General features: G+C 34.5%; 7 protein-coding genes across 7 annotated transcripts; 4 read left to right on the forward strand and 3 right to left on the reverse strand.

Moving 5' to 3' along the window:
• Positions 1-966: 966 nt before the first annotated feature.
• On the forward strand, positions 967-4,234 carry LOC145569006 (uncharacterized). Its single transcript, XM_081628381.1, has 3 exons — positions 967-1,410; positions 2,585-2,655; positions 3,793-4,234. Exons 1-3 carry the CDS (start codon positions 1,018-1,020, stop codon positions 4,232-4,234), a joined length of 906 nt encoding a protein of 301 aa, XP_081484507.1. The 5' UTR covers positions 967-1,017.
• A 2,937-nt stretch (positions 4,235-7,171) lies between these two features.
• On the reverse strand, positions 7,172-20,278 carry LOC145569007 (uncharacterized). Its single transcript, XM_081628382.1, has 8 exons — positions 19,747-20,278; positions 11,486-11,625; positions 11,258-11,357; positions 11,015-11,113; positions 9,945-10,292; positions 9,132-9,224; positions 8,845-9,051; positions 7,172-8,471 (listed from the first exon to the last, which is right to left on the reverse strand). Exons 1-8 carry the CDS (start codon positions 20,086-20,088, stop codon positions 8,211-8,213), a joined length of 1,590 nt encoding a protein of 529 aa, XP_081484508.1. The 5' UTR covers positions 20,089-20,278; the 3' UTR covers positions 7,172-8,210.
• Positions 20,279-29,480: 9,202 nt separating this feature from the next.
• LOC145567651 (polyadenylate-binding protein 2-like) lies at positions 29,481-35,811 on the forward strand. Its single transcript, XM_081626994.1, has 6 exons — positions 29,481-29,723; positions 29,804-29,906; positions 31,545-31,615; positions 34,244-34,435; positions 34,520-34,650; positions 35,580-35,811. The coding sequence occupies exons 1-6, from the start codon at positions 29,583-29,585 to the stop codon at positions 35,623-35,625; spliced, it is 684 nt and encodes a 227-aa protein (XP_081483120.1). The 5' UTR covers positions 29,481-29,582; the 3' UTR covers positions 35,626-35,811.
• Positions 35,812-36,060: 249 nt separating this feature from the next.
• Positions 36,061-41,635, reverse strand: LOC145567650 (metacaspase-1-like). Its single transcript, XM_081626992.1, has 5 exons — positions 41,003-41,635; positions 39,756-40,086; positions 39,234-39,354; positions 38,888-39,091; positions 36,061-36,317 (listed from the first exon to the last, which is right to left on the reverse strand). The coding sequence occupies exons 1-5, from the start codon at positions 41,382-41,384 to the stop codon at positions 36,258-36,260; spliced, it is 1,098 nt and encodes a 365-aa protein (XP_081483118.1). The 5' UTR covers positions 41,385-41,635; the 3' UTR covers positions 36,061-36,257.
• Positions 41,636-44,918: 3,283 nt separating this feature from the next.
• LOC145566731 (uncharacterized) lies at positions 44,919-46,866 on the forward strand. Its single transcript, XM_081626056.1, has 3 exons — positions 44,919-46,336; positions 46,440-46,689; positions 46,810-46,866. The coding sequence occupies exons 1-3, from the start codon at positions 44,919-44,921 to the stop codon at positions 46,864-46,866; spliced, it is 1,725 nt and encodes a 574-aa protein (XP_081482182.1).
• On the forward strand, positions 46,841-47,694 carry LOC145569008 (uncharacterized). Its single transcript, XM_081628383.1, has 2 exons — positions 46,841-47,319; positions 47,421-47,694. The coding sequence occupies exons 1-2, from the start codon at positions 47,073-47,075 to the stop codon at positions 47,618-47,620; spliced, it is 447 nt and encodes a 148-aa protein (XP_081484509.1). The 5' UTR covers positions 46,841-47,072; the 3' UTR covers positions 47,621-47,694.
• A 4,006-nt stretch (positions 47,695-51,700) lies between these two features.
• On the reverse strand, positions 51,701-56,863 carry LOC145569010 (ABC transporter G family member 14-like). The gene is made up of 5 exons (XM_081628385.1): positions 56,620-56,863; positions 55,677-56,448; positions 54,861-55,043; positions 53,981-54,168; positions 51,701-52,668 (listed from the first exon to the last, which is right to left on the reverse strand). Exons 1-5 carry the CDS (start codon positions 56,731-56,733, stop codon positions 52,009-52,011), a joined length of 1,917 nt encoding a protein of 638 aa, XP_081484511.1. The 5' UTR covers positions 56,734-56,863; the 3' UTR covers positions 51,701-52,008.
• Positions 56,864-71,711: the final 14,848 nt, after the last annotated feature.

Genomic DNA, 71,711 nt, shown 5'->3' on the forward strand with positions numbered 1-71,711 from the left:
GGCGGATCCAGAGGGGGCTGGTGGGGGGTCTTGGCCTCCCCCTTGGCTCAAGATTAAAATTAAATTTGTTCATAAGTGTCATAAAGTTTGGTGTAGAGGAGTTGGTTTTTTTCCATGTAATAGTGGACAAGATGTCAAGAGTTCAAATTTTGCAACTAACAATATTTGTTTTTTTTAGTAAATGTAATCAACTCAATAGTTATGAAATTATACATACATAGATATGATTTTGGCCCCCCTCACTTAAAAATTCTGACCTGTCACTGGCTGTTAGCTGTAAAATTCTACAAATATAGAAGAAAAATTCTAACAGCTACCTAGCTTTTCACAAAAGCTTATAAAATTAATTTTTCACAAAATGTACTCCAACAACTAAACACTACTCCCACTACTACATTGCCAAACACTCATAATTTTTACTAAGTAATGATTTGAATAAGTCAAACCACTAAAAACTACCTAAAAGCTACTTAAAAGCTAGTGCCTAACACGCCTTAAATTTCATGAGTGTCTTTGATACCTTGTAGTACATGTTTGTTTTCCTTTCTCTATTATAATTTCAACATTAATGTGCTTTAATTTACAAGTAATAAATTCACTGTTTACAATAGATCAATCACAAGTAGGGTTGTCAATTCGAGTATCTATATTGTCAGAGTCAATAAGGACGGATCGGGTTTATTTTAAATTTGAGTCATACTAACTGTTGTAACCATACAAGTTAAAATCTGAATCAGAAATTTTTTTTTTTTTTTTTTTTTTTTTAACTACAAGGTTAGGTCAATCGAATCAGTTTTTCTGCTTCAAACCGCAAGACTCACAACTCACTATGGCACATGCCTCAAAAGGTCAACGTAACAGATCACTTAATGAAATCATGCATGTAGCAATTTTAAGGCATAAGCTTATATTTTATGTATATATATACTCATGACATTAGTTGATTTAGAATAAAGCCCTAAGAGAAAAAAACCAACCAATTCTAAAACCCAAAGAAAGAGAAAAACAATTGGAGACATGAGAATCTTAATAAAAATATGGTCAATTATCATGTCAATAATCCCAAGTTGGATTTTAAGCATGCCATTATTCTTATTTCTCAAAAAGAAACAAGAACAAGTGTATAAAAGGGAATTTGTGAACATGTTATCATCAGCATTCAAGCTGGATGGTAATATTGAAGGTGATGGTGAGCTACCAAAGGGGCTACGACGCGAACTGATGCCGCGACATGTGGCTATGATATTGGATGGAAATCGGAGGTGGGCTAAGAAGAGAGGGCTTATACCTGTTGAAGGCTATGAAGCTGGTCTTGCGACTTTAGGGGAGATTATTACTCTGTGTCGAAGATGGAATATTCCTATTATCTCGCTTTTTATGTTCTCATCTGAGAACTGGCTTCGCCCAAAGGTGAGTTTGATTTCTAAGGTCACCTTCATTTCTTAAAGGCAAAATTAGCCACAACACCCTAAAATATGGTTTAGGTGCACTTAGCACCCTGAACTTTGCGTAGTAGCCAAAACACCACCAACTATGGTGTTAGATGCAACACATGCCATAAATGAAAATTTTTGGCAACTTATTTCACCAGGAGGAGGTGAATCTTCACTCTTTAGAACATTTATGCAGTTTTCCATCAACTTAGCACGCATGGATTCACCTCCTCCGATGAAATAAGCGGCCGAAAATTTTCATTTAAGGCACACATCGCACCTAACACCATAGTCGGTGGTGTTTTTGCTACTATGCATAGTTCAGGGTGCCCAGTGCATTTAAGCCATATTTCAAGGTTTTGCGGCCAATTTTATCTTTCCTAAAAGACGTACAATTAAATTTGAAGAAGAAAATTATCCATGTATAACAAAAACAAAAATTTGGTAGTGTGCAAATAATGATAGTGGTGTATTGTTAGGAAATTATTAGTTTAAGGTGTTGTCACTTAACCTTTGTTAGTAGGTCAATTTGTTACGTTGCTAAGATCATGGGATAGTGGAATCATGTTCCTAAGTCTTAGACTTTTGCTATTTATAATATTTTTATAAGAGTATTGAAATAGTCAGAAACTTTGTTCTTTGATTTATTCTCTCATCATTTTAGTAGGTTTTTTTTTTAATTTAATTTAATTTAATTTTTTTTTTTTATAACAACAGCAAAATTCTAAATTAATCATAAACTAAGTTACACATTAGAACATTAGGGGTAGAACCATATAAAGACTTTCTATTCGAAAACCATACAATTTCAACTGGGTAGGACGCTTTTCTTTTTAAGCCACCCATCCTGCAAAACAAGGTGTTAGTAAAAAACAGAGAAAGTTCCTTGTTAGAGAACGACTTTTCCGTCTAATTTTAGTAGTTTTATGTTTATCATAGCAAGCAACCTTCCCAATTCTATATTATTAGTTCAACAGTTTGTCCAGTTACCCACACAACAAATAATACATGTAATGTTAGTACATTATTATGTAAAAGATATAAACTATTCACATTAAAATAAAACAAGAGTAAGTATGATATATAAGTTCGTATTCAAACACCTCGATTAATAATTAATTCGTATATTGTGTTTTTGTTGTTTATACAAGGATGAAGTTGACTTCTTGCTCGAACTTTTCGAAGGATCATTGAAGTACTATCTACTACGCACTTGTCGTAGGTAAAGAGCACCTTATGATTACTTAGAATTCTTATGTATTCAATAAAGTTCTCGTATTTCTATTTTACAAGGCCTGTTCTGTTCGACTTAATTTTAGTTCAGTTTAATTCAGTTTCAATTAATTCAGTTTAGTTTAATTCAATTCAGTTCAGTTTCTAATTTCCTTCTCTCATAAACAATTCATTTCAGCTCATTTCAGTTCAACCCCAATCAGTTCAGTTTAGTTCAGATGTTTTTAGTAAATCAGAATAGGCCCCAAGTTTAGCAACTATTTTGAATTGGACATGCATGCATGCTAAGCTTGCACAAGTTGCACCTGGAACTATAAAATTGAGATGGCATGATAACTTGAAAATACTCAAATAGACCTAATTAAAAAGATCTGATCCAACAATTGACCTAATTAAAGTTCTTAAATAACCAAACTTTGATATGACCCGACTTTAAGAGATTTGATCCGAATCCAACCAGCACACTTGATTTAATAACTCTTTAGTCTTATGAGAGTGAGGAATAGCTCAAGTGGTTAGAGTTTTCCTCTCGATTCCAGACTTTCAGGGTGATCCTAGAATCGATTCTCATCAATCGCCCTTGTGGCTCTCTTAACTAAAAAAAAAAGTCCTTAGTGTTATAAGTAATTAGTAATTGAAAGGCTTTACTAATACCCAGACATTCTATTTATAAATAGTACGAGTAATCATGACATCTTGTTTAATTATTTAATGTGTGGTGATTGCACACTATTCTCTCTATGTTTTAATAAGTGTTAGACTTTGACTTTTTTCACTTTTCACATAATAGTTTTGAAAATATGAAGAAAAAAACAAATATAATTGTACAATACATTATTGGATTCGTTATAATGTACACTTTCACAATATGAATTTTCCTATATTTTACTAATATATAGTAAGATATATTAATGGTTTAATTTATGTCTTAACATACGTGTTTAATCAAAATGTAACACTTAATAAAACACGGAAAGAGTAGCATCTTTCATACTCGCTCTCCTTCAGGAATCTCTGCTTCTATCTTATATATGCAACTTTCATTTTTCAAAGTATAACTTTGCCCATGAATATTTTTTTTTAAATCCTTAAGAGTTTTCTTGTGCTGACATATTAAAATAAACAGATATGGAGGACGAGTTTCTGTGATTGGAGATAGATCTCCACTATCTGATTCCTTAAGAAAAGCAGTTGAAGAAATCGAAGGAGAAACAAAGGACTACAAAGGGATTCATCTTGTCTTAGCAATGAGTTATAGTGGCCAAAATGATATAGTACATGCCTGTCAAAACATTGCTACCAAAGTAAAGGATGGCCTTCTTCAACCCGAAGATATAACCAAGTCTTTATTTGAGGAACATCTTCAAACTAATGTTACGAACATGCCATTACCCGATTTGCTCATTCGAACAAGCGGCGAATTGCGTATAAGTAATTACTATCTTTGGCAATCAGCTTATAGTGAGATGTACTTCACTGATACACTTTGGCCTGATTTTGGAGAAGATGAATTTGTTAAGGCGTTACGTTCATATCAACAAAGAGGACGACGATTTGGAAGAGCATGATAGAATCATCTTAAAATTGAAACCCTATGTAATACGATCTGGATTTAATTAATTAGTTGTTACTTACTAGTTGAGAACGTAAGTATAACTTTTATATGAAAAAAGGTAATTATATGTATAAGTATGCGTGTGTATCAAGAAAGTAGTACTTTCTTTTCAAGAATAAAGACATAGGATGTGTCACAATTTTTCATTAGACAATTAATTTATGTTATAAAGTGATATACGTGTAATATGAATGTATGAGCTTGTTTAAAGGGAGTCCCACTATGCAAGAACAAATGCATAACGAGGGGTAAGAGTGTGATTGCACGTAATGTATCTTTTGATTTTAGAGTAGTACCATTAAGTGATCAATAGTATCATTGGGTGATCAAATAGTACCATTGAATATTTCAGTGGTACTATGTATGCATTCAGTGGTACTATGTATACATTTAGTGGTATTAACTAAGTGCATATATAATATCACTAAATAATTAATGGTATTATATTAACTTTCAGTGGTATATTAAAAGTGGTCCCACATACTTATCTCTCTCCTTCTTTCTCTCTCTTTCATGTACTTTATAATATTTTTTTATGTGTTATGTATTTACAAAAGCATAACAACACTGCATTAATACTTCCTCATGAATGCGTAGTTGTGTATTAATGTATTTGATTAAAGTTATAAACCTGTAATCAAATTCCGTGTATAATTTTGCTTTCATGATTCTCCCTGAAATTAAATGAGGTATGCCGAGTCTAAAAGTTCAGTACATAAACTTAGGAGGAATTTGGCTGACCAAAATGTGAGATAGATAGTAATTATTAAAGCATTATCATAACGAGACAACAAAAGCCTCAAAGGCTTCAGATAACTCTGCCCTAATCCAAGGGTCAAGCTAGGGGATCCTCTCCAAGGGCAAACTAAAGATTATCACGAATTTTCTACACCAAGTGTCCAAGTTATAGGCCTTGTTTGGCAATTGGATGCTGACTGTTGGCTATCGGCTGGTTTGACTACCTGTTTGTATTGGCTTTTTTTTTTTTGCTGTTTGACTTTTTATTAGTCTAAAAACATGTTTAGTAAAATTGGTTGTTGGATGTTATTAGTAACTTAGGTAGCTAAAAGCCAAAAGCTACTCCAAGTAGCTTTTTCATTTTGGCTTAAAAGCCAGCTTTTCAGCTAGCTGAAAAAGCCATTTACCAAACATAAATTTTGAATGTTTGACCCAATGAAAAAGCCAAAAGCCAATCAAAAAACCAATGAAAAGTCATTTACCAAACAAGCCCATAAAAAAAATTTAAGCAGAGAACCGAAGAATATTATGAGGGAGTGATGTGAAAAGATAGAGATGTTGTATCATACACACAATACAACCAATTCGTTGTACTTGAAAATGGCTCTTATTAGTAATGCATGATTTGTGCATCTGGGATGGTGCACCCGGTTAAACAAAAAAAGGCGGAAAAAATATTCAGATGTTTGAAAAAGAACATGTTTGTATTTAATAAAGAACATGCATTGAACTAAAAAAAAACGAGTGTGGGATAGCTCAAATGGTTAGAGCTTCCTTTCCGGTCCTAGGAGATCCTAGGATCGATTCTCACCCTCACCCTTGTGGCTCTCCAAACACCAAAAAAAAAAAAAAAAAAAAAAATGCATTACTAAAAAATATAAAGACATTACAAAAAGAACATAATAAAAACTTTATTAAAATTTCATGAAAAATTACACACTAGCGGAAAAAATCTTTACCTAAGATATCATTTGACCTAAAATAGTTTTATCTTTCTCCAAAAATTTAACTTTCCATAATAATTTCAGTTTTCTTACTCCAAAATTATTTTTAACTAAAAATAATTCAAGATCCTGTTTTCAAATTAAATTTTAAATTTCAAAAAAACATATGATAAAAGAGCATAAGTTATAATGTACAGAATATATGTTCTTTGTCAAACGTATTATGAAACATATATCAGAGGTTTTTCACTGCGGCAAGTCACATGGTGCGGCAGGGGTTACTTGTAGGGTATTACTTGTATTCTAGGGTTACTTGTATGGATTACTTGTAAGTGTTACCTATATTCTGGGGTTACTTGTAGGTGTTACTTGTATTCTGAGTAATCCCTACAAATAACCCCAGACCAAACCCCCAAACCAAACCAGTAATACTCTATAAGTAACCCCCGACCAAAACTAATAACACCCTACAAGTAAACCCAAAATACAAGTAACACCTACAAAAATACAAGTAACACCTACAAGTAACCCCTGACAAAACTTACAAGTAACCCTTGTCGCACCATGTGGCCAGCCGCATACAAAAATTTGTATACATATATAGGTATGTTCTTTGTCAAACATAAGTTATTTGTCAAACACGGTATGTTCTTTATCAAACAACAGTCTTTCTGTTTTCCGAGTGCACCATGCGGGTGTACTATATTATTTTCACCTTGTTAGCTTTAATATTCCCCAGCTTATCTATAACTGGGGTTGTAGTCACCAGAAAGTTTGTCTATATCATTTGATAGCTCTTATGATCAAATTTTGTTTATATCATTTGTCCTTAATGACTCTTTATAAAAAAAATAATAAAAAAAAAAATATCAGGTTTGTGAAGACCAAAGGTCTATCAAACATCATAAGCACAATACATAACATATTAAACTTGAAAGGAAATTTGGCGGACCAAAATGTGAGAGATGTCAGATATGTAAACCACTATCATATTTGCCTCTAAAAAAAGCCAACAAAACCTCAGAGTCTTCAAATGGACATTGATCCTACTGTTATACCACGCACAGGATACAACTAGCTGTACTTGAAGGAAAAAAAAAAAAAAAAAAAAAAAAAACATTACCAATGATAAAGATCATAAGAGCGAAAAGAATACCACAATTTAATTGCAAATCTAAGATATGGTATAAGAAGCATCAAAAATTGAACTTGTGAAATATTCCCTCCATTTTTTTTATTTGCATCACTTTAGATTGCACAAAGTTTTAGGAGAGTATTATAATATTGTGAGTGGGTGAATAAATTATTATAGTAAAAAGAAAGATGTGGATATGAAAGAGAAAGTATGTGAAAGATGATAGATATTTTTATTATTTTAGTGGGGACCATAGAAGAGAGAGAAATGATAAAATAAGTTGAGTGAGGTTTAAAATAAGAGAGAGAAATGATAAAATATAGTATAAAGTTACCAAATATAAAAATGATACATTTAAAAAAAAAAAAAAAAAAAAAAAAGAGGGAGTATTACATTAGAATGTTGATACGACTTTGATGATAACCAGTAGTTACACTTACAGATCAAATTCCCCAACTCTTGGAAATCTGGGAAATTATCTAATACTCCGCAGTAATCCTTTGCTATGAGCCATTTTACAAACTGACCCACTTTTCCAACATTTTACAAACACGACTCAACTTGTCTAGGAATATAAAACCAATCATTTATAGAGCTGATGATAACTCTTCTAAACAAGACCAATTTATTTAACATAATACTATACGATACAGACTAACCAAGAAAAGAATGTAACTGAGGTTTTTGACAAATTTAACTAAACGGGTCAATATGAAACGACACGATACTTTTAAGCTAGTGTTTAGGAACCTCAACCCAATTATTATTAAACACGAACATGAGCAAGACACAGCACAACATGAAACATGTGCCAAGACTGCCAACTCTAATTGCAATAGAGCGGGTTGCACCGGAAAAAATAACCTATCATAAGAATCAACATAGATAATTCCCAATTTAATCGTTCATGCACATGAAACCCCTTCCGCTTTTGGACCGCTAACTGTACTGTGGTTAGAAGAAGTGGAAGAGATAACTCTAAATAGCTAGCTCTAATTAACGAGATGCTGGAATACTAATTCAAGCACCAGACCTAACATAGTAGCACAGATGGCTTATATAATGTGTTGAAAAATCAAAGGATTAACAGCTAGGTTATTATCTTTAAATTCTCAGAGCCCTGAAATAGCCTCAAGATTATACTTGGCAGAAGCCGCCTCTGCAGCTCCTTCCTTCTGTATTTTTGGCTTTTCCATGGCCTCGAAAGCCTGTAAATATGCATATGAAGCATTACGATTCGGTGGAGGACTAGGATTACTAATTCGGCTTGCCAAGAAGCGGCGTAATATGCCCCGCAAAAATGGAGCCATCGTGTCCGGCTCATGCTCTAAATAATACATGATCCCACCCATACAAGCACAAAATAAAGCCACCTGTTTAAAGCAAAAGGAATTGTAGCTAGTTATAAAAAAATAAAAATTCACCCAAAATAAACCTCAAACCAACAACATAATTGGAAAAACAAGGGCTGACAGTAAAAATATCCCAGAATCGGTCAAGCACAATCTATATATCTGAATTTGTTCCAGCTAACACAATAAGCATAAGCTGAGGAACAAGGTTTGATAGTTTGGGCAAGTAAGATTTCTTTGGGAAAAACAAACAAAAATAGTTATAGAAGGTCATTCATCTTAAAAATGGATGGATTATAAATTATAATGGCATAAAATTCTTGATCAAAATAAAGATATACGGAGTAGAAATAGATGAAGCCAGAAATGAAGAAAATTAGAGGTTGAAGCTTACCTCAGCATTCTTAATATTTGGAAGCAAATGGCGATTAACCAATATGTACCATAAAGAATCTCCAGCACGCGGAAGAACATACAAGGCTAGTTCACTCCGCCTACTTTTTCTTTCAAACAGCACCGAAAGGGCAGCAAGTCCACCTGAGAGCCAATATACAAGTTTGTGGTCTTGTGATGCCACTTTCCTATGCAAACAAATTACAGCCTGCAGTTCAAGAGCGAAATCAAATTTGTGTGCCAAGAGGATCCATAAAATACCTCCAGAGAAGTGAGAGATGAGGCTACCTGAAAGATCCCAACAAATGCTGACAAGAATGTAGTTGAGCGAACAGCCTCTTTTGAAGCACGCCAACTAGTTTGAGCTGGTGTTTCCAAGAACTACAATGGATAGCAACTTTGTTTCAGGTAATGAATATACAGCTAGTTTAATGAAATTGACCAAAATTGTACAGTAACGAAAATACAGCCAGTTTTAACATGCCGCTTGAGTGTTGGTCAAACTTTTACAAAAAGTCCCTCATTATTATTATAATTCAAACTAATGTATCCAGCCTAGAAGATAACTATAGTCCCTATATAATAGCAGTTTAGCATCCTGTGATCACTATATTATTGAACCATTTTTATTTACAGCATGAAATAATTCGCTGATGTCTCCATGAACCACAAGTCCACAACTCAAAACATACGAATTGTTATGTGGTACATGATACACTCTTAGTTTAACAAAACTAGGTCACGAATTGTGTTCTTGTACCAGTTGTACCCACTCCTCTTACTAAAGTGTCCCATGACTAAGGTAACACTAAATCACTGATCCATCAACGACATAGCACTCTTCAGCAGAGGTTACACAAAATGAACCCCAAAAGATAACGTGTCAGCACCATCATTACACAAGCAAGATACCCAACTCAAAGAACTTTTTCCCATAACTTCCAATCTCTATGCTGAACAAAATTAGCAACATAACAGAGTTTAACTGGATAGTTATTGAAACATCTGTCTAAAGTGTGAAGGTTCCATATCACAGTAATTTTCCTTTCCTATGAACTAATCACAAGTATGAATGAAAATGTGTGCTCAAGATAAAAGTACCTTTTGTAGATGCAGAACCACGTAAGGTACAAAGGTCAGCGAGAAATAGAGAGGAAAGGTTTTTTTAAAAGTATTTGTTGCTGCTTTCATATCATGAGCTAAACATGACTGGGTATTTGGATGAATGATGGAACAGGGAATTATGGAAGGGAACTCTTCCAGAGACACTGAATTTTGAACCCCTCTACTTGACAAGTATTCTGACAATGAAGCCACATCCACCGCACTACCTCTACAACAGTCCCGGACAGCCTTGTATACAGGTTTTGCCACTGGCCCTGTTTTCTGAATAAAATCTTGATAGGATTTTGGTAAGCTCTCAGGACGCATTATGAATGAATACATGACCTGAAAAAAGTATCTCCAAGTTAGATGGATATAATAATATTTAATGTCAGTATTAGTTAGAACGTCTAGTAAAAATAATATGATATAAGATGGCTTTATAATACAGATAAAACAGATACCAAATGAATCGCTAATGCAATTACAGCATCAAACACAACTGAACCACTCCATGTTAACATCCATTAGCAATATTAGGTGTTCGCTACAAGAAATAAAAATAGTCATAGAGGACATAGCTTAATCTAGAAATCACAAGACTCACAGTACCATATGGTTGATGTACTTTACATGGTAGTGCATATGATAATATATAAGATAAATTAGCTAATGCAATTATGGCATTATATACAACTGACCTACTTCATGTTAACACCCATTTGCAATAATAGATGTTTGCTCCAGAAAGAATCATGTCATAGGAGGACAAAGCTTGCTTTAAAAATTAGAAGTCACAACACCACAATGGTTGATCTTATAGGGTAGTGCATATGTTAAATTACTTTCTTTTTTTTCTTTTTTTTTTTTGTTTACAATTCTGCTGAGTTATTAAACAAATGCATCAAATGCGGCAAAGCAAGTAACAAGGGAGAAGAGGGGAGAATCATCTCTGACGACAATTTTTTTTAAAAAAAAATGTGTCAATGACCGCAACATATATTATGAAACAAAATTTGCAGGTGGAAAAGAAAGATGTAATTAGCATGCAGGTAAACCACAATTACCTGCGCAGAAGATAAAGCAAAGAGTAAAGAATCACCATGTCTCCAGTGGCTTCCCCATAGATGAAATTTGTTCTTGGATTTAGCAGAGTTGTAAGTACACTAGTAGCAGAAGAAAGAAAACATCATCAGATGTAATTAAAGCCTCACAATGTTGCGAAAATGATCACCTGACATCAGTAACATAGATGAGCAGGAACAGCCTGAATTCAATATACAAGAAAACAATTTAATTGATTAAGGTACCTGAGCCAGCCTGGCCAAAAGATACAGAGCTAGAGTACGCCTTTGGTTGGGATCATCTAATGCTAAGATTGACAAGCCTGCAATAGAGCCTGCTAAGATTCTGCTCCATCATCAGCTTTAACAAAGTTACCAATATGTAATACTTGGGGGTGTTTTACATAACACCACACTGTACAGTTAATATGAGCAACTAAAACACATACAAAGTAGTCCAAATTACAAACTTACGCATTGAAAGGAGTTTCTTTTCTCCTCAACTTCCTCAGTATACATCTCAGGGCATGATAGGATCCAGTTAAACCACCAAAAACCAACCCAACACGACAAGCTTCCTCTCTAACAATCAGATCCCTCTCCGAGACAAGTTGCTAGACAAAAGTAACCAACAAGATACAAAATCAGGCAAGACATATTTCCATAAAAAGCATATAAGCAACTACCACAAAACCATCAATTAATGAGGCTCTCATTTTCCAGTGTAAATGTAGAGGAGTACTACATATCATTGATACATTTCCTTGTCCATAGCAATTCAGTATACAAAATGATAATAGCATATTTCCTTTACTATGAAGGTCAAACTAATTTAAAAATAAATGGTAATACTTGAAACTAAAGCTTTAGCCTAACCAATTTTCCACCGATGATTGAAATGCTAGACATAGGTTTATTTATCCAGACAAAAATTTGTGAACAATTGTCAATATCTTCACACAGATAATTTGTGGAGCTAAAAATCAATATCATCACATGGATATTTTGTGGAATCTATCTAAAAGAGTTCTCCCATCTTTTTAATATTCTATCTATGTCAGGCTATGGTGAAACACTGTAAGGGATCACTGGATCACTACAAGGAGATTACCAAGTCACATCCACAAGAGAATTTGGTATTGAAGATTAGGAAGCAACATGGAAAACATAGTATGTGGTACGACCAAACGATAGAGTATAGAAGAATCAGGCAACTTGAGCAGGGTTTGCTAGCTATACTAGAGATGTAAGTCATGTAACAAAGCTCTATCACATGAAAATCCCAAGCCACTAGAAGCAAACAATCATGCCAACCTCAATGCACCTCCTATCTCAAATGATGATCAATCCGAAGTTATAAACCCAATTTGTTGATGAATCCCTAATGTCTGATATATCTGTAATGCAATGATTTTTTTTTTTTTTTATTATATATATATATATATATATATATATATTTTTAAAGCCAGGACCAGTCCATGACTGTAGTAAAGTTATACTTTGATCCCCACTACATTAGCTGCTAAGCTTGGCTGCAATTCATGCCAAGTTCTAACAAAAAATGTCTTGCAGTTGTAAGTTTGAGGCTAGAAGAGCCTCTTTCCTGTTGTATCAGTAAATTACATATATTTGACCTCTAGTAACCCTTCTCTAAATTTGACACATATTAAGGTCTCTTTAGAAGCATAGAAAATGGCATATGGATGATGACCTCTAACAATTTACGCAAAACATAAAGCTTTCCCAAGTACTTATAAGGAACTCTTCACTTACTAATTGAATGTGATCTAACTTATAAAGAACTCTTCACTTATTCTTTCCATGTGGGAGTAGGGATAAACAACCCCAACATCCAATCCAATAAATAAACTCTCAATACCTATTCTTTTCCTTGCATCCCTCTCCTTACCTCTTATTTTTTTCTTAATATCATCCACTACAAACTGGCAATTGTGCACACGAATTTTCTAACTAAAAGTATACACATATTTACAAAAAAAAGTGATGTTCGGAGTGACTTGAGTAAACCTTAGTAAGACAAAGATTAAACAGATAAACCCAAGGACGTAGTTAGACCTACATACGAAAAAATAATAATTAATTAATAAATAAATAAAAAATAATTATCTTGACGTTCTACAAAACAGGTAATATAACATAACTAAAAGTGTAGGTCAACACAACAAAAAAATTTCTAGCAAAATGAGAATGAATCATTTTGTTTACCTAACAAAAGCAGCAAGGTAGATCTATACCCATTTTGCTAGCAAAATTTTCATTGTTTAATGTAGTTTAGACTTTTGTTTATTAGATGTCCTTATCTATGTGCTTAATAGCCATTAAGGATGTGTTTTCTTCACCAAAAAAATAATTATGTTTTAGGGCTAATTAGGTCAATTGGTTCAACAAAGTGTAAAAATAAGGTGGAATCAAGGTTCATCAGATCCAATCAAGTCTCATAAGTTTAGTTCGGGTGAAAAGAACACGCCCTGAATTATGCACATAAATCTTCTTCCACCCTCTCAAATCCCACGAAGGTGCTTAGTAGGGTTTATTGATATAGAAGTTTCATTAATAATCAAAACTAATGCATGTAAATTCTATTTTTAAAAACAAAATATAAAAAGGAAATTTTAACATTTAATACAAAAGGGAAAAAAAAAACACACAGACACACACAAAATTGGCTTTTATCACTAAAACTTCTAAAAGTTTTATTTTACCACCAAATAAAAAATAAAAAATAAAAAAAAGTTGGTTTTCACCACCACTTAACGATGTTGAGATGGAATCCATTAGTAAGGTCTACCATGTCTGCGTGTCACCATATTATTTGGCAATAACAAGTTAAAAAAATCTAAACCCCAAAACCAACCCAATCAGCCCCACTTCCAACACCGGCTTCGGATCTGCATCCTAACCACCGGCACTGGCTCCCCATCCCCACCGCGATGTTGACACCCCTGTTCCACCCCAGCTAACCCCCGACACCTTATTCCCCACCCTAGCACCACCCCAGCACCCCTTCCCCACCCTACCCAAACCCTGGTAGGCAATCCCTGCACCTCCCACGAACTGTCCCCTCCCTAGTCCCCATCGACAACTGCCCCACTCCTACTCCACCACCCAAAACTGGCAACCTCTATTTTCCCCCACCTCGAAACGCCCCGCCTTCCCATCCCCCATCGTGAAATTCGGCCCCCTCCCTTTCCCCCTAACCCCGAAAACCACCCCTTCGTGTCCCCCCACCCTGAAATTAGGGCTGGCAAAAGCTGACACGACTCGAATCTGACTCGAAAATAGTGGGTTTGGGTTGAGATTTTTGACCCGAAAACTTAAATGAGTCGATACGAACCCGACCTGATAATTAAATTGGTTAGGTTAAGGTTGAAATTTCAACCCAAAAATGATCCATGTAACCCGAAACTAGTTTTGGGTCAAAATTAGGTCGTTCTGATAACCCAAAGCCAATATACGTTTTTTTTAAATAATGAAAAATAATAATAATAATAATAATAATAATTTTTAAAAAAAATAAAAAAACTAAACAAACCTCAAGACACGAAAACCTTTTCACTCTTCATTCTTCCGCCCAAACCCAAAACCAAGCCATCTAATAAAAACTAAAACCCTAAAATCCTCATTTCCTCACATTCATTCTCTGAGTCGTTTATCTGTCTTTCTCCCTCATCTTTCTAGATTCCTTCATCTTTCATTCCTTGATTTCTTTCTGATAAATTCAAACAATCAAAGTATCAAAAACTCAAAGTTCCTTCAGTCCTCCAGGAGTCCACGCGTTCCTCTCCTTCATCAATCTAGATATTTTGCTTCTTCAGGTTTTTTTACATATTTTTGTTTTTTTTTTTTTAAGTACAGTTTAATGACCTAATTCAATTGTTCATGCTAATTTTCAAATGTTAATGCTAATTCGTGTTGTTAAATTTTGTTGCTTATGTTATTCTACGATTGTGTTTTGCTAATTTTTGTTGTCTATTTCTTCGTATGATAATTAGTTCTTGATCATGATAATTTCAACCGTAACGTAGTTTATTTTTTAACTGTTATTCAACACTTTTAAGAGCAACTCTAATGGCAAGCTAATTTGACAATTAGTTTACCATGCCACATAAGCTTTTAAGCAAATTATCATTTTAGCTACTTTTTGCTCCAATAGCTAGCTATTAGCTTAGTAGTATTCGTTGGATAGAAAATACATGGAAAAAGCTTAATTGGTGCAATGAGCATTTTATTTTGGCAAGTTTAACTTAGCAAATTTGCTAGCTCCAATGGTTAAGCTAACAACTAGGGAATTATTGATTTTGCAAGCAAGTCCCTAACTACAACCATTGGAGTTACTCTAACTTTTATTTGCACATGTTATATATTATTGATGTTAACTTGCTTTCAATTTTATTATTGATCTATAGTGTGAAAGGATTGACATACATGATACATCGTCCCAAGAACTATGTTATATGAAGTCTTTTTAAAAATTTTGGTGCTTTTGAATTCTAATTTGTACTCCCTCCGTCCCAGACTACTACTTAACACAGTTCCCATTTGCGTCCGTCCCAAAATGCTTGACACGTTTCTAAATATGGAATAGGATCACTAATAAAAAATTATTTTCCTATTCTCTCTTTGGGACCCCAAAACCCAATTAAATCCTACATTTTCTCTTTCCTCACTACCCCCACCCACCCCCACTTTTACTTACAATATATTGTTGAAATATAAGATATTATACGATAGAACAATAAATGATAACAATGAAAGGCAAGAGATAAAGACTCAGAAAATGAAACTCATATTATTCGATTAATATTCTGCATACTAAAGACCAAACTTATACGGATTTAAATAGGAACAAAAAGTCAAGCACAACTACCTCCTAATTTCAAGCCCACTAAACACATTATCCCGCTAACTAAACAAACATGACTAAATAACTAATGCTCCACTAACAGATAATACTTAACCAAAACACTAAAATCATAATCCTAAAAATACTCCAACTAAGTTTGAATTAATCAACCAACACACCCCCTTGATTCAAACTCACACACAAATGCTTAAACCTCAACGACCATGTTACGACGACGGACTCCTTCGACTTGAACTCGACACACTTTAATGATCTCGACATTCAAGGTACCCCAACCCCGACTTTCACAACCACGACACTAGATTTTAGAAGAGCTTTAGTCTCTTCCTCTTCGACCTTTTGAGCATAGTTGCTTTGATCACCAACTTGCTCGTCTCTTCGTTTATCCCAACAACGATCTTCTTTGTGACCGTACCTCTTGCAATAATAGCATTGAATGCTACTCATAGATGAACAACCACGACCACCACTTCCATCACGACCTCGACTACCCACACCGCGACCACGTCCTTTATCATCATAATGCCAAGCCATCCGACAATTTTCCTCTAACTTGAAAGGCTTTTCTCTTCGACACTTTCATCGGCATACTTATCCATTCTCTTCTCATGAGCCATCAAAGAACTCATCAACTCATCAAATGTATAAGTTGATATGTCCTTAGACTCTAAAATTGCAGTCACAATATGCTTATAATCACCGTTCAAACTCCTTAATACCTTGCCCACGATTGTCTCATTTGAGATATTATCACCATATATTTTCATTTGCCTAATAATTGAGGATACTTTAGACAAATAATCTTGAATAGATTCTTTCTTTGTCATTGTTAAACTCTCAAATTGAGTACAAATAGTTTGTAATTTTACAGTAATTACCTTTTTATCACCAAAAAACTCTTGTTTGATGATCTCCCATGCTTGCTTGGACGTTGACGCAGCGGAAATTCGTGGAAAAATCTCATCATCCAATGCCAATTGAATGAACAAAAGAGCCTTTGCATCTCTTTTTCAATTTTCTCGCAACTTTTGATCTGGTGTAGTCGGAACCTCCTCCGACTCTTCATACCCTTGCTCCACAATGTCCCGTAACTCTTGAGACTTGAATAGAGTCCTCATCTTAAGACTCCATAGATGGTAATTCTCACCCTTAAATACTGGTATTAAGGGTTGTGGCGACAAGTTTATACCACCATTTGACATGCTTACTCACTCACAAACACTAATAAATAATGAAATACGACTAATATTTTTTGATGAAACTCACGACACTTTTACTCACAACAAACACGACTAATACTTTTGTTTCACTCACGACTATTCATGACTGAAGTTTATTTGATAGGCTTAGGATCAAACCATTGGCTCGGATACCATGTTGAAATATAAGATATTATACGATAGAACAATAAAAGATAACAATGATAGGAAAGAGATAAGACTCCGAAAATGAAACTCATATTATTCGATTAATATTCTGCATACTAAAGACCAAACTTATACGGATTTAAATAGGAACAAAAAGTCAAGCACAACTACCTCCTAATTTCAAGCCCACTAAACACATTATCCCGCTAACTAAACAAACATGACTAAATAACTAATGCTCCACTAACAGATAATACTTAACCGAAACACTAAAACCATAATCCTAAATATACTCCAACTAAGTTTGAATTAATCAACCAACATGTATAAATACAAAAAATAATCCTTTATACAATGAACAAATGTTTAAATTGGACTCACTTGTTGTTTTCTTAAACTCCGTGTCCACCCCAACATCCCAAGTATTATTGTGGGACGGAAGGAGTAATTCAGTAGACTTTATTTTGGTATGTAATTGTTGATTAGACTAGTTTCTAGATATCGATTTCTTTATTTCGGTGTTTTGCTTGAGAATATCAGTTTAAAAAGAAAATCAAGTTTCAAATAAATTAAGGTTGCTAAGGCTAATATTAGGTAAAAAAAACAATTTAAACCCAAAAAAAAAATCAAGTCAAACCAAATTACTTTCGGGTTGCCCGAACCCACAAAAAAAAAAGAAAAAAAAAAAAAAAAAAAAAGGTCAAATCGGGTTATTTCCGGGTTGACCAGAACCCAAAAATATTAGGTTCAGGTTGAGCTCTCAACCCGAAAACTTAAATGGATTAGGTTCGGGTTGGAGGGTAGGCGGGTAGCTGACCCGAAATCAACTGACCCAAACCCGACCTGATCCATTTGCCAGCCTACTTGAAATGCCCTCCTTCCCACCGATGGTTGTGCGAAAGGGTTAGCCGGTGTCGAGCTGTTGTTGGTGACTGGGTAAGACCGGCACGGGTGCCGAAAGAGGTTGTTGTGAGGTGGTAAATGGATTATTATCAAGTGGCAAATACAAAACCGTCAAATAGTGGGCCCCACTAACAGATTTTGTTTTTCTCATGCTGGCAATCCTTTTTTTTTTTTTTGTGGTAAAATACTAGTTTAGAAGTTTTGGTGGTAAAAACCTTTTTTCTTTTTTTTTTTATGTTTAAAGTCAAATTTTCCATAATAAAATCATCAAAGAAATAATAAAAGCGTCCATGGATAAACCATGACCCATCCATGTATTCGCCATGGACAAAACCTACCAGTGGCATACTAGTTATAAGCTTATCCAATAAGGATCTTATCAGACCAAGCACCGCCTCACGGAAAATCTACCGTCCTATCTAGGCCTAGCCCATGGTCATCTCTATATCTCTTATGTAATGCTAATTCAAAATAAGTTAAGGGTCTCTACCCTTTATTCAGCTTCCCCCTAGAGAAAACCCAAAGGTGCATTCATATTTCCCATAGAATCTTTCAAATCACATGGCATGCCATAATCGTCCATACAAATAATTAGCTAAGCCATCATTGATATGATTTATAACTGGCTGGTATTCCACAGCTTGCTTGGCTTTAAAAGTTACTAACAAATACCCATTGTGTTTGTTCTTACATTTCAAGGGCTATCATAAAGCTTGAATCTTACCCAAGGAACTCACAAAACTTCAATCCACACATTGAGTTTGTTACATTAATCTACATATAGCATCCAAAATACAAGCAGGATAGTCGCAACTAAGTTCTATATCCACATGAAGTGTAGTTTACATTTTTGCTTGTTTTTTGGCCCGCCAATCCACTATCAAATTATCAATCTACTATGGACTCATGACCCACTTCAATTAGATCCATTTTGACATGTCATAAGACGAGCCACTAATGACCTTGCCCACTATTAACCCAAACCAGCCCCTACCTAATCCCCAAAAGCAGGTCTACTAGAAACCACGCCCACAATCAATTCTCTAAGTTGATGTATGAATTTTGAAAAAATTCATAATCATCATCATGTACTCCTCTATATATAAATATCCACAAGACCAAGGCAAAACCAAAACCAAAACCAAATTAACAAACCCCAAAATTTTCCAATTAAACATCATAAATGATGAAACTTGAGGCTGATATGATCAAGAAAAGGCCGAAAATAGCTAGTAAAATGATACCATCAATTGACAATTTAAACATACTTTTCGGTCACCACATTTCCTTACTTCTAAGACTCGGTACTCACTAGTAGAGCTTACAATAAAAATGCCATACATTATCCTTGTTCGACATCGATACAGAATTGTCATCAAGGATTTCTATCTTCCTATCTATAATTCGTAACCCTAATTTGAGTAATTTCAATCTCCATGATCACAAATTCCAACAAGAAATAATCAAACAATTGCAATTAGAAGAAAAAAAAAAAATTGAAATCAACAAGCTGAACCAATGCATAAACAAATTAATCAACACAAAAAACAAAAATACAATAATTAAGCATAATGTAGAACCTTAAGATCAAGGAGGGAAGAGTAAGAATGACCACGAGCAAGCTTGAACGCGCGCAAAAGGATGCCAATACCGACACGAACGCCATAAGAGAGAAGGAAGCTCTGACAGAGATTACCAATGGCGTGAGCAACACAGGAGTCATCAGGGTGATCGCAGGGAGGGCAGTGAGGTCCACGCGCTGCAGCTGTAGCGGCGCGACTAAGCTGGCGACGCTGGAGCTCTTGGATGGCTTCTTTGAGGCGCTCCTCCGCCTCGCGAAGGCGATGCTCGGAAGAAGCGGTGTCGGAAGGATCGGAGATGATGGGACGATGAGGGGATGACGGAGGTGTTGATGGAGGCATAATTGTGGGAGAATAGAAGAAGTTGTTTTGGTTGGTTGGTTTGTTGGTTTAATTTGTTTGAAATGTTTTGATTGATTTGTAATAAGAAGTTGTATTTTTTTCTGGGTTTGGGTAAAATTGAAGGTTAGTTTTTCAGTTCTGAGCAAAAGTTTTGTTGTATGCTTGCTTAGTTGCTTGCACGTCTCTCAATTTTTGGCTGTTGGGCTTTCCAAAAATAGAGTTGTTTTTTTACCAGAAACTATGAGGATTGTAGATTCATGAGATTTTTATGCACTTGATAATACATGAATAATATTATCTTATTTATTTGGCAAAATTATCTTATATTTTTAATTGTATATGTTTTTTTTTTTTTTTTTTTGAAGGGATTTGATTTTTTATTTTTGTTAATGTATATCTTTCACTTATCCACTTGAATGTTTATCCCTATAATGTCGGAACATTATTTTAAAAAAAAAAAATATTCTTAAAAACATCCATTGAAACAAATAAGGAAAGATCAATACTGTGTGTTATTTACATGTTAAGAATAATTTAGAAAAAAAAAATCATATACCACTTTTTAAAGATCAAATAATTAGGTCTTGTTAAAAAAAGGAGATCGAATTATTAGGAAAAAACACCTTAAAAAATTATTATTGTAATAAGCGATTTTTTAATGTCAATGAACAAATGTAGCTTAACGACTAATGCCACAAAGTTGTAATTAAATATAGCAACAAACTACTTGAACCAATTTAATTTAAATGCAAATCCAAAAAACTAACCTGAATACAGTGGAGTGCATATAGGCGCATAGCACGTATATGTTTAGCATGCATATAGGAGGGTAGCATGGGGTTTTTATTATTTTTTTTTCATTTGATGTTTTTCTATAATGGTACATTTTTGTGTACTATAATTTACCATTAAAGTATGAGTTGTATTAATAGTACTTTTTGTGTACTATTATACATGTGGTGGTACTTTTTGTCATCCTATGTCGTTGATTATTTTTTCCTAAAATACCTACCAGGCCACCTGTTACTTATTAAGCCGTAATGGTACATTTTGTCATCCTATATGTTTCTAAAACATATAGGCGCTATACGCCAATACTTAACCAAGCGCATAGCTCCTATATATTTACAAAACATATAGGAGGGTAAAAATGTAAATTTGGCAAGTTTTTGAAAAAAAAAACTGACTCTACCGTGGTACATTATAATGTACCATTATGCACTATTATGCATGTATAATATACTATTAAAGTATAAGTTGTCTGAATAGTACTTTTTGTGTACTATTATGCATGTCATGGTACTTTTTACCATCCTATGGGTTGAATATTTTTCCCCAAATTACTTACCACCTGTCACCTATTATACATATATGGTACATTTTTCATCCTATATGTTTGCTAAACCAATAGGAGCTATGCGATAAGTGTTAACCAATACAGTCACTGTACACCACAAATAAAACTCACTACCATCCCACACAAAAGCACCGGCACACTACCATCTTTCGACTACACCAACCCGCCCAACAGCGACACTAATGATCAAATCAAGCTTTACATCTAAAATTTTCAAAGCCAATAAGGATTTCGAAGCCATTAAAAAGCATAAACTAGAAATCTATAGAGGTAGAAGAAAGGAGCTAACACGTACACCAAAACAAGCACACCTTGCATCCAGGTGGCAAGGCATGCAATAATTAAATCTTCTCCACAATTAAGGTTATAATGTCTTTTCAACCAGTAAATTAGGAGCATAATGGTCAACAAATGTTCATCAGAAACAATAGCAAAAGTTTGGACTTTTTAAAGGTTTATTTATAGATATATTTGTTGTAAATAAGCATTATTTCGGGGTTTTTTGGAATCCCTCGGGATATCAGTCGTGAATATGCCTCGAACGATCGCGAACACTTGCAAAACAATAAATATTCTGATGGTTAAGTTAATAACCAAAAAACGAAGATATGACAGATACCAGTCGTGAATATGACGGAATATTCGGCTCCTATGGTTAAGTTAGTAACAAAAAAAAGAAGATATTTAGAGAGAGAAAGTAGAGAAAAGTTGGAACACTTTAATGCCTCTTTTATGATTGGGGTATTTATAGGGGTGAAAATGTGTGTATTATAGGGTTTGGTACCCTAAAAAGGGCTCAATCAGGTAAGAAAACATGTTCTTTGGGGGCACCGTTTTGGCGCTTCTTTTGGGAATTGGGCCTCCTCATGTAATGGAGGCATTTTTCTCTATTCAGTTACTCTCATATTTGCCACGTGTCATATTTCTATTAGGACATGTGTTGCCTAATTATTGGGCGTGTCACTATGAAATTGGACCACGTGGTGAGGTATTATTACCCTAAACAAACATCTTTAGTCAGAAGTCATTGCAAATTAGATGATGCACTCGTGTGCGTAGTATTTAAAACAACAACCAATGTTCATTGAGGTTATGTTATATGAAGTATGTTTTTTCAGATTTGAAGTATACGTTCTTTTTCTCTTCATGAACGAAAGGAGCATATCCTAGTTTGAAGAGAAATTTTATAAAAATGAAATTGGGCTGGACTTAGGTATAAAATCTTGTGGCCAAATCGACAAAGTAGTATAAGGCTTTTTACGGACCAAGCAGGGGTTTTTGGTTTTTTCAGCTTAAGTTCAAGTTTAGGTCTAAAAATATATGTTTTGCTTCTATCCTTCTTCATGATCTTATTTTTCCATCGTTCCTTCCATGACACCTTCGTTTGATCCTTAGTTGCCATTTCTTTTAAAATCCTAATTTGTTGGATTAAAGGTCCATTATATTTGGCTTAATTACATTATCTATGACCTCTTTTGACTCTATTATCTATGACAGGTCTTAATTTTACTTCTACAATATTTTTGATTAAAGCCCAACACAATCACACCTTGTCATTGATTTGGTAAATTTCAATTCTAAATCAATTTAATATAAATTGTTAAAAGTAATACGACATTTGTTTGGTCTTCAAAAAAATAAAACAACTTTTTGATTGGTTGGTGGTAGGCCAACAATTAGTCTAACGTTCGGAGGTGTTGGGTGCACTTAAACTATATTTGAGGGTGTTGAGGCTAATTTTTCCTTTATAAAAAATATTAAAAGATTTAATTTAACATTATGATAAATAAGTAATGAAATCAATTCAACAATTATTTATTTGATAAGTTTGCTTTCATCATAAATTTATGTGGTCAAAGTTATTATGTAATATATAGTGTTATAATTCTTGATAGATATTATATTTAGGATAATATTTGTCGCAGATTAGGATATATTAAATGTATATTGTGTATGTTTATCGTATCTAGGATTCCTAATGTAATTATGCCTAGCGTTGTAAACTCTATATATTTGATCAATGGTACACACTCCAGATTGAGGAGTTTTCCCGAAATCTAACATGGTATCACAGCTTAGGTTTTAGATCTCAATTTTTTAATTTTTTTCCAAATTTCTTTGGTTTTTTGTTTTTATTGGGATCTACCTTAGTCACGTTTCCGCAACTTCTTTTTTCCCCTGCTCCACTTTCTTTGGCTATTTTATTTTCCCAGATTTCGATTCACATTCAATTGCCTTCTTTTTAGTTCACTGTTACATTGAATTATCATGGCAAAGGATGATGACACCCCTCCTCCACCACCTCCGCCACCTCACACGTCGGAGTTTCACCCCGCCTTGGCGGTGAGCAATATAAAGAATGCTATACCCCTTGTTCTTGACTATGAGAAAGTTCAATACTCCAATTGGGTGGAGTTATTTGAGAATCATGCTTGTGCGTATAATGTGCTAGATCACATAGACTCTAGTGTATCACGGCCGACGGATGTATCGGACTCCTTGTGGAAGCGCCTCGATGCAATTGTCAAGCAGTGGATATATGGCACGATCTCCACCGACCTTCTCAACACGATTTTAGCCCCAAAATCGACTGCTCAACAACTATGGGATCGCATTAAAGAAATTTTTCAAGGTAACAAGAACACTAGGGCCGTCTATCTTGAAAATCAGTTCAACTCTCTTCATCTAAGCACCTTCCCCACTGTCACGGCGTACTGTCAACAACTCAAGAGCCTTGCCGATCAATTAGCCAATATTGATAAACCCGTGACGGAACAAAAGTTAGTAATCCGACTAGTTTCCGGCCTAACTGGCACAGATTTTGACACAGTTGCTACTATGATACAGCAGACCGACCCTCTTCCTTCGTTCAACACGGCTAGATCGAGACTCCTTCTTGAGGAATCTCGGCGAGCAAACGACCATACCTCACCTCAATCCTCTTTTGTCGCACAGCCGAAACAATCCACTAGTTCCGGGAAACAATCGCAGCAGCAGCCCACGGCTGGCCGTGGAACAGGTGGCGCCGGCAGAGGGCGCGGTGGCGGCAGCAAGGGACGAGGTAAAGGGAAAGGCCGCGGCACTCCGAGTCGAGGGTCCTCTTCTGGTCAGCAACAAAGTACGCCCCAACAACAGGGTCAACAAACCGAAAATTGGCAGCAACAAGGTCAGCCCAACTTTAATGGCCAAACTTGGGCCCCTCCATCTCAATGGCCCAATTGGCATCAACCCCTTTGGCCTCAAGGGTGGGCTATACCACCAGCTCCTTTTCCAACTGCTGGGCAGTTTCAATCAAGGCCCATATATGGTCGTGGGTCACCTCAGCAGGCCTACACAGCAGGCCCGTCCACTTATGGGCCCCCTATGACTCCTACAGAGTTTGGCAGTGCGTATTCCTCGATGAATTTCACACCACCGGACAACGGTTGGTATATGGACTCCGGGGCCACATCTCACATGACTAATAATGCCAGTACACTTCTTCCCCTTTTTAATTTAAGCACTAATAATCATATTTTAGTAGGTAATGGTCATCGCATTCCAATTACTGGTTATGGTCATACCACCCTCCCAAATAATTCTCTAACCCTTAAAAATGTTCTACTTGCACCTCAAATTATTAAGAACCTTATTTCTGTTCGTAAGTTTACTTCTGATAATTTGGTGTCTGTAGAATTTGACCCTAATGGTTTTACTGTGAAGGATCTTCGCACAGGGAGGGTAATAACGAGATGTAATAGCACCGAGGAGCTTTATCCAGTCACCTCAAATTCACCAAGCACTAGCCTAGCCACTACTCTCACTGCAACTACCCCGTGGCACGATCGTTTAGGACATCCCGGGGCATCTTCTTTAAGTTTTCTTAGGAGCAATAATTTTATTACGTGTAATAAGGAGCATGACTCCACTTTTTGCAATTCATGTCAGATAGGGAAACATGTTAGACTTCCGTTTTATGATTCAAATAATAATACTTTTTCTGCTTTTGATATTATTCATGCTGATTTATGGACATCTCCTATTAGAAGTGTTATTGGTCATAAATACTATTTAGTGCTTCTTGATGATTTCACTCATTATGTGTGGGCCATACCCCTAGCTTATAAATCTCAAGCCTACGAATCTTTTCTTCACTTTAGACAATATGTCCAAACTCAATTTGAACGTCCTGTTAAATCATTCCAAAGCGATCACGGTCGCGAATTTGACAATGACCCGTTCAAAAAATTTTGCCTTGAAAATGGTATGATTTTTAGATTCTCTTGTCCCCACACATCCTCCCAAAACGGGAAAGCCGAACGTATGATTCGGACCATAAATAATATCAAACGCACACTCTTATTTCATGCCTCTTTACCCCCTTCATATTGGTCACATGCTCTACAGACGGCCACTTACCTTCTAAATATTTTGCCCACTAAATCTCTCAAGCAAATGATCCCGGCTCAGGCTTTGTTTCATAAAAACCCATCTTATGACCACTTACGGGTTTTCGGTTGTCTTTGTTTCCCTAATCTGTCTGCTACAACTCCTCATAAGCTTGCTCCTAGATCCGCTCCTTGTGTGTTTTTGGGATACCCTACTAATCACCGTGGTTATAAATGTCTTGACCTTGCGACCCGCAAAATCATTATTTCTCGCCACGTTACCTTTGATGAGTCAACCTTCCCCTTTAAAAACTTGGAACATTATACACTTAAAGACTATGAGTTTTTGGGACATGATGAGACATCCCCACTATTAACGCATTACTTAATGCAGCAGCCCCATCTTTTCACTCAAACTCACGCCACTCAAGCCCAGCCAGGCCCAACAGCAATGAGCCCACCCCTTGCTACACCCCAAGCCCACACACCGCCACTATCTCCTCCTCACAATTCTGCCAGGCAGCTTACTCCGCAAGGGGCTTGCGGCAGCCCATCCCACACCGCAGCCACCTTGCGGACCCCACTGCCACAGCCCCACACGCCACCTAGCCCAGCCACACCCGCCTACTCTCCGCCACCAATGCGTGGTGTCCCACCACTGCAGCCCACTCGGCCACCACCCCCTCTCCCCGAGTCACCCGTAGCCAACGGGGAATTTTTAAGCCTAACCCGAAATATTGTAACCTCACCGTTCAAAACTCGGGTCCCCCTTACACTAAATCCCCACTTCCAAAATCATATAAACAAGCTTTAAATGACCAAAATTGGAATGCGGCGATGAATGATGAGTACAGTGCTTTAATTAAAACAGGGACATGAGAATTGGTGCCTAGGCCTACGGGGGTGAATATTGTTAATTGTATGTGGCTATTTAAGCATAAATACAAATCTAATGGTGACCTTGAGAGGCACAAAGCTTGACTTGTATATGATGGAAGGTCGCAGGAAATCGGTGTGGATTGTGATGAGACTTTCAGTCCGGTAGTTAAACCGGCCACTATTCGTACTGTTCTCAGTTTAGCTTTGGCTAAAAAGTGGTCGATACATCAACTAGATATCAAAAATGCCTTTTTACATGGTGATTTGCAGGAAACTGTTTATATGCATCAACCTCCGGGTTTTGTTGATCGGAGGGCTCCTACTCATGTTTGTCGCCTCCGCAGGGCTCTCTATGGTTTGAAACAAGCTCCTAGAGCTTGGTACCAACGCTTTGCTAATTTTCTCGTCAAATTGGATTTTGTCATTACCAAGAGTGACAACTCTCTGTTTACTTTCCGGCATGGTGATGATATGGCATATTTGCTTTTATATGTTGATGATATTATTTTAGCTACCTCATCTGATAGGTTGCGTACAGGAATTATTTCTCAGTTGCAAACTGAGTTTCCTATGACTGACTTGGGTCCTTTGAGTTATTTTTTGGGGATTGCGGTGACCCGCAAACCTTCTTATATGCTACTTTCACAGGAAAAGTATGCACAGGAGATTTTAGAGCGTGCAGGTATGGCCTCTTGTAAGCCTGCAACTACTCCAGTTGACACTAAGTCCAAACTTAGTGCAGATGCAGGACCACCGTTTCGGGATCCTACTTTGTATTGCAGTTTAGCAGGTGCTCTTCAGTATCTCACATTTACCAGGCCAGATATTTCTTATGCGGTACAACAGGTGTGTCTATTTATGCATGATCCCCGGGAACCTCATTATGAGGCATTGAAACGCGTTTTGCGTTATGTTCAGGGTGTTTCTCATCGATTGATTACTTACACTGACGCTGACTGAGGGAGGTTGTCCCGATACCCGGCGTTCTACTTCGGGTTATTGTTGTTTCCTTGGGGACAACCTCGTGTCTTGGTCATCTAAGCGTCAACATACTTTGTCTAAGTCGAGTGCAGAAGCAGAATATCGAGGCGTCGCAAATGTTGTCTCTGAGGCGTGTTGGCTTCGTAATTTATTACTTGAGTTACATTGTCCTCTACGGCAGGCTACCATAGTTTATTGTGATAATGTCAGTGCTATCTACCTTTCTGGCAACCCAGTACAACACCAACGCACCAAACATGTGGAGATGGATATTCATTTTGTTCGAGAAAAGGTTGCTTTGGGGGAAGTACGGGTTCTGCATGTTCCTACTAGATATCAGTTTGCGGACATTTTCACTAAAGGCCTACCACGAGAATTATTTCTGGAATTTAGGTCCAGTCTTAGCGTACGACCTCCTCCCTCTACGACTGCGGGGGTGTGATAGATATTATATTTAAGATAATATTTGTCGCAGATTAGGATATATTAAATGTATATTGTGTATGTTTATCGTATCTAGGATTCCTAATGTAATTAGGCCTAGCGTTGTAAACTCTATATATTTGATCAATGGTACACACTCCAGATTGAGGAGTTTTCCCAAAATCTAACAATTCTTTTGAAAAAGTAAGTATGTAGCTTAATATATACTTTGTATAAAATGGAATGACAAATTATTAAGTACCTGAAACTTCAAATAAGAATAATAACTACATTTTATGATCATGTGACAAGATCCTACAATCAAATTCTAAACTTTAGTACCATTCCAAAGGAGAAAGTGGAATTTGACATCTTCTGTGGCAAACAATAATCTAATTTGGTAGCCATATATTCAAGTGACGACTCATTTAAATTTGGTTCAAAATCAGCTCGAGACTACTTAAGGGCATATTTGATTCACTGAACTAAGTTGAATTGAATATTTTATGAGAGAAGGAAATTAGAAACTGAACTGAACTTATTGGAGCTGAACTGAACTTAACTTATTGGAGCTGAAAACTGAATTGAACTGAAAATAAGCTGAAGAGAACATGCCTAATTCTATTGTTAATTGTCTTTAAAACAACAAATCAAAAATTAAAGACACATCGATTCTTGGCTAACTCGGTTACTTTTTCCTTACATCTATGTCGAGTCAACTCTAATGACACTCAAAAACTTAAGACGCTGATTACATACTCAGATTCTCACGATAACAGATGACTCGAGTAAACACAAATACAAAGTACTCCTTCCGTCTCTTTATAAGACCTTGTTCTCTTCACCTTAAAAAAATAATATTAAGTAAAAATAATTTCACTTCAGTAAAAATAAGTTCAGTTCAGTAAAATTAATTTCAGTTCAGTAAAAATAATTTCAGTTCAGTTAAAATAAGTTTAGTTCAGTAAAATTCAGTTTTCTTAAAGAAGAATTATAATAGAAAATCAGTTCAGTAAAAATAATTTCAATTCTGTAAAATTAATTTAAGTTCAGTAAAAATAATTTAAGTTCAGCAAATATAATTTTGTTTCAGTAATAATGATTTCAGTTCATCAAAAATAAGGTGAAATGAACGGGACATTAAACTCCCTATTCTACTCCGTAACATTTATTACTCACATAATAATAAAGAAAAGAAGATTCTAATAAAGAGACATTGGTTCCCCATGAAATACCGAAATTTGGAGTGAAGCATACACTCGTAAATTAGAATTAACATCGCAAAGACATGTGTGATGTGGTAGACCGTAGTCGGGTTATGCCGATCTTAACCTACTACAAAAACCCGAACTCGATCGTTGAGTCCCTCCATCTTGTTGTAATACAATACCCTCGAAATATCTAACAACACAACACACACAGATAGTTCAACCTCAAGAAACTTGTGTGACCTCACACAAAAATCTCAAAATCAGAGGAGAGAGAAAATGGAGCAACCAGAGCTTCAGTCACCTGAGAACGACGATTATGGCGAAGAAGAAGATGTCGCTGTCTACGATGGCGAGTTTCCCGATGCTGATGTTTCTGACACCGCTGAAATCGATGCTGCTGAAGATCCTAAATCCCAGGTTTTCCTTTTAATTTCCTATTAATCCCCTTTGTTCTGCTATTTTTTTGCCCTAATTTGTTCTTGTTTTGAATTGAATAGAATCTTGAAGATATGAAGAAGAGGCTTGAAGAGCTTGAAGATGAAGCTGGTGCGCTTCGTGAAATGCAGGCGAAGGTTGAGCAGGAGATGGGAGTTTCTCAAGGTGATTGTTTTTTGGAGTTATTATTTTCTAATTTAATGTGGTTTTGCTATCTTTAATTTTGTAATTTATTTGATTAATTTGGTTATTTGTTTGGTATAATTTAGGGTTTTTGCTGATTTTTTTGCTTATTGGATTTATTAGCAATTAATATTAGGTGTTCCTGTTTAGTACTCCGTATTGTTTTGTTGGGAAGATGATGTTTATTTTTTTTTAATTAAAACATAAACTAATTTAATGCTTCTTTTTACTGTTTAGGCATGCAGTTTATGTACAGTTGAGTACAAATATTAATTTTTTTAATAGAACTTATTTACTGATTTTAGGGATTATTGTGTAAGAGAGGAATTAGAATTCAATTCAAAATTATGTTTGGCTCAAAAATAACAATTTGAACCGAATTTGTTTCTAGGAAATTAGGGTTGGAACTTCATTTTCTGCTGTTTCGGTTCCGTGCTATAAAAGGTAGAGGGAAAAGGAAAAAGGGAAGTGGAGGAAGCTAAGGGAAAGGGAGGAAAAAAATGTTGCCTTCTTTATTGAATGAGAGGAATATTTTCTATCATTGAGAAAACTGATTTCAACATAAGACTTATTTTTCAATCCTTCACTAATTATACTGAGGAAAGTGGTAAAACTTAATCTTCTCTATTAGGGTTTCCCTTTCAACCAAATGCAGCCTGAAAGTTCAGAGCTGAACATTCGTGGTTAACTAATACCCTCCAAAAGCCTGGTAAGCACGAGATTGATGTGACTTAAGTATTGCATCTAGTTACTTGCGGAGAATTTGATAGATACTCTGTATGTATTAGTTATAGCTTTATGTTCCCTATTGGTCTTTACCTTATCTGCACAATCTATAAACCACTCCTAGAGCTTTAATTAGCATTCCCTCCGTCCCTGTCCGTTTGCCCCATATTCCCCTTTGTGGTGTCCCTTTGAGATTGCCTCATACCGTAAGTTTTTCCTCCCACAAACTCAATAGTCCCCACTTTCCAATTAACAATGTGCAATTTTTTTGCCTGTGACTTAATAAAGTGAACTTGTTCTATCGGAATCTAAAAGAAATGGAGGGAATATGACATTATTATTTTCTGTGATAAAGCTATTAGCTAGTAAATTTCTTGGATATTTATGGACAGAACTGATCATAATAGACCCCCTTCTTTATACCAAGCAGCACTACTATCCTAGCAGTACATACTATGGTTGAATTTCGGGTCAGTGTGGTTTTGGTGGGGCTGGAAAAGGGGAAGAATAAATTTGCACTTAATACCCTAACTAAGTTGGCGGGTTCATTGGTTGTGCGTAATATTTGATTTTTCTTTAAAATATGGCGTAATGCTTGAATCTCACAATCTTATTTACATGTTAAATGATTTCTTCCATTGTCTGCTAAATTTTATAACTCCACAACCCTAGATCTACCATTTAATACCCCCTAATTATTGCAAGTTTTGGAATTGAATTTGAGTTGCATTAAGAAGCTTTATTTTACATCCTCTAATACAAAGCTTTTGTAATACTTGAAAATCATTCTCTGATTTCTATCTTCTGTATTTGCATGTTGGTGATCTTTTTTTAGTGAAATTGGTGAATGTTTTGAATCTTAATTATTAATTATCTATATTTTTCTATGTGAAGAATCTACCAGTGCTAACCCGACTCAAGCTGAAAAGGAGGAGGTTGATGCCCGTTCAATATATGTTGGCAATGTGAGGCAATTTCTATCTTCTTGGTATCCTTATCGCTCATGGTATTAAAGATTATTAAAATTATAAAAATGTTGCTGTGTGCATGCCTTGGATGGCTTTTCAAATAACGTTTGTGAAATTTGTTGCGTGTTTATCAAAAAAACTTTGTAGTTAAATGTTAATATAGGCACGTATTTCTCAATGTACATAATTGCATTTAATGGTAGATTGCGCTTAATCTCTCAAAGGTAATTGGGTTCTTCGAGCTATGCGTACAATAGATTGCTGTTGGGATTATCTCTCCGTCACCTTTAAGCATCACTACATTTTAACATTTTCATATTTCGACTCCTCCATCTGCAAATGATAGTCACATCATTGTTTAAGGATATTTAGAATATCTTGTCACATTTTGTAGAATAAAAATAGATTCTGGCTGGATTTCCTAACATATTTTCACGTCAGCTCTGTGGTAGAAGCCCTAGAAGGTTAGGAGGAAATTTTAGGCATGAATATTTTGGTAAAATGGTAGTGGACTCTTTATTTAAGGATTGGGACAATGTGACAATGATTTGAAACATTAAGTCTATAAATGATGTATGGGCGTTTTCCTATGATACTATGACTTGTGAGTACTATTGGTTACCATTGATGTGAAGGAGTTTGGTTTGTAAATGGGACTGCATTACCTGTCATTTGGTTTGAGGTTGGATACCTTGTGCTGTGTGGTAAGGAGCATGGATTGTGTGATGGATTTTATGTGAGCCATTTATGGTTTTGAGAAATATTTTAATGTTCTTTTGTTAGCGATACATTCTGATAATCCTTCCAAATTTGGCTTTGTCGTCCAATGTAACGCAGTATATGAGACATTGCATCATTGTGGAACAACTTATTGTTTCTAACTATTAGATTTTGTGTCTTCTCCTTGCTATCTTCCTGGATATGTGATTTGTAATGGTTGAGGCTAAAGTGATGTTGTGCCCCTGCTGCTCTGCAGCTTTGAAGTCACTTTTTGTAACCATTAGCTCTCAAGGTAATGACCAATCATGAGGTGGATTTGGAAGAATCTCTTGTTTCCATCTACAGTTTTTACAAATTCGGTCTACTTTAGCTGTGGCATAAGTTACGATTGGTTGTGGGATGTGGATAAACAAATGTTGTGTACTTGTTGCTGGAACTAATCCTGATCTAGAGAATTTGCCGGTTTGCAAGTTTGATTTGGTACAGTTTGGATTGGGTAGTGTTTGAAAAGGCTAAGGTGATGATGAGGGTGCTGTATGTAACCTATTCACAAAACACAATTGTAAGGCACGTTTCGTAAAATGAAAGATTCTATATGTAAAAATTGGTTGCAAAAAGTGGACTCTGATAAAATGAACACAGCAAGTGTGCCTTGCGGACATTCACTGAAAATTGTAGTAATGCCTTCAACTCTTTGAGGCGTGCTTTTGAACATATATTGAGTAGGCTATTTGGGGTGGAAAGTTGGAAACTGTTATCTGAGTGGGTTCAAGTGCAGTGCTTTCTTTTCTAATAAGTAGTAACCATTTGATGCATGTGTATAGTTGTCTATAATGTGTTTGTGTTCTATCTCTGAAACCAAGTTTAAGGACTGTGATTCCAAAGGATACTATTTGTGGCAAAGCACAGAAGAGATTCAGCTTCATAAATGGAGGTCAAGTCACTTTATTGATGATTAAGATGATGGATAATCTGTACATAGTGCATGCAGCAAGCCAGCAACTGAAGTGGATTTGATAGGGTTCAGGCTCAGTGTAGACCTGGCAATTATGACCAATACCTGTCCAAATTACCTGCCTTATATCCAAAATTTAAAATTAGATAACCCAATATGGACATGATCCAAACTTTGTTCTTACCTAATAAAATCGATTCAATTTTGAATTTGCTGTAAATGACTAATCATATCAACTATTGGCAGTACACTGGAATGTGAATCGAATGACTAATCACAAGAATTTGGCTGAATTGAGACTTGAGTGAGTTGACCCAAACTGAACCTGATAAAAAAAAAATGACCGGATGCCATCTCTCTGAGAAAAAGAGGAAAAGGTTTCTTGACTTTCTTCATTTCTCGTGCTTTGCTGTGGATAATTGTTATAGGATTGTGCAACTACATTGTCTACATGCCAAAGTATGGGTACACCAAAACATCTCTCCTTAGAATTAAAAAAAAGAAAAAAAAAGCTAAAAGCTTAGGTTTCTATGTTTCATGATTGACCATGTTGTAGGCATATAGCTTCTTGAACTAATTGCTTCTATAGCATTTTAACTGTCAGAAACCAAACCAATGTATACCTGATCTTACTCCATCCTAGTTCTTATCAGGAGGCTCATTTAAGCATTGTTTTATGCAGTGGTTGCATCCTGCTCTTTCATAAACAGAGGTTAGTTTAGTTAAACAACAAATAAGAGTAGAATGGCAGTTAGGTAAGACATTCAGCTGCTTCAAGAAACTTTACTGTCTAAATTAACAAACTAATTTGGAAAAGTGAGTTATTCAATTGAAATAGATAAGTTCATAATAGGAGTCCGCAATAGATATGTGGTTTGGTTTTTGTAATATTGCTTTCTTTCTCTGAATGCTTGAGGGATTTACTCTTCTTCTTGTTCATTTGTGATTAGGTTGACTATGCATGTACACCAGAGGAGGTTCAGCAGCATTTTCAATCATGCGGAACAGTGAACCGAGTGACCATTTTGACAGACAGATTTGGTCAACCTAAGGGATTCGCTTATGTAGAGTTCGTGGAAATGGAAGCTGTTCAGCATGCTGTCTTGCTGAATGAAACTGAATTGCATGGCCGTCAATTGAAGGTATCAATTGTTAATGCTCACCTTATCATTTTATATGTATTTGCAAATGCTGTATTATAAAAAAACTATACAATTTATGAATAGGTATCTGCTAAGAGGACAAACGTTCCTGGGATGAAACAGTTTCGAGGAAGGCGACCGAGTCCTTATGGAGGCAGATCAAGGAGGCCATTCATGCCGGGAGCACCTGTTTTTCCTGCATATGGAGGTTATGGGTAGGCTATCTTCTGTACTAGTAATATACATGGATATTTTGTAAATATAAAAATCACCCTCCTTTTTTAGATTGCAATTGATATCTCTTATTTCTGCAATCCATGGCATTTTTTCCTTTCTAATTGACCAAATTAGCAAATTTTTAGAGATCTCAAAAGTAGCTGACTATTCACATACCTGAATTAATTTCTTCCCTAGACTTTAAGCTTTATAGAGGAATATTCTTTTGTAGTATTATACTTACCTAATTCAATTGTTCAAGGAGGCAGAGAAGTTCAATAGATATATTTGACAAAAATGTCCAATAAAGAACTTCAACTGTTCTTTAAGGGTATACCTTAAAAACCTAGAAGCTAAATTGAGAGATATTAAGTGTTTAGAAAACGCCGAAGTTAATAAAATGAGGTTTCAGTAGTTGAACAAATCCAATTTCATAAATTCAGGTGGGACTTAGGCTTTGTTCTCTCGAGCTTATTTTTGCTGAACATATGCTTGACTTGGCTTATTTTTTGCTGAACTTATGCTTGACTTGGCTTAATTTTTGCTGAACTTAACTTACTGTAACTCCCACAAATAAATTGAGAACAGATCCTTTAGCGCTTGTTTTCATCTTTTATCATATACCCATTTTTGGTCAGCAATTTGTAAAGTTAACCCATGTGTTGCAACTGCTTATCCAATTTGTTGCAATTTGGAAATGTGAAATTTGTAAAGTTTTTTGGAAAGCTATCAGTTCAAGATTTGCCGTAGACTTTTAGTTGAATCTTTCTAAGTGTTATTAGATGCAGCGTTTTATAGATTGAATGCAGTCGTTATGTTCCTTTTGTGGTGGGTTCTATTTTTTTTTTCCCTTACTGCTGATTTGGTTTTTCCCCCCTACTAATTATTAGTCACACGACATTAATTTCATTACTTTTTCATTTTGTAGAAGGGCTCCTAGACTCAGGCCTCCAATGCGGTACAGGCCATATTGATTGTCAGGTGGATATTATTTGAAGTTGGAAACAAATTTATTTCATGATTTCAGAATACAAAATTTTACAGCGATGAAAGAACTGTCACAAATGAAGCCCTTGTAGTCATTATAAATGAAGTGATTGTAAACTATCTTGTATTTTAAGTTTTGTTTGTTTGATTGTGCTTCGATTGCCATATACAAATTTCGATAATGACGCTCATGTAGAGTTAATCAAGGAAACCACATCAACTGCTGTTTTTAGTGATCCTGAAGGTGTATTGGCACTAGCAGGAAGTGAGAAACCATTGAAACTGTTTTTCGTGTAAACATCCCTGTTTTTTTTTTCCCTTTCTATCCCTCATTTCATAACTTGCTTCTGCTTGTAGGAGCTTGAAATTTCTGTCCCAAAAGCACAGAACACTTTTAGATCATCTTTCCTCTAACAAATACATAAGCTAATTGAGCCATTGTTGATTATCCATTAATAATTCCAAATTTCCAATGCATTGTACATCCATTAATAATTCAAATTTCCAATGCATTGCGAAAAAAAATTGGCTACAAATATATTACAACATGACATATTACAACAACATTACAGGCTATGCTTATAAACAATGGTACAAACACTGAAACACTGCATCACTATTATAGTGAAAATGGCTTCCTGTATACATCAAATCCTTCATTTGATGACAACTGTGGTTCCTGCAAGGAAATGAAAAGGTTAATATACTAGAAAACACTAATCTAAAATAACATAATTTCCTGTAGCAGAGGAATAAGGATAGTACATTAAAAAATTTGAAAGAACAAATTTCTACGGGGTATAATAAGCAATAAACTCTAGACCCAAAACACGTCACATCAATGCAAATAGCGCAGGTATGGTAATCAAGTGCAGATTAATAAAAGAATCTAGAGGCTCTAATATGAGTGTCAAAGTTCACCATATTTTAGAGCTCTGGATTGAATTGATGATGATAGGTGGCATAAACTGGATCTTCTGGAATTTGCATGAACGATGGAGCCAAAGCACTTTCTCGAATGTGTCATCAACATTGATCCTATTAGTTTTTTACGAGGCAGTATCGTCAACATTACAGCCTCATGAATGTGGTGACTCTAAAACACAAAATATGTATTGCTCACCTTCAATGATTGCAGAATACGGATAACAGACCTAAGATTAACACTTTAGATAAACTCAAGAAACAGCATATACGAAGAGGGATTTTTGCCTAAAGAGATAACTCGAGAGCAAATTTTGGAATTGAATAGGTTGCATTAAAAAAACCTTAGTGTTGCACAGTTGCTGAGGGCATTTGAAAAAGCTAACAATACTATGTGATTTGCAATAAAAGGACAATATGAAAAATGCTAGATTTATCTGTAGTTTTAATGCCTTCAATTGCAAATATAAGACTGAGATCAAAAACAATCGAATGAAACTGATTCTAAGGAAGAATCAAGGCAACAAGGCTTAGAAAATTATCAAGTGCCAAGGGAACAAAAAGGTGATGACTATGAATGGTTGGCGTCATCATGAATGAAAAGAGGAAGACAAGGAAAAAGGGGATGAAGGAAAAACTTCATAAAGATAGAACTTTGTTTCCATGGCATATTGGGATTACATCACGCCAATCCACAGTTATACATGGAAAACCAATAAGAGCATTTTCTCATCGAATTGTAAAGTTGGAGACATGAATTCTGAATTCAGCATAAAAATTGGTTCTTGTACTAACATGGTCTATTTAGCTTTTATTTATTTATTTTTATGGTTCAAAAATTTCTACAGTAACTCATATATACTATTTTAAAGTATATAAGCTTTGAGCTAGCCCCAGTTTCTCTCAGTGATTAACAAAAATTGTTTATCACTGAGGGAAACTTGTATTTTCTGTATAAGCTTTGATGGTTAAATAAAATAGCAGAGTTAAGATCATTATTTCTGACATTGGAGACTAGGAGTATACTATTTTTTTGCAGTCGCGTCAATGGATTCATGCAACTTATGTTGTGGAAGACCACGATATTTCAACAAGAACTACATAAAAGGGCATGAAAATACCTACTCTTTGCAACACAAGTAAAAATAGATCGCTCTTAAGCCAATGAATCCTAGTAGGCTGAATCTATAAGGCACAAAGATAAGAATAAACAGTTTGTTCTTGCATGCTTACATGGGAAAAAAGAGAGCAAGAAGAGGAGCAAATATGTGGGAACAAGAATTTGAAAGTGGTAAATGCGATTATCATGTGTAATTTGACTGGTGACACACAGCAACATGGTTCCATTTTCCTGCTTGATAACAGCAATATGATAACAGAAGAATTTGAAACAATTTAGTGAAGGGTTATAGTTATGCTGGAGATTTATGAGTGATTTTCGGCTCAAATTTGTGGCCCAATCTGATTCCAAGAAGGGGAGGACGAATATGATGCGGTCACATTGAGCCTATAATTGTACATGAAGACTAAGTATACTAGTCTTTTGAACTGTTACATTTTGTGGCTAGCTAAGCTAATGAACCGCAGTTTTACTTAGGTTTCCTATGAGCTTATATTGGCAGTAATACATGTTCATAGATACGAGGAAGGTTGGGAGGTAATATTCGATTGATTTGAGGTCCAAACACCAGACTATACTCGTTTGTGCATAATTTTTTAGGATCTTCTTTTTCTGACTTGCTTCGCTTATATTCGATAGTTTGAGAGGGAGTCAGATCTTAAAAAGGTTTTTTTTTTTTTTTTAAAAAAAAAAAAAAAATTAGTCTAATTTAAGTTTATTTCCTTAATGTTCTTAGGATTCCTACAGTCATATTTGTATATTGACAACAAGTTCATCAAAGCATAATAAAACTTCTATAGGAAGCATGTTTGGCTTTTTTTTCTTAAGTTTCATGAGTGGGCTATTTGCCTATTTTAACAATTTTTGCATTAGTGAAGGTATTGTAAGTTCCGTTTCTAGAATTATATATCACGGTAAGTATAACCTTTTACAAACTTGAAACCCAACCTGAATTGAAGGTGAGTGCAGCCTAAATATTAGGGGAAATGAATTACTCCTGTCAGAAAAGTCCTAATTGGAAAATATATTGTTTCTGAACACGTTATGCTAGCAATCAAAAGGAAGTATGGGGAAGCAACACAGAGAAATACTACCATAGTAAGTGGATAATAGTTTGGAATTCCTGAAACAGTAGGTATTTTTTTATTTTATATTCTTAAAATAAAAAATTTGTGACAGTTTTATCTTGTAAAGAAAACTAGTACCTGTCTCAATCCAGCACCACTTCCTCCAGTCAAAAGCATGGTAAGGAGAGATGTAACAACACCACTTCCAGAAGAAGTATCAGTATTGCGGATTGCAGCCCGCATTGCATTAAGCATGCTCCCATAGGTACTAGCATGTCCTCTCTCAATCGCCTGAATGAAACAGTAAGTCATAGCTCCAGTTGAAGTCACCTTTGATAATGCCTGCACACAGCACAACCAAAATTTAATAATTGCAGTCAAAAACATTACTTTCTCACCTCCTATATGCGGTATTATAACATTAGAAACTTTGAAATAGATTAAAGTATGAAAGGACAGGGAGATCATGATCAATGCTTCTTACCGAAGTATCAGCAGATGTTTGATCGTCGTCACAGCCACTGAAGGAGAAAACCTCTCCACCACTAGTACCTTTCCATCTACCTGACCTAGGGCGATGGTCCTCCCACACATACTGCCCACTCCTGCCATAATTAACCTGTTAGATAAACTGCTTATTTTGCATTGGTCATCATTTTAGATGTCATATTGTCATAACTCATAAAGCCCCATTACCTCATAATTACCACACACTTGTTCGATAATTTTTTAAGAAAACCACCTATAATGTTACAGTTTACAACCTATAACCTTTTGTACTGGATAATACTAAATATACCCCTTGCATTAAAATATCCAATATCTTAATGTCCAGTTAATCAGGACAATTATAATTGGTAAGAATACAATAGTATACTTAAATGCAGTCATGGCAAATTACTGTAATGCTTTTCAAGTTGCGGGTGGATTCTCTAATAATCGAAACAAATGGATGGTAAAATGACTTACAACTTTACAAGTGGATACCAAGAGCAGAAAGACTAACCCATTCATCCTGCAAAGAAATGGTAGGTCCAACATAGTGCCACTATGGCAAGCATCAATAATAGCATGGAGCTTAGCACCAGGAGGAAGAGGCTTAACAATTGTGTCATTAATCTCATCATCTACGATCATCCCTTTGGTTACAAAGTCCAGGGGACAGAGGGTCTCATCATAGCCATCCACTTCATCTCCATTGTAGTTCCGCTGTTGTGAACCATGCCCGGAAAAGTGAAATACTAGTGAGTCACCTGCACGACATCCTGCTACAAGCCAAGCCATTGCCATTCTGATATTTTGCTTGGTAGGAATTCTGTACGGATCCCTCTCTTCTTCTGCAAAGTAGCTTTCAAAAGGGGAATTAGATTGGAATTGTTAGCCTTAGCATAAAATGGCAAAATATTGATTTATCGTTGGGTAAATTATTCGATTTTTAGCCTACTGCCTCTTAATCAGCCTTAGCTAATCTTGACTCCACTAGAGATTCTAAGAGAAATGAATTATAATACTACCTTTGTTTCATGTGCAACAAAGGCCTTGACATGAACTCCAAGGCATTTTTTTTGGTGATTGTTAAATGGAGAGAGAAAAACAGTGATGCATCAGCATTACGCATGTGATAAGGAGAGAGATAGAGAGAAATGACTACTTAACAAAATAACATTTGTTGCACATAATGTTGTGTTACTTGTGTAACAAGCGTTTTTAATAAATGTTGCACATAATATGAAACGGACGTAATATTAACAAATCTAATGCCTTGATCTTAAAAAATTCTGAAATAGCAAGTTAATGCCCAATTTGTTCAGATAAGTTCTGAAACCGGCAAATCAGCCCTAAAAGAACAAAACCTCTGTTAATCCCTCGTTATCATATTCTAAAGAAAGTTAATTGTGTACATTGTTGAGAAAGATCTTGACTGGGCAAACCCAATTTAATATCCTACAGCTTGATCAACTCACATTTCTAACACGTTACTAAAAAAGGAAGAAACTTTGTATTTTATTTCACCAACAATCAGTTTTTGATTTCTTCCTTGAAAATTCTCAATTACAATAGCTACCCCAAAATCAAATCCGACAAATCAATGATCAAGTAAAAATACCCAAATTAAACCCACAAAAAGAGCATTAAATCAACAAAAATTAAACAAAAAAAAAAAACCAAAAATATACAAAATTACCAAAAATAGAAAACACCCAAAACAAAATTGCTATAAAAGAGAATAAATTGAGGGAAAAAGAGTGATACCAGTAAGCATAAGAATCTCAGTTTCTGGGAATTTGAACCGATTCATAAGCAAAAACTTCATACACTTAGCATCATTAATACAACCCTTTAGCTCATATCTTGAATTCCTGTATGTAATCCCAATAATCACCGCCTTCTTCCGCCCAGCAATAGACGGCGGCGTAAGAGCTCCGTGGTAGGAAGAAGGTGGCACAACAGGGGCGCGGTGCGGAGGAGGCGGCGGAGGGTAGTAGGAATGTGGCGGGGGCGGACCGGGTGGGAGCGAGCGAGGATCATGGTGGATGCGAGTGATTGCGTGGCAAATGGCGCACCGGATTGAATTAGCGCCGGGCGGGAGTTGGAGGGGTGTCTTGCAATTTGAGCAGTCTACTAATAAAGGCATGTTTTGTTTTGTTTATTATTAGTTGATGGAATAATAATAATATCGTTGGGATTGTATGTGGTCAGACTCTCTCGTTATTTTTTTTTTTTTTAAAATGATACGAGACCACGGGGTTGGTGGTGGAACCGTGGAATGGGGTTGGGAATTGTGGAGAGGATGGAGAATTAGAGGAAGAAGGTGGTGGAGAGAGTCAACGGGAAAGAGGGAACAAAGTTTTGTAAGGTACGCATCTTATAGTTGATTTGGTTGGAATGTAATAATGTTTTGATTTTTTGTAATAGTGTGTTTGGATTCTTTTGGGTGGGTGGGTGGGTGGATGGGTCAAAAATGCTAAATACGAGTATTATATGTGAGATTAGTCAACAATTTAAAAAAAAAATAAAGAAGGAATGCTTGGATAGTTGGATACTCGGTTTGTGTCCTTTCCTCCTTTTAAATATTTTTATTATTAATTTTAAATTTTTAATACTTTAACACGTTTAGATTTTAACGTTGTTATAAATTAAAATATATTTTGTATCAGCTAGCCCCCTTCGGACGATTAACACACAGTGAATTAGGTTTAGGGGCGACGAGCCCTATTATGGGGGCTATGTTTGTGCGTGAAAAATGTCCACAAAACTTATAATATCTACTTCGTATTACTTTATGTTTTCTTAGTTGACACACTTTGAGTTTTGCCCGATTTACAAACAGTACTTTCATTAACTTTCGTGATTTATAACTACGATAAAATAGTCATGTGAGATCTAGTTGAATTGTCTCAATGTAAATTTTATTAATATCCATTTTATATAATTTTACAATGACAAATGAATTGTCTCAACTAAAAAGACGAAGATAATATATAGGTTATGCTTTTCAATTTTTAAACCCAACTTTGACCTATTCCGTTTTTGTATTGGGAGAGTACTATATAACTCTCTTAGGGTTTAACATAACAACTATTCTGCAAGCCGCACCCAATTGTTTGTACGGCGATCTCGCACCTCACTCCTTCTTCTCTTCCCTTCTCTTTCTCTCTCCTTTGCTCTCCTCCTTTCTACTCTACTCCATTACCAAATCCTCTAAAATTACTACCACCACCACGATTATTCGATGGAAAATTATAATCATAATAACAATTATTATACTTATTCCAATTGTAATTGTAATTGAAGCTGTTAATTGGGCGAAAATCGACGTTGCACTGAAAAGAAGAGTTCGAATCACGAACAGATTGAGTACGAGCGTCGTCGGAGATGACAATCGAGTGGTAGGAGAATTACTGGCGATCTTGGGGCGATCTCGACCACGACCTCGACCGTGACTTCGGTCTCCTCTGAACTGCAATGGAGGAGAGAGAAAGTGAAAGAATTTGATGGTGAAGAAGATGAGAGAGAAAGAGGAAAGCCTAGTGTGTGATTATGGTGGTAATTGGAAGCAACTTGTAATTGGTAATTGGAAGTAATGAACTAAGTTGTGATGTGTATGAAGAAATAGCAGCCAAGTGTTGGTAATTGGAAGCAACTTGTAGTTGATATCTTTTCATGCATGGAGGTAAAAATGCAAATGGTACTGTGATTAATTGGATTTATGACATGGTTAATTGTATAGATGATATCATTTATTTCTTGGCTGATATCATCTAACTCTATTGGCTAAATGATATTCTCTATTGGTTATATGATATCACGGCTAGATGATATCCTCTATTGGCTATATGATATCATTTATGATTGTGTTTATGATATCATGTATTGGTTGGATGATATCATCTATTAGCTATATGATATCATCCAGCCGTGATATCATATAGCCAATAGATGATATCATTTATTTCTTGGCTGATATCATCTATAAGTTAGCAAAGCGTGGTTCGTGCATGTAGATGCACGATCCGTATGGTGCATCCGCTCCAAAACTACAAAAGGGCGGAATGTACATGGGCATATAAAAGAACATAGTGTTCAATATGTTCATTTATAATATACATGGACATATATATATATAAGAACATAGTGTTCGTCAATAATGTACATGAGATTTTTGTGCAATAATTTTGTATTTTTTTTTTTTGTGAAAAAAAATTTGTATATAAGGAAATAGATAAATAGTAATGTAATTAATTTTTTTTTTTATCATACATTAATTACAAATCATTTCGGGTTTTTTTTTCACCAAAAGTTCACTTTCTCTCTCCAAACAAAACTTCAAACCCATTTAAATTCCTCAAACCTCCAGCCAAATTTCAAAAAATTCAAAATTTTTTAGTACAAAATTGTTCAAGATGACAGATAAAAACGAAAGGTAAGACCAGATTCGACATTCATACTTGTTTATTTTGAGTTTGAGTGTTTGTTTTTTTTTATAAATTTGGTTGAAAATTGTAATTTTTAGTTTTATTGGGAATTATTTGCGATTTATGTGGTTTTGTTGTTGCAATGAGAAATAAAATGAAGTTCTTAAAGAGATCGACCAATTAATACATTTTGGAAGAAGAAAGCAAGTAAATAGACAAATTCAGAATAAGTTATTGATTCAAATAATACAATGTACATTAAAATACAATAATATGTTCTTTTTCATATACTTGCATGGTCCAAATAATACAATGTACATTAAACCTGTAAGCAACATTATAATTGTAGGTGTCTTTTGAAGCGTCCTATGTTAAGTATGTTGTGAATATGCTTGGCATTCATAGGAAGTGGAAATTGACATTATACGATTAGGGACAAGAAAAGTAGGGAGCCGCCAACAACTTTTTAAGGAACTTGTAACCAATGTTATCAGGATCGCGATCCGAATCGTAGGATCGTACGATCCTACGATCCTAATCTCATCAAACGACTTGGATCGTCCTTAAGATCGGTTTTGCAAAAAATCGGGCATAGGATCGTTGAGATCGTATAGGATCGGTGGGATCGCGATCCTATGTCGATTCCAACGATCCTACATTAAAGCTTATATTTGTGAAAATTTAGTCAGCCAAACATATTATGGGCTGGCCCATTAATATTCTAGCCTTAAGAATCCAAGATATCATTATCTTATTTGTAAAAAAAACCCTTTTTGATCACTTTTTCCTATCCATTTCACCGACATTCAAGATTCAAGTCATTCAACTCCAAATCTCCATTTCACCATTATCTTATTCATGCAAATCGACACATGCATGATGCATAAACTCCATTTTTTTTCTCCAAGCTTGCAAAGGTATGTTCTTTTATTATGAAATTTTCAATTTTTCTTTATTTGCTTAGTAATTTAGGGATTGTTTTGGTAAATTTGCATGTTTTTGTTCGTTTTCTACTGTTATTCAATTTTGGGATTTTGTTTAGACTTCAGATTTTGTTAATTTAACTTTAGTTTTTAGAATTTATGTTAGGACTAGTAAATTATGTTGATAATCTAGAAATATTATTAAGTTTAAATTGATATTTGAAGATTGAAGTGCTCAATTTTTTTTCCTCAAATTGAAATTCCCTGTCTATATGTAGGTAGGTATTATTTATGCGACTTTGTTGAAATTGATCATTCGAACTTCAAATTATGTCAGCATCTGCAAGCTCTGTTAAAAATAAAAGGAAAAATTTTCCTGGTAGTAGGACTGACCCAGGCTGGGAACATGGTAGTGAGGTAGATAGTGAAACTAAGAAAGTAAGATGTAAATATTGTGGTGTTGTGCGTGCTGGTGGTGTTTATAGGCTTAAACATCACCTTGCTGGGACTGGTTGTAATGTTGAAAGATGTTTGCAAGTTCCGGATGATGTGAAACATAAATTTAGAGACCTATTACAAGCTAATGCAGAACAATCTAGTAGAAAAAAGAAAAAATTTAATGATATAGGTGAGGATGATGATAATCATGAATATCAACAAAGTAATAATTTGAACAAGAGGGGGGGAATGGATGCTTTTGTGAGTAGAAGCAAACCTGGAGTACAAACAACACTTAATCAGAAATATAAAAAGGAAGAAAGAGAAGAAGTTTGTCAACAAATAGCTCGTTTTTTTTACACTAGTGCGATTCCATTCAATGCCGTTAACAATCTTGAATTTCCTATCATGGTTGAAAAAATCGCAAAGTATGGGATTGGACTTAAACCACCAAGCTATCATGAAATAAGGGTGAGATTTTTGAGTAAAGAAGTGAAAAATGTAGTGACCATGCTTGAGGAGTTCAAAGAAGAATGGAAAAAAACAGGTTGCACCATTATGTCAGATGGATGGAGTGATAGAAAAAGACGCTCCATTTGTAATTTCTTAGTGAATAGCCCTAAGGGGTCTGTGTTCCTATCTTCAATTGATACATCTGAGATCTCTAAAACAGCCGACAAAGTTCTTGAAATGTTGGATGCGGTTGTAGAAAAGGTTGGTGAAGAGAATGTTGTGCAAGTTATCACAGATAATGCTGCAAACTACAAAGCTGCTGGAGAAAAATTGATGGAGAAAAGGACTAAATTATTTTGGACGCCATGTGCTGCTCACTGTATTGATCTAATGCTGGAGGATTTTGATAAGAAGATTAAGGTCCATAGTGCTACCATCGCTAAGGCTAGGAAGATAACAACTTACATATACTCTAGAACCGTACTCCTCACTTGGATGAAAGAGTTTACCAAAGATAGAGAGCTTATTAGACCTGGTATCACGCGATTTGCTACATCTTACCTGACATTGAGGTGCTTAAATGAGCATAAAGGATCATTACTTGCTTTGTTTTCATCTAATAAATGGACATCAAGTAAGTTTTCTAAATCTGTTGAAGGGAAAAAAGTTCAAAGAATTATCTTGGATACCAGGGGATTTTGGCAGAGTGTTATAATGTGTTTGAAAGCAGCATTGCCACTTGTAAAAGTTCTACGAATGGTAGATTTCGATGAGAACCCAGCTATGGGATTTATCTATGCAGCTATGGCCCAAGCTAAAAACCAAATCAAGGAGAATTTTAACAATGTTGAAAGAAAGTAAGCTGTTAAGTTTCATATAATTTATTTTGTATTATATTGTTACTTGTTAGAACATAATTATAGATATATACTTGCGTATAATCTTTTTCTTATAATGTAGCTATAAACCAATCTTGGATATCATTGATGAGCGTTGGGAGGATCAACTTCATAGGCCCCTCCATGCAGCAGCTTATTTTTTAAATCCACAATTTCAATATAAGCCTGATTTTCAAGCCAATGCTGACATTAAAATAGGCTTATATAATTGTCTTCAAAGAATGGTTTCTGATCCGGACGAAAGAATGATGATTGATTTACAAATGGATGCCTTTAAAAATGCCAGAGGGCTTTTTGGGTTGCCTACTGCTGTGATGACAAGAACAAAAAAAACTCCAGGTTTGGATTTTGGGTATAAAATTACATCTTATTTTTTATTACAACAAATCGAATACTAACATACTATTCTGAATGTGCCTTAATTCATAAAGCTGACTGGTGGGATTCATATGGGGATGAATGTCCAGAGCTTAAAAACTTTGCCATAAGAATTTTAAGCCTCACTTGTAGTTCCTCGGGTTGTGAACGAAATTGGAGTGCATTTGAAATGGTAAAACTACTATCTAATTTTTTTTTTTTTTTTTTTACTTTATATTATACAAATTTGGGTCATTTGATGTCTTCTAAATTTTTTTTCTATATGTAATTTAAACAGGTTCATACAAAGAAAAGAAATCGATTACATCAACAAAAAATGAACGATTTAGTTTTTGTGATGTATAATTTGAAATTGAAGCGAAGGCATGAGAAACGAGCAAGCAAGTCAATCACAGAACCAATAGTTTTGGAAGAGGTGTCGTCTGATGATGAGTGGATAGCAGAGGAAGAAGAACCTGTTCTTCCAACAAATGATGCATGGTTCACTAATCTTGATAGAGCAGCAAGGAGGATTGCTAGAGAAGTTACAAGAAATGGAGATGAAAATCATGAAGACCATGATGGTGAGCTTTTTATTTTCCTTTTCATTCAATATTTATTACTTATAAAAATCTTATCTTCTCCTATTTCACCTTTTTAATTATTTTTGCCACATATTGTGTAGATGAAATCGTTGAAGTAACAAATTTGACCGACAATGATGATGACATTGCAGCAACTTATATGGGCTCAAATGAATTTAATGATGATGACGATTTTGGTGATGGCAACAACTTTGAAAATGAGCCAACTAGTACAGGAGAAACTAATGTTAGAAGTGATGATGTTGAGTATGGCAATTTGAGTTTTGGATATGATGATTGATGAATATACTTTAATTAAAACTAAGATTTTTGTAATTAAAACTATTTTATGTCATTATGTGTATTATTTTGTCATTGAAGTATTGAACTCATAACTATTGCCTTGTTCTCAAGATTTTTATGTACAAATTTATTGAGAAAGATGTCGAAATATTCGCTATAATTAGCTTTTTAATGAAGTATCGCCTTTTCAATGAGTAAATCACTAAGTATTAGCATTATTAGTGTTGTTTTTACATAAAATATGATCCCACAACAATTTTATACATCTACTATGTCTTAGAATTGAAAATTGGTAGGATCGTGCGATCCTACGATCCGATCCCACGATCCGATCCTGCTAGGCCTTTTCGATCCAACTTAGAATCCCGATCCTGAAAACATTGCTTGTAACTGTTCACGGATCATTTAAGGCAACCACGATTAAGGGACAACAATAGGCAACAACGATTGACCCGCGAAGGTTACACCCCATTCATAATCCATGAGATTACTAACTCCATATGGTTCGGAACCACAAAAGGAGGATCAGAAATGATGGTACGAAGTGAGTCATTGGGTTACATTCGCCCATACTGGCCTCTACTCGATTCTTATAGTAAAAGGCAATTCATGCGATCTCAAAGGCATGCAAACAAAAATTCAATTTGTTCCAAACTATAATTATGCTAAATTGGTTGAATATTAATACACACATAATTCTAAAAAATTAGTGATCACTTGATTAAATAACAAGATTAAAAAGAAACTTAAACCGGTCGTCCAAATTATCTTATTAGGCGTTATATTCAATTACATATTCCCTTTAAACATGCAATGTGGTGATCATAAAAAATATAATACAATCAACATTAATATTGGAAACAATTTAATAATAAATCCAACAATTAATATATGACAAACATAATAAAAAAAAAAAATTGTTAGAAAAATAATAGGAATAAAAGGAACATGATTCCTTACTTTGATTTTGTTTGCTTGCAGCTATAAAACAATAAACGTGTTAATAACTTCAAGGAAAATTAATAAACAATAATTGAAATTAAATTGAAATAAACTAGAGTTGATTTGGGGCCAAACCCTCAAACAATTCTACCTTTCACGCCTTGGTTTAAGTGTAGAACTACGGGTAAAGTACGGACTCCTTGGAGTGCTTAAGGGAAGTATTGTGGAAGAATAAGGTAGGCTAGTGTTTAGGCTAGAGCATAGAAGAGAGAAGAGAGAATGATTTAATGCAGAAGAGAGAATGATTTAATGCAGAAGAGAGGAAGACAGAATGATTATTGGTGCCCCGAAACTATGAAAATTAGCCTCGTATTTATAGAGAAAATATGAGCGGTGAAGCACGGAGCCCTAGAAGTGAAAAGGCGTTGCAGAAAAACCCTAAGAAAACACCATGTCACGGTATGTGTGCCGCGACACGGCGCGGGATACCGTGACACAGTGCAGTATACCGTGACACAATTGTATGTTGTGACACGACATTCAGGTTTTCCTGAAAACCGTCCAGATTCATCTTTATCTTTGCTTAACAACTAAGAACGTGATATTTTAGGCGTCGTTTAAGCAATTCCGAAATAATTTCAGGCTTAGGGTTTTTATTATTTATTAATTGGGCTTAATTAATAAATAACACGAAATGAGTTAAAAGGGTTTGGGCTAGGATATGAGTTGGATTGGGTTTGAATAAATGGTTTGACTGATTTGTTGACTAAATATGTTGACTATGTTTGACTGAACATGGATTTTAAGCACTTTCGAGATTAAATACTCGACCTAACCAATAATGGCGGTGAAAGGTTGTTCATCATCGGCTTTGGTTTTGGAGAGACATTTTTCGGTGTCTACAATAACATATGTGTTCATTAGAATATAATATAATGTACATTATAATACAGTAAAACGTTCTTTTCATATATACTTACATGATCATTTATACCAAATGTACATTTACTATATGAATAATGTTCTTTAATATTACCATGTTCTTTATTAATATTACAAATGTTCTTTAGATTTACAAAAAAAAAAAAGGTTATATGTTCTTTACAAAATAGTTATATGTTCATTACAAAGCAACTTAATGTTCATTCTTCCTTTTTTTTATATATATAAAAAAAACATAGGCACGATGCTCCGTGCATATGCCTGCATGGAAAAAATTTCAATAAGTTAGATGATATTATCAATTGGCTGGATGATATCCTCTATTTGCTATATGATATCATGGCTGGATGATATCATTTGTTGGCTATATGATATCATTTATGATTGTGTCTATGATATCTTTATTGGCGTGATGATATCCTATATTGGCTATATGATATCATGGCTGGATGATATTTTCTATAGGCTATAGAGGATATCATCCAATCAATTGAGAATATCATCCAGCCAATAGAGGATATTAAAAATCTGCTGGACTGACGCAATACTTTCTCAACTAAAAATTGGATAAATAAAAATAAAATACTAATGATAATATTTTATACCAAAAATAAAGAAATGTTATACTTTATTACTAAAAAAAAATAAGTTAATCATGAATACATAATCATTAAAACATTATGCTAGTTATATTTCACTCAACCACTATAAATTTTTCACTAAAATTAAGTATGAGAAATTGACAATTAGTCATAGTAAAAATAATAAAGGTCTCTTGGTTGGGCCTACTTATCTTTGATATTAGTCCACCCCAGCTAAAACAAAAGAAATTCGTTGAGTGGAAGACTGAAACTTTAAAGGTTATAAGGTCTTGGTTGGGCCTTGGGCCTATTTATATGAATATAGCATTCGAAATGTTTATTTTGAAATTCATGATATTGTTGGAGACTTGGAGTAGAGCTCGTTATTACTAAAATATAAATTTTGTACAAAGTTTTTCGTATAACTTTTCATTTGTTTAACACCTAGAATGTTGTGGTTTGTTTCATCATTTCATGTATTTATGTAACATAGGATTGTATGTATATATTTACAACTATTTCAAAGACTTTCATTATAGCACAAGATAAGCGCAGTTTAGTTGACATAAGGTGACATGGTCTTCATTGCATATTTTACTATTATTATGTACCTATCGGCTACTGTACATCATAAGATGAGCGCAATTTAGATAGTTTAAGGCCTTGTTCGTTTGAGCTTCTGGGTAGAGCAAAATAGATTTCAGCAGAACATAACAGGTGTCAACAGAGCAGATTGAATCAGCAAAGCAGACCAAATTTCAGTATAGTTGATTAGCTCTAAAGAACAGGGCCTAAGTGTGTACTAGAAAAGAGATGAGTTAGACTCTTGCCCATATTGTTCCATAACTTTTGAATTTATCGCATCTAATCTAGCTTAGGGGGCTAATTAGGGTTGTGTCACCCCGCCGGCCCCTCCATAACTTTTGAATGTATCGCATCTTAGGGCAGAACTAGCTTGGAGGGCTAATTAGGGTTGTGTTCCCTCCCGACCCCTCCATAACTTTTGAATTTATCGCATCTAAGGGCAGAGCTAGCTTAGGGGGCTAATTAGGTTTGCTTTTCCCCCACCCCCCGACCTCTCCATAATTTTTGAATTTATCACATCTAAGGGCATAGCTAGCTTACAGGGCTAATTAGGGTTGCATTTCCACACCCCCCCCCCCTCACATGTCATAAATGAATGAAGTAGTGGGATTTTATTGGTTTGGGACTTGTATAGCCTATCAAGAGTCTCAACCATGACTTATATTTTCCCACTATTTTAAATTAAATACGGAGTAGAACTTTGATGTTTACCTTTTTCTCTCCCACAAATATTTTTGTCCCCATAATAAATTATATAATTTATCAATTCCGCACATTCATGCATATATTGAAACAAAAAACAAATATGAGGATTATATAATTTAAATGTAGCATGATTCTAATACTTAATGGTTGGATCTATTTTTCTTCTTGAACCTAACATGCATGTTGAAAAAATAATTAACATGTATACTTAAAACGTTGAGAATTTAAAGAAGATTTGAATTAAATGATAAAAAAAATGAAAGTAAATTAATTTGTAATTAGATTAGATTGAAAAAAGTTGAAGGTAAATTAATTGGTAATAATTAGATCAATATATATAGTCTATCAAAACAATTGCTAGTTTAGGTAAAAATGCTTCTAGTACTCCATAGTACTTTAGTATACATGATCATAAGTAGTACCATTTCATTTCTATAGAAGTACTTACCGCCAAAATTATGATTTTCTAGTCTAAATTACAATTATTTTTCAAGTGAAAGAAAAATGGAGTGAACCCTTAAAAGTTTTCTAAGTTATTAAAGCACTACTCCATTCATATATCCTCGGGTGTATAATAGACATGCCCTCAAAAAGACAGACGTATATATACTTTCCTGCCACTACATAAAGTTCACCTCATGCGTACTCGTTGTAATGCTAAGTAAGCAACTATTCTATAGCCCACCAACATTAGTCCCAAGACACAAACATCCATCCATAAATGATTGAGGCCCATTGATTTTACAGCAGGAACATCAATAACTTTGCACCATTCCCATTTTCCCATCTTCAAGCAAGGGTAAGTATCATCTTCTTGGTATTGTACACCAAGGAGTAACTTGTAACAATAGTAGCTATAACTCAAGTACTTAAGCCACACAATGAAAGGAGGGATTTGTTGGACATAGTAGCCTCCGGCGATTAGGAACACTAGGGTTGTGACCGAAGCCAAGGTGGTTGCCGGTTTGATGTCCATTAGTATTGCTCCTATTGCAAGGCCTAGGCTTTGAGCAACCAAAACATTGTAAAGGACAACAATGAGAGAAAGAATAAAGATGATGGGGTTTGGCTTTAGTCCACCCATCCAATATATTATGAAGACAAAGGCGGTAGGTAGGGCTAGCTCCAAGGGTAAGTCTCCTATTGTTCTTGCTAGAAAGTATGAGGAGAGCTTGTACATTCCTGATGTGCGTTCCTTGATTAGCATTCTTCGTTCTTGTGGAAAGGTGAAAACCGCATTATATAAAGGGTAAAAACCCCAAAATACGGAAAAGAAGAAAATCAAAGCAACCTGCACAATATTGATAATATATATAGTCAGATAATAATATAAACCTAAATAATTATATATGGTTCATTTACGAACAATGAAAATGGTGCTCATAAACCTATATGTGCTTAACACTGGTATGGCTCACGTTATATTTATACATAGGTTTAAGAGCACTATGCTCGAAACTCTTGAAGATGGTACACCCAGTTGCATAAAATAATATGTAGCGAAAGGTAAATCAGAAGCACCTTATCAAAAGTATAAATCATTTACCACTTTATATCTTAAACAACTTTCACTTCTAAGCTTACATAAAAGTAACTTTATCGTGCCCACTAGAAGTACATAAACTACATGGCTTTTAGTACTGAGTAGTAAAAGATGAAAAATCTAAATCACATGCAATTCGTGGTGGAGGTTAAATCAAATCCATCAATAAGCCTAAAGTGACAATTAAATTGATGAAGAATAAAGTAAAGAAATAGCAAAACTAAATCTTTAGTGGTTAGTAAGGAGGTACAAGAATCAATATAAAGATTACAAATCTAATACTTAACGGGAAATTCATTAATTTTGATTATTGCTTTAACTTATTATCTAATCTTAAAGTAAGATGCTGTATTTAATTTAACAATAAAATTCTTTGAATTAATTCTTATTATTACTTTATCAAATTCCGTACTCGTATAGTCGTATTAAGTAAGGCATAATTAGTAGCTTGATTATCTTAAAAAGTAACTTAATAAAATTATTATCTTGTAACTTTGCTGATAAGCTTCTTTATTAGAACACAATATTTAAAGCTGTAAATTAGCTAGACCACTAAGTTTTCTTTGTCCTATAGTTTTATAACATGTTGAGCTCATGAGAAAACTCACATGTGAGTGGTGTGTTGTCCCACATTTTATAAGTGAGAGTTTGTATAGGAATGTGTATCCCACATTGAAGAAATAAGAAAGTTGTGTCCACTTTATAAGGCTAAGGGGCTACTCCCCTCATTGCCATATGGTTTTGAGGTGGAACCTTCTTGGTCGTATAAAGTGGACAGGTGTGACGGGTGCGGCCCACACCTGTTTATCATAACAATACTAGTTTGTGACTTTGTGGTACCTAAGTCCTAAGATGTGGTTGAAAGAAGTCTCTCTATATCGAACCCTAAATCTACAATCTAAATTAAAGTCTGTAAGAGAGCTAGCCAATTGCTTTAACTTTACCTCTTACATCGACTGAGTATCGAACAAACTCGTGATCGTGATGTGTAATCTCTACAAACATGATATGGTACAAAATTTTACAAAAAAGGAATGAAAGAAAATGAAAGGTAGCTTACTCTATCTTCAATGTGGGATTCAGGGGTGTGCCACCAAAGGAGCCCACCAAGGGTGGCAACACTTAAGACCTGGAAGATTCTGAGCCTATTAAATGCTTCAAATCTCCTTTCTTTCATCCCTCTCTGTAGCAATACTTTGAATTGGTGCCACCAGCTTGTGCACCATTGTTCTCCTTTTCTGTCTTTCCCTAATTATCATAATAATTTCTGATTAGACAACACATAATTACAAATGCCTAATCAATATGATAGGACATAATGTTATGTTAGTATACATATATACTCTCTTCCATAATAAAATAATATTTGTAAAATTTTGATTATATTTTTGCTATAAATAAATAATGATATCCTTCTGTTCTTTTTTGTTTTACCTTTTTCTAGCTTTGTTCGTGATTTTATGTTCTACCTACCTTAACTAATTTTTTTGTCATATCACATTTACCATCTTAACCCCGGCCCCTTCCACAAGAATTGCACCTACACATATTCTTTTATATTATTAATCTTTTTCTTAAGGTGAGTACAATGAGATTGTTTTTCATTCATGACATGTAAATAATTGGTTATTACAATATTACTTAGTTATTTGTCTCAGAAAAATATATGTGTTCAAGCGTCAGTCTGTCATATTCAACTATCTTATAAAGTCATAAACTTATATATTCAACTATCTTATAAAGTCATAAACTTATAAATAAACACAGTCTAAAATAGAGAACTGTGAACCCAACAAGACGACACAAGCACTTAAATATAACTAAAAAAACATAGGGGAGTGCTAGCTATTATACTTCTTAATCATTATTATAATTATGCATGCCCATTATTAACTAATTTTTGAAAGGAATAAATTAAAGTAGGTAAAGAAGTTATATACTTGTTGTGTTAGAGGCATCTTTCTTCCAACCGTAATTAGCCGTTTCCAAATTGCAAAGTTCATTCTTCAATCTTGTTGATATATTCTTTTCATAAGCAGAACTTAGAGCTTCCCTCACTTGTTTCTTTTCTTGCTCCATATTTTCACCTGTCTCCATTGCATGCTTCGACTCCGGCCCAATTCCTATATAAAAAAAATATTATAATATAATTAATAAACAAGAAAAGAAGATTAACTTTTAACACAACTTGTTAATATTGTAATTAGTACTTTTTATTTGATTTCTAGTACAATTATGACATGTCAAGCATTACTTGGACAATCTTGGTTGAAGTATAAAGTGAAGCAAGTAAAGGTGAAAAGGAAGTTTAAGACTTAGTTACCTTGAACTTAATCATGTTGCTTGTCTATACATGTTTAATTATAATAACTAATTAAGGTTAATGAGAGATTATCATGATATATGTTAGCACATTATAAACCTTAGCACCAAACAATGGGTGGGGTCACCATTATATTATTTGAAGGTAAGTGGGCTAGTCCTAATTCTTTCTTCCACTTCCACATTTATAAGTAACGTTACAATGATGATTCATGATCACTTCCACCACTTTGAGGATAGTATAGTAGGCCATAAAGCTTACCCCAATCATAATATACAAGTACTATTATAATTATTGATTACCCTTTATATTATCTAATATATCTACTTTAATTGTTAAGATTAGATGAGTGTAAATAAAATCTTAAAATATAATTTGTAACTAAAATTAACTTAATTTAAGTTAAAATGTACAAAAGTTTATGTTGGCTTACCACTAGCGAGGTCTAGGAGAAGATCGGCAGGGTTAATTGTCAAGGAGGTAGAAAATCCGATCGAATTGAAATATTCTAGAGCGGAGGAGGCAGACCCGTAATAGATAGGTCTGCCCTCAGATAGAAGTACCACCTTGTGGAACATGTGGTATAGACGACTAGATGGTTGGTGGATCGTGGTGATTACAGTCCGTCCCCCCTCAGCCAGACTCTTAAGGGTGACCATAATACGTAAAGCTGTGGTTGAATCAAGGCCCGAAGTAGGTTCATCTAATAACATTAGGCTTGGGTTAATCAACATCTCTTGACCTATGCTAACCCTCTTTTTTTCTCCTCCTGAGATACCCCTTACTAATGGGCCTCCAATCATACTATTTCTCACCCGGCCCAGGCCCAACTCTGCTACCACGCGTTCCACCTGGCTCACTTTAACTTCGTGGGCCAGGGCGCTTGGTAGCCTTAAAAGAGCTGTAAACAATAAGGTTTCAAATACTGTGAGGTGAGGGTATAGTACATCATCTTGAGCAACAAAGCCTGTTCGTCTCTTTATTGTACCGGAGAAAGGTTGGCCGTTGTAGGTGATTTTACCACTTAGTAACTTGCCACCAATCCTTCCGCCGAGGGCGCTTAGTAGGGTGGTTTTACCGCTGCCCGAAGGACCTAACATGGCTAGGATCTCTCCCGGACATACAACGCCACTAACACCATTAAGGATGGTCTTTTCCTTGCATTTTTGACCTTGCAACTTTACCTTGTACACAACTTCCTCAAACTAAAAAAGCAAGAAATTAAAGTAGGCTTGTTAGAAACGTTCAGTAGAAGTAATTATAAACACAACAAAGACATGCTAAACATACATACACAAACTATATCTATTTTTCACACGTAAGAAATAAAGAGAGGTTGTTTCCAATTGACCCGAAATAAGGATAGAATGAAAAACCTTTAAAGCGATGGGGAAAACGGGTTCCAACATAGTGGGAAGATCTTGGAGGGTTGTATTATTGTTATTACAGCCGTTATTCTCCGGCTTTGGTGCTATGCAATTGAAGGGCATAAGTGATTTTCTTAGGATGATTTGTTTTAGTTGTTATTTAATTAATTTGGAGATTATTAGTGGAGGGAATAAGAGAATAAGAGAAAAAGAGAGGAAGAAAGAGTTTGAGAAGGTGTTTGTTAAAAAACAAGTTTGGTGTTGGATGTCCAAAGTGAGGAGAGGGACAAATGTGAGTATATATAGTGAGAAAATGAAAAAGGAGGCGCCAAGAGGATTGCTTTGTTAATTAGTTTGTTTTTGGTTGTATGAGAGTTTATTGCTAAAGAGAGTGTCACTTAAGTTATGTTTATTCTAGCCTTGCTTATGGGTTCTAATTGGGTCCTTATTACCAGTTACGACAACCTTTTCGTATAATACTGTTTAAAGTAGCAACAGGTTGTTTGGATCAAGTTTGGCTCAACTTAGTTTGATTAACAAATTAGTTAAGGTAAAAGTCATTTACTTCAGTGCCATTTAAGGTAAGGACTTTACCAATTTAGTACAAATTTAAGTCAGATACGATTGTTCTTTCTAAAAATTATTAATCAATATATATCGAATTGTGATAGTTTTCAATCATGGTCATAATCGGACTTTAAATTTAAGATGCAATTAAGGACTGAATCGAATAATAAGATCTGATAATTAGATACGTGGGTCACTTCTAGTTGTACTACTAAACCCATTAGTTATAGTTAGTGATGAGATTGATCTCATTCCGATGTTAACTTTTGATATAATTAAGTCACCCTAGGACCTTTTGCTTTTGCTTATTAGGTGCAAAAAAAAAAAAAAAAAAAAAAAAAAAAAAAAAAAATCTTATTCATCACTATTTATTCAATTTATCTTCTAAATCGAATTTTCGGCCCCAAGAACATTTCTTTCTTTTTAGCCGAAAGGTTAATATTAGGCTAAATTATGTAACAATGTAAACATATTATTATTCCACATGATTATTAGAATCCACTAGATTTTTTTTATCTTAATCAATTAATAGTGATAAGTTTATCTCTCTTTATTTTGTTATCTTTCCTTGATCAATCACTCTACCACCTTTTGCATGCCTCTAATTCTTTGTCTCAAAATATTCTTTTGTTCACTCTTCCATTATATTCTTCAGTCTATGTCAAAATTTTCAGCCTCGTGTTTCAAAGATAGGTTATTGTTAAAGTTAAACCAGTGCGTGTGAATGGTGTGATGTACAAGAGCATACAATGAATATCCATTGTAGTACTACTAGCTAGAAATTGATTTTTATGTAGATAATATGTATAGTTGGAATGCTATTGTCAATAGAATTCATGTGAAGTTATTAGATTCTTTATTCATGGCTATGTTTCGGATTCGAGTCAAGATTTGTGATTAAGGGGAGTTATGGGCCATGATAGTTGAAAAAGTTAGAAGCAAGGTTTGAACCATTGATCAGACGAACATGTGGAATCATTTAGACCTTATTATTTTCAACTTAAAAAAACCAATAATTTACAATAATATATCTTGCATTTTTTTTTTTTTTAATGTGTGATTAATTCCGATTTTGATGATTAAGTTGGATAACAATGTAAATCAACAAAATATTGATGTAACTATAAGGGACATAATAATGAATTAGGAAAAAATCGATTTTCTTGAGGCTAGCAAGACCTTACTTAAGGTTGTTTGGTATCAAGCACCATATAAAGGCTCAAAAATCTCGAGAAAAACCTTAGATATGATGGTACACACCTAGTCACCTATGTACAAAACATATTTGGGTGAGACCACATCATTTTAGCGTAGTGGTCCATATTAGTTATCAATATGTTTTATACAAGTTACGTCGAATAGGAGTACATATGTTTGTGATGCAAGACGTACTATTGATTTATTGAGAGGTAACTTACTACAGGTCTCACGAGGATTATTTCTCAGCCTCCAATAGCTTAAGTATTCAATAAAAAAGTATATTAGTACGACTAGATGTTATTTGGTGAAAATTCAAAAGAATAAGTATTGAAACTGCATGCTTAGGATCTTTTGATAGTTGTTTGAACTTGTACTTATTCTTAGAATGCACAGAAGATGCATAATATCAGTACTCAGTAGTTAGCGTGGGTAATGTACTTAATATGAATGCAAGTTGGTAAGGTGTACTTTCTACTAAAAACATCATGGTGGATGTACCTTAATATGGTTTGTTTGTAGCAGTCACTTATATATGGTGTGGGTTCAAGATAACATTAAGATTCTTTGTAATCACATCAGTCGAGGGAGCTACGTAAATATGTGTTTATTCAATCAAATTTTTATATTACGTTTGAGCTGAAATTATGTGTTTTTCCTACTTCATGGAAAGTCACACTATTACAAAGAGTAAGGGCCTGTTCACTTCAACTTAATTTCAATTCAGTTCAGTTTAGTTAAGCTCCAATCAATTCATTTCAGTTTCAGTTCAGCTTTTAATTTCCTTCTCTCATAAAATATTCATTTCAGCTCTATTCAGTTCAATTCAATTCAGTTCAGCTCCAATTAGTTCAGTTCAGTTCAGTTCAGTTTAGTTCAGCTCAATTCAATAAATGTGAATAGGTCTTAAATGATGCAAACATACAATTACTGGCCTAGCGGTATCAACTTTTGAAATCACCAGCTCCAATACCAAGTAAACCTTACCGACGAAAATAAAAATCGTTTCCACAAAGTCGTCAAGTATCTACTCTTAAATGCAAAGGAGGTATCTTTAAAGAATATAAACTCCATTTATTAAAATTCTAATTTGAGATTGGATTTCATAATCTTATACACTTCTTCACAAAATATTCTCCTTCCCCTAGTTTAGAATCTTGCCCACTTACTTAATTAAGCCAATTCAAGTATTAATTCGACCGACCATGAGTTGGAAGAAATTTACATGTTAAAGAAAATCATCTATAGAAAAAATTATTAATTTAAATTAATTTAATTTCGAAATAGGTGGCTATATGAATAGAGAATAAAGAGTAGAGACACTTTTAAGATTAAGTGTTGTATATATTTTTTATAATTTGGCAAAATGATTCCTATTTTGCAAGTGGCGTTTTTATTAAGCTTTACATATACACCTCCCCACCAAGTTTTGTCCAAATGGAATCCATAGATTTTATTATAAATTTTATTTCACTTTTTTTTCCTAGACTCAGTTTACTAAAGTAATTAAATTAATTTATTAAAACTAAAAAGTATTTATATTAGTCAATGGGGGAAGGTATATTTGGCCCTAGTTTCATTTTTATAATTAATCTCATATACCCACACGTACATAGAATTAGCATCTTAGTTAAATAAAAATATAATATTTTTAGTACTCCTCCTCTCTTAAAATTAAATTGTAGTCGCAATATACCTGATACTTTAATTAGACGACTCTCATATTCTCTAATTCATTCAGTTTGGTTTTAATACTTTTTATTTGTTTTTTTTTACTGAATTGAAATTATTTTTTATTTAGTATGATTAGTTGAAAGATTTTGTCTAGATCTAAACTATTTTCGGTTTGGGTTAAGGTTGTCCCATTTCGCTTAAGTTTACAAGGATTAAAACCATTTCAATCATAAACCAACTCTAAGCTAGTTTGAACATCAATCAACTAAGCTAGAAGCATAAATTTAACATGGCTCATTGATTATTTAATAGCCATGTCAATTTGGAGGAGATGTACAACTTTTATTAATCGTGAGGAAGAAAATAACACAAAACTAGTGTGTGGCCCGGGCAATCCCCTGGGTTACTAGTTTGTACTTGTTGGTTTCGACTTTAATTCTTGCTATAAACATTTTTTAGTTGCCAAACTCAATCATTACATAATGGAAACAAATAGTATAATAAAACACCAATTAACTTATATAAGTTAACTATAATTTTGTTGGATAAAAAAACACAATAAATAAATGGCTAAGATGGTAAGACTTGTAACTTAAGAGTTAAGACTTGTTGGTCTTGAGTTCAAGTCTTGTTATAAGCATTTTTTATTTGCAAACCTAATACATGTTGTGAAGGAGACATGTTATGTTTATAGTGACATGTGGCACATATTGCTGACATGTCAAACTTAAAAAAGGTGATACTTGGAACATATTTTTTTTTAGGAACGCTTTTTAATATATAAGTATAGATAGATTTGGCTAAGTTAATAAATTGAAATTGAAAATTTATTCGCACCAAATAAAAAGAAATTGAAAATTTATATATTACTTCAAATTAGAAGCAAATTAGGTAAAAAATTATTAGTCTAAACAAATATTGTAACCCTTGAGAGTGAGGGATAGCTTAAGTGGTTAAAGCTCCCATTTCAGTTCCAGGTGATCTAGGAATCGACTCTAATCACTAGCCTTTGTGGCTCAAAAAAAAAAAAAAAATTGTAACCCAATATAGTATAAACTATATTAAGTCACACGAATCAAATTATCTATGACAATTAATTTCGAACGAAAAGGGTACATTAGTTCAACTTATAGAAGAAAAAAATGTAATTGATTGAATATAAAGGAAAGCGAAAGTAAGTCTAATGCCTTTTTGTCATCATAAGAACGCCAAAATGATTCTTGTCTAGTCGAGCACTAGAGGAATTTAACTATAAATGTGAGTGGTTTCTTTCTAATCCTACTAGTAAACTTTCAACATTCGTATCTTCGAAATTCGATATCATTGCTAAATGCTTGATTATTGCCTTTGCCCGCCCTTTCTTTTCTTTTCTTTTCTTTTTAAACTTTTATCATAACCCTTTTCATAGAGTGCATGTTTTCGTTATTAATTATTAGTACGTATTATAGATATTTGTTTATTTAGTTAATAATGTGAAGAAATATAACTTAGGTAGATGTTTCTCTCATGTATCTTTTCTTAGAAATCGCTACACGGATATTGCTTATGCAAAATAATATGATTTAGATAGATGTTTCTTTAATACAGTATCAATCTTAGATGTTTCTCTCATATATATTATTGAAAGTGACGTAAGTAACTTCCTCTATTTTGTGTCAAGCGGATTTTTTAATTTCTACAACTTCTCATAATTTTGAAGAATTTTAATTTAATGTCAATCACTAAAGACATATTTATATTTTAGTGTATGTACAATGTACTACATAGACTAGGGTGCTAATCCATAATATTCACTTAGGAGTTAAAAGCAAACTTTTGTAGGTCTAACGGCTGCCTTGATGCTTTGTCACTCAGCGTCCTCTCTTCTCCTCTCTTTTTACATTTTTAAATTCCAAAAGGACAAAAATGATGGTTGATGGAAGCTATGTCTTTGATTCCAAATATATTATAAGAAAGAAATTAAAAGGCAAAAAATAATCTACTTGGTTTTGAATTTTTGAAATTTTTATACTTCAAAAATCAACCATTTTTCGTTGCTCTACAACTAATGATACATGAACAATGAGTGCACGCAAGTTGTATGAATAAACTTCAATTGATCATTATTATGATCCATTATCAATATGGATCTTTGTTGTTCTTTTAACACATACTTCGTAGATAGTTGATCACTTTAGGTCAAATTATTTGACCTAAATTCGGTGACTTTTTTTTTTTTTTTTTTTTTTTTTTTTTTTTTTTTTTTTTTTTTTTGAAATGTAATAGTAAATTGGAAACCTTATTCAAACTACGATGGTATATAGGGTGATAATAATGTACAATTGTGAGTGGTGTACTGGTGTATGAAAAATCAATTGTAGTAAAACACACGTGAGTGACGTGACACTTGTGTGTAACAATGGTCAATGGCCGTGTATCAAGTCACAAGTGAAAACATTGCTTATTGTAATGTTTGGTCAAATACTTTCAATTCCTCACCCAACCCAATAACCTTACCTAATTCGAGGTTATTGAGAGAAATCCAACCCAAGACCCAACCCATTTGTCATATTTTATAATAATATCATGTTTTTACAATATTTGAGATAATTTTTTTAGCACGACACAAAAATCTAACCCGAATTAGATTCTTCGACCCGAATTGGTAGGTTTATGGCTTGATATCGTATTGCTTTGCTTGTACATTGAAATTCTTTTATTCGATGGTTAGTAGTTAATATCATACAATTCGCGTAGCAATAAAAAAAAACTTTTATGCTTTCAAATATTTATGCTAATCCCAAATTTTGTTTTAGGAAAAATCTATGGTCTGGCCTTGAAAATTTGAGTTCCATTATAAATTTACTGTGGATTATTCTTGGCGATTTTAATGAAGTGTGTTTTTCGCATGAAAAAATTGGGGGCCGCCCCATTAAGCTTTTTAGGGAAAAAGCTTTGTTAAAATGTATGCAAGTCTATGGCCTGATCTAATTGATATAGGTTATAGTGGATAAAAATTTACATGGACTACTAAAAGAATGAAAAATTGGTCCTACTTTTGAGAGATTGGATAGAGCCAAGGTTTCAATGGAGTGGGTGAGCCTTTTTCCTTCTGGTTATTTAAGAGTTCTTCCCAGACTTACATCTAATCACTATCCCATTTTGCTAAATTTTACCGAAACTAATAGATTCCAAGGCCTTAAACCTTTTCTCTTTGAACCAATGTGGTGTCTTGATCTCAGTTTCAGTAATCTTGTCTCGTCGGAATGGTGTTCTTCTAATAATTCTTTTTTTGAAAAATTATATAATTTGTCACCTGTTTTTGAAAACTAGAATAAAAATGTTTTGGTAATATTTTTAAGAAAAAAGCTCGCTTACTTGCTCGAATTGAAGGAATCCAATAATCTCAAGGGATAAATGGCTTCTCTAATTTCCTATTCGAGCTAGAAAATGAGCTATAAGAAGAACTTCTAGATGTTTTACATCAAGAGGAACTTTTCTAGATGATTAAATCTAGAGACAATTGGATCTTGGAAAGGGATAGGAATACTTCTTATTTTCATAAATCATTACTCATAAGGAGAAAGAGGAATAGAATTATTTCTCTTACTTCAAAGGTAGGTGAGGAAATTTTAGATCCCTCTCACTTGAGTCAACACATTAGTTGCTATTTTTAAACTCTATTCTCCTCTTCTTTCATCTCCCGCCTGATGTCTCCTCCCTCCTTATTCCTCTAGCCACAAGTTCTATCTTTATCTCTTTGATTCATCCTCCTGATGTAGCTGAAATTTGGGGTGTAATCTCGAAAATGGGCTCTTTCAAGGCTCCAGGGCCAGATGACTATCATCCTTTCTTTTACAAGAAATACTGGGGAATTATCAAGTCTGACTTATCCCATTACATCTAGCAGATCTTTTCAAAAAGTGAAATTCCTAAAGAGATAAATAAGACTTATATTTTTATCATTCCTAAATCTCAGGATCCTTCTTCAATTTCCCAATTTCTCCCTATTAGTCTTTGCAACACGGTCTACGAAATCGTTACTAAAATCATTGCAAATAGACAAGTGTCTTTCTACCTCATAGGTTTTCGCCAAACCAAATTAGCTTTCTCCTAGGGAGAGGTACGGATACTAATGTCATTGTGGTTAATGAAATGTTTCATTCATGAAAATGAGGAAAGGCAAGAGAAGATGGTTCGTTTTGAAGATAGATCTTGAAAAAGCGTATGATAAGTTCGAGTGGAGTTTTGTGAGAATTTCCCTTTGTCCTTTTGGTCTTGATCTTGAGTCCACCAATATGATTATGTCATGCTTTTCCTCTATGTCTTCCTTAGTGTTGGTTAATAGAATCCCTTCTTCGAAAATAACTCCTCGGGGGATAAGGAAAGATGACCCGCTCTCCCATTACCTCATTATTATTTACATGGAGACAAAGTTTGGACCCCCTTTCAAATGGGTAGGAGAGAGGTCCCAATCTCTCATTTTTTATTCACGGATGACATTCTCCTTTTTGGTGAAACCTCCTTGGAGAATATCCTTTCATCGAAAGAAATCTTGAACCAATTTTGTGACGTTTCTAGGAAAACAATGAGTGAAAATAAGAGTAAAGTCCTTTTTCCAAAAATACATCCCCTGGTAATAGAAATCTTTTCTTCAGCTCTTTGGGTTTTAAGGAAAGAGAAGACTTGAGTCCTTGTCTTGGTTTCCTACTTTCAAATTCAAGACCTTCCAAATCCAAAGTTCAGTTTATTTCTCAAACAATTCTAAAAAAACTAGAGTCTTGGAAGTCCTCCCTGTTAAGTAGGGCTGGTAGGTTATGTCTTATCTTTTCCACTCTTAATACCCTCCCTAACTATTACATGAAATGCCTTATATTTTCGGAATCCCTTTTGAGTCATTTAAATAGTGTCATGGCTAAGTTTCTTTAGGGAAAATTAAAGGAGACAATCAGAGAGGCATTCATCTAGTGGGTTGGGATAAGGTAGAAAAATCTAAGGATAAAGGGGGGTTAGGAATAAGATGTGCTAAGGCTCTTAATAAAGTGCACATGCTTAAGCTTTGGGGGAGAATACTGAACTAGGAACAAACCAACTGTTAAAGTTTTCAAGGATAAATAATACTCTAAACCCAACAATCTTTTTAGATCCTTCTCTTATGGTTTTCATCTTTGGAAGAGTATGGGTAAGGTATGGGATCTTCTTAAGAATCGTATCCAGTTAGGAGTTGGGGATGGGGTAGATATTTTTCTTCGAAATGATAAATGTAGTGGGAGTAACACCATTAGAAGTATGATTCAAGGTGCTTTACAGAGAAGAGATCGAGGGGGATATTATGGTAGATTAGTGCATTGTTGATTCTAAGTGGCACTGGATTTCTCCAACCTGTCCTTTGTTCTTCCTCATAATATTCTCAATCAAAGTATGAGTATTCCTATCCCGGTTCTAGAGCATGATTGTCATGATTTTGTCTTTTCAAAATTTACTTCAAAAGGCAAATTTGACTTTAAAAAGGCAGTCTTTGTTTGTGCTAAAAATGATTTGAATGGGGACTTAAGCTAGATCAGGCAAGTAAACACTGCCCTAAAAATAAAAAATTTTATCTGGTTATGCTTTATGGACAGATTGCCTCATAAGGTTACTCTTGCAAGAAGAAACATAATTCCCTCTTATAAGTGTGCTTGTTGTCCAAACTACCCTAATAACTCAATTCATATTCTCAGGAACTGTACACAAGCTAAAGAAATCTAGATTTATGTTTAGATTCAAGATTGGATGGTCACAAACCTCACCCTCAAACCCCCTACTAGCTCAAACAACATTGCTCTTCTCTAGCAAATCCTCTTCTCCTTTGCTATCTGGAAACTTTGGCTTAGGAGAAATGAGGGCACTTTCAACCAATCTCAATAACCCATAGAAAAATCCTTCTTGGAAGCTCAAGCTTTAGCTTGGGAATTCCACACCTCCAAGCAGAATTCTTTGGGTCTCTCTCTTTCTCATTGGATACCTCCCCCACACCTCTTGCTAAAGTTGAATTGTGATACTTCCTTCACAAATTATTTTGAATTTGCAACAATTGCTGGTATATTTTAAGATGAACAGGGCAATTGGATTCTTGGTTTCCAACAAAAATGTCGGCTGAGATCTGCTTTAATGGGTGAACTCAGAGCTAAGAATTGTAGGAGAAGTAGGTAGCAGATAAGGGCTGGACAAACATCGTGATAAGCTCAGATTCAAGTCAAGATGTGAACTTGATTACCCGTAATGAAAGTGTGAAAGATGCTAACCTTTTTATCATACAAATTTGCGGGGACCTTATGGAGAGAATCCAAGGAACTAAGCTATGCTATGAAGAAAGATCTGCTAATAAGGCTACTAATTGTTTAGCTAAGAATTGTAGGAGAAGTGTTTCTCAAGACTTTAATGTTCTACATTTAATTTACCCTCTTGGGTGCATTGCTAATGTAATTTTGGAGGATAAACCTCCCTAACTTTGCTACTCTTTTAGTTTAATAACAATTTCCTGGCTTGCATTATATTGCTGATGTAGTTTTGGAGGATAAACCTCCCTAACTTTGCTACTCTTTTAGTTTAATAACAGTTTCTTGGCTTGCATCAAAAAAAAAAAAAAAAAATGAAGGGGTGATGAAGCAAACTTGGTTGTGCGTGGGAGTGATAGCTCAATGGAGCCATTCCCTATTTATGTGGCTTAGCCCCGAGCACTACAAGAAAACACGCTATTTTCGATGGGTTCCTTCCGATGGCCACCTAAAACCGTCGGAAAATTTGTAATTTCCGATGGTTTTAAAAGCCATCGGAAATTTCCGATGGTTTTTAAAAAATTCCGATGGATGAAGCTGTTGGAAATTTCCGACGGGTGTAATAAGCATCGAAAAACGTATTTTCGATGGTTTTTCCTATGGCTTAAGCCATTGGAAATTTCCTATGGCTTTAAAAACCATCGGAAATTATATAATTTCCTATGGTCTTAAAAGCCATAGGAAATAAACCATCGGAAAATACAAACTTTCCGACGGTTTTTCAAGCCATCGGAAATTTCCGATGGCTTTAATGAAATAAACCATCGCAATCTAATTTAATAATAATAAAAAAAAACCCTAACCGGCTCCCTATACACACTTACTACTTACCGCCGCTCCTTACATTGTTTTCTCATTTCCCCTTCTTAACTCTCATCTTCTCAATTCTCTCTCCTCTCCTCTTCTCTATTCCCCTCCATGGCTTCATCTTCACTCTCATCTCACTCTTCTCTCTCTTTCTTCTATTTCCCCTCCTCCTTTCCTCATCCCTTTCTCTCCTCAACCACAAGTTACTATTGTCATGAACCAATTGCAAGGAGTAGCGTTATTTTTATGTTAAACAAATTCAAGGCTTTTAAGGTCAAATTCGACCATGAAAACTCTAGATCTAGAGTTTTCATGGTCGAATTTGGCCTCATAAAACCAAATTCGAGGTGAAATTGGAAGGTAAATGTTTATTTTTGTAAATTTCTTTCTTGTAATGTTAGTTGCTTTTGAATTTATTTTCCCTTTTTTTTTTTTTGAATTTTTTCTATTATGGTTGGTGAATTCTCGGGTGGTTGTTGCATTAATGTCGGTATAATGTTGTTGGGCATGGTTGTTGTGGTGGCTGTTACGGTGGGTTAGTAAGGTTCGCGTGAGGGTGGGCTGAGGTGGGTTTGGTTCAAAATGTGGTTCTTGTGGTAGGGTTAGTGTGGTGGTTTATGGTGAGTGGGTTTAGGTTGTTCTAGGTTGCAAATTTGGGATAGGAAGATGGGTGGCTGAGTGGGTGGTTTAGGGGTTACGGTGGAGGAATAAGAGGCGGCAGTAATTTTTTTTTTATTTTTTTCTTTAGTCATTTCCGATGGCTTGGCCATCGGATTTTTCCGATGGTTTATTTGACCATCGGAAATTTCCGACGGCTTGGCCATCGAAAATCAGTTTTCCGATGGCTTTTCCATCGGAAATGTGCAAATTTCCGACGAAGGATTTTCCGATAGTCATTTTCCGACGGAAAACCATCGGAAATCATATTTCCGATGGATTTAAGCCATCGGAAATAGGCTCTTTTTTTGTAGTGGAGATTGAGTCACACCCTGAGCACTCCTACTCACTGATTCCTCCAATCATGTGATAGGAAGGGCTGGGATCCCCGCTTACCTTACAAAAAAAAAAATGAAGCAAACTTGGTTTCCATTAGTTATTAGATCTATTATTTTACTAAGCCATTAATCGAGTGTATTTAATAATTCAATCACCCTTCACTGGGTGATCATAAAAATTGATCTGCTTTAATTCTAAATATCTATATTGCTTATTTGATAGATATATAGGAGAACATTATACTTACCCCATTCACTAACATTACAACATTCACTTTAATCTCACTTTTGTTAATGCATTATTTCATTTACTTATATCTTTAATTATTAAAAAGTTAAAATTATAAAAATTACTCTATAGATATGTATGTTCATAATAGATATTCTTTACGTATTTTGAAAGTATGTATTATAGAGAATTTTAGTAGATCTCACAAGACTACATTTTTCCTTAATCATAAATTATAAAATTTAGTCAAAGCAATTATATATTTTAATACTGTTTAAGCCAAATTATTGCAATTTTAATAAAATGGGAGAAGTATATTATTAGTCAACCACTTTAAGTAATTATACAGTGTACATATTAAAATAACACAGATTCTTTAGGGGGTACGGATGCACGGTAATGCAATATTACGCGATGGATATAAAGATGGGAAAATAATTTAGAACAATCTATAACTATTACTAATGCAAAACCATTAAAAATCTTCTCCCTCCTAAATCCCTCCAATTGCCCTCTTTATTTTATTTTTTTAATATTTTTTACCCTCCTAATTTTAGGAAGGTTTTTAGTTGGTATTCCATGATATTTCTTTTAGTTGTTACTGTTTTCTTTATTTTAATATTTACCTCATTTGTTTTACACTCAATTGTATAAATTGTATAGAACTAGGTAATGTCCGTGTGATGCCCGAAAAGTTAACTTAGTACATCTATGTAAAAAAAAAAAGTTATTGTTAACGTATTCAGATTTAGTTGTCATTAGAATCTATATGCAAAAACAAAAAAAACAAAAAAAACAAGAAAAAAAACCCTACAGTAGTAATATTTATTTATTGGTGAAAAAGAAGGGAACTAGCCTCAAGTAGAAACAAGAAACAGAAGCTAAGGTCCTCCAATAAAAATTGCACGAAAGTCCTTTGGGACCGCCTCAATAAGAACGATCTAAATCCACTCCACAGTTCGCTAGTCAATTTGTCGCACGATTAGCTTTCCTGCAATGGTTAATGGCAATCTTCCTTACTCTTACCAAAGATGAGAGTTTTGCACTTTCGAATGATGTGTATGTAAGGAGAGCTAGAAGAGTATCACTCTCTAGCATATGCATCACAACCTTGGAGTCTATAGACAACATAATTCTCCTATGACCCCCATTTCAAGTAATGGAAAGATCTCTCTGTACCGCAAATAATTCCGCCTCATGAACAAATATCACAACTCATAGAAAATAACTCATGTAGTTCTCCACTGCTGCCTCTTATAATGCCAGCTGCTCCAGCTCTTCCCAGGTTTTCCTTCGCAGCCCCATTGTTATTTAATCTTACCCATCCAACATCAAGGACACAGTAGTAATATTTATAGCATTATATTAGAAGTAAAACAATAATAAATATCTCTTAATCAATAAGTAGGTAAAAAAAAATGTAAACATCTCTTAACCAAAAAAAAGGTAGGTGATAAAGGTAAAAAAAATAATAAAAAAATAAAAAAATCATAAATATCTCTTAACCAAAAAAAAAAAAAAAAGGTAGATGATATTTTTTTTTTTTAAAAAAAACAACCATAATCTAGAGTTTTTGTGGTTAAATTCGACCATCGGGAGTTTTCATGGTAGAGAGAAAAGAAAAAGAAAAAAGGGAGTATCAACAATTGATAGTAGGAAAAAAAAAATAGTGGGAAAGCAATATTGAAAAGGAGAAAAAAAATGAATATCAATAATGAAGGTGAGAGAAAACCAATAATAGAGGAGGGAGAGAGAAAAAAGAAGCATATACTAAATGAAATGATAGTATAAATTAATAATGAAGGAGAAAAAGGAACTTTGAGACAAAGAGACGAGGAAATGTTAGAAAGTGCTTTCAACTTGAGGAAATCGCACACAATCTATAATACACTAAGTAGCGTATGGCCTGGACAATGTCACGAGTTGATACTTCTTTTTTTTTTTGAAAGAGCGTGTGGGGACTATTTTGTTAATGAGCATCCAAATTTGCAAGGGTTGAAACACCCTGCGAGAACGGTTCAAAGGTTACAAGTTCCATCACTTTGGGGGAACAAGATCTAGCTACAAGGTGAGCTACGATATTGTCCGCCCTTTTAACAGTTACTACAAGAGAAATTTTCCTACCACACATTAATTTATGGTTTGCCGAGACTAGACTAACTGTAATTTTCCTACCAAATGCATTAATATATGGGAATTTTGATTTTACCACAAAAAAAAAAAAAATGCAATTAGTTTTTACTACCTTCACTTTTAAAAGTTTTATTTTACAACCAAAAAAAGAATTCAAGTTGGATTTATTACCACTTAATGGATTCAAGCCAAAAATCTACTAGTAAGGTCCACCACGTATATGTGTCACTAATGTATTGCATAAGAGAGAAAACTAAATCTATTGGGTTTATGACAAAGTTTTTTTGTATTTATTTTTTTTTTTTTTTTTTTTCAATATTATCCAATATATTTTTAACAGGTGTATGTGGTGGGCTCCACTAACAAATTCTTGGATGGAATCCGTTCAGTGGTGGTGAAAACAATTTTTGATTTTTTTTTTTTTTTTTTTTTTTTTTTTTTTTTTTGTCGGTAAGATAAACTTTGAAATTATTTTATTTATTTACAAATATTTATATTTATTGTGTTATAAAATAAAGGGAATAGGAGAGAAGATTGAGAGAAAATTAATCTGTATATATTATTTCATATATTAGGGGTATATATACATAGAATACAATAACTAGGGTTTGTTTAGATAACAATAAACCCTAGATCTAGAATGTTCCGGAATGATATAAGGATAATGGATATCCACACAATATTTTCATAACACTCCCCCTTAGATGTCCATTATCGAAGATTGTGCCTCGTTAAAACCTTAATAGGAAAAACCCTATTGGACAAAAACCTAATTAAGGGAAAAGAGTACAACATTTTTCGTAATACGCTCAAGATGTTGCCTCATTAAAAACCTTACCAGGAAAACCCAATGTGGGACAAAACCTTGGTCAAGGGAAAAAGAGTGCAACGCATTTCTCCCCTTGATGAATACATGAGTAACATAATTTGAGATCTTCTAGTCCCGCCTCAATGAATCCAATATAGTCGAATATCTTCTTATGTGTAGTAAAATAACATTCGTTGATCTTCGATCCTCCCAAACTGAAATTGCATCTTCAAGTCTTCATGTGAACATGTGAAGTGTCTTCATTTCACCATACATGAGTTTTTCTCTATATATCATTATTTCAAGTCACTGTTTAATAGTTGATTTAAAAGTTAAACTTATGCGGTTACAACTTCTTCTGGAAGTCGTGAATAATAATAGAAATTGATGATTAT

This window comes from Chenopodium album, chromosome 11 (genome assembly GCF_948465745.1).
Source record: "Chenopodium album chromosome 11, dcCheAlbu1.1, whole genome shotgun sequence".
In the NCBI taxonomy this organism is placed as follows: Eukaryota; Viridiplantae; Streptophyta; class Magnoliopsida; order Caryophyllales; family Amaranthaceae; genus Chenopodium; species Chenopodium album.

Coding starts and splice junctions, on each gene's coding strand:
- LOC145569007 (XM_081628382.1), bottom strand. CDS start 20,088: ATGCCTCCATCAACACCTCCGTCATCCCCTCATCGTCCCATCATCTCC. Junction 11,114..11,257: donor TTTTGGCCAGGCTGGCTCAG/GTACCTTAATCA, acceptor TTCTGCTACTAG/TGTACTTACAACTCTGCTAA. Junction 9,052..9,131: donor CATTTGTTGGGATCTTTCAG/GTAGCCTCATCT, acceptor CTTGAACTGCAG/GCTGTAATTTGTTTGCATAG.
- LOC145567650 (XM_081626992.1), bottom strand. CDS start 41,384: ATGCCTTTATTAGTAGACTGCTCAAATTGCAAGACACCCCTCCAACTC. Junction 40,087..41,002: donor TGAGATTCTTATGCTTACTG/GTATCACTCTTT, acceptor GCTACTTTGCAG/AAGAAGAGAGGGATCCGTAC. Junction 39,092..39,233: donor AAACATCTGCTGATACTTCG/GTAAGAAGCATT, acceptor TGCTGTGTGCAG/GCATTATCAAAGGTGACTTC.
- LOC145569008 (XM_081628383.1), top strand. CDS start 47,073: ATGAACGATTTAGTTTTTGTGATGTATAATTTGAAATTGAAGCGAAGG. Junction 47,320..47,420: donor AAATCATGAAGACCATGATG/GTGAGCTTTTTA, acceptor CATATTGTGTAG/ATGAAATCGTTGAAGTAACA.
- LOC145569010 (XM_081628385.1), bottom strand. CDS start 56,733: ATGCCCTTCAATTGCATAGCACCAAAGCCGGAGAATAACGGCTGTAAT. Junction 55,044..55,676: donor TCTCCTAGACCTCGCTAGTG/GTAAGCCAACAT, acceptor TTTTTTATATAG/GAATTGGGCCGGAGTCGAAG. Junction 52,669..53,980: donor AATCCCACATTGAAGATAGA/GTAAGCTACCTT, acceptor AATATTGTGCAG/GTTGCTTTGATTTTCTTCTT.
- LOC145566731 (XM_081626056.1), top strand. CDS start 44,919: ATGTCAGCATCTGCAAGCTCTGTTAAAAATAAAAGGAAAAATTTTCCT. Junction 46,337..46,439: donor TTTAACAATGTTGAAAGAAA/GTAAGCTGTTAA, acceptor CTTATAATGTAG/CTATAAACCAATCTTGGATA. Junction 46,690..46,809: donor TTTTTGGGTTGCCTACTGCT/GTGATGACAAGA, acceptor TAATTCATAAAG/CTGACTGGTGGGATTCATAT.
- LOC145569006 (XM_081628381.1), top strand. CDS start 1,018: ATGAGAATCTTAATAAAAATATGGTCAATTATCATGTCAATAATCCCA. Junction 1,411..2,584: donor AGAACTGGCTTCGCCCAAAG/GTGAGTTTGATT, acceptor TGTTTATACAAG/GATGAAGTTGACTTCTTGCT. Junction 2,656..3,792: donor CTACTACGCACTTGTCGTAG/GTAAAGAGCACC, acceptor TAAAATAAACAG/ATATGGAGGACGAGTTTCTG.
- LOC145567651 (XM_081626994.1), top strand. CDS start 29,583: ATGGAGCAACCAGAGCTTCAGTCACCTGAGAACGACGATTATGGCGAA. Junction 29,907..31,544: donor GGAGATGGGAGTTTCTCAAG/GTGATTGTTTTT, acceptor TTCTATGTGAAG/AATCTACCAGTGCTAACCCG. Junction 34,651..35,579: donor CCTGCATATGGAGGTTATGG/GTAGGCTATCTT, acceptor TTCATTTTGTAG/AAGGGCTCCTAGACTCAGGC.